The sequence below is a fragment of the Ovis aries genome, chromosome 23, assembly GCF_016772045.2.
Source record: "Ovis aries strain OAR_USU_Benz2616 breed Rambouillet chromosome 23, ARS-UI_Ramb_v3.0, whole genome shotgun sequence".
Lineage (NCBI taxonomy): Eukaryota > Metazoa > Chordata > Mammalia > Artiodactyla > Bovidae > Ovis > Ovis aries.
In genome coordinates, this window is record NC_056076.1 from 61,970,120 (window position 1) to 62,040,051 (window position 69,932).

A 69,932-nucleotide genomic window follows, 5' to 3' on the forward strand; every position below is an offset into this window, starting at 1 on the left:
GGATGAGGTGGTTGGATGGCATCACCAACTCAATGGACATGGGTTTGTGCAAACTCTGGAAGATGGTGAAGGACAAGGAAGCCTGGTGTGCTGCACTCCATAGGTTGCAAAGAGTTGGACAGGACTGAGCAACTCAACAACAGCAAAAATCGTAATGGTCCACATCCAGGCAGAGAGAGCCTGAACATTCAGCTTCCTCCTGAGTAGTTATCTGCCCATACAGAGCACATGGAAATGGTCTATGCTCCACCATTCTAGCATAAGTTTAAAATTAATAGATTCTAGAAACAGTTTCAAAACCAGAAATGTGGAAAATGGCTAAAAGTGACACAGATGCTGAGCACACAGAAGAATTAAGTGATGGGCCCTCCACTTGTCACCAGTGCTGCGCCCACACACTGCTTGGTGGACTGAGGCGAAATCCTCCCTCAGACAGACTCTGGATTCACAGAGAATTCTGGGTTCAATTATTATATAGTTTATAATGATAGTTATACTAATTCTCTTAATGACAAGACTTTAATAGCAATACTGTATGATTCTGGGGCGGCTAAAGTAGAATTTTCATGGATAATCTTTAATTAATAATCTTTAATAATCTCTTGTATCTAATCAATTTAGATATATTTTCTCCTACACAGAAGATCCCGAAATAAAGAAGCATACACAGAATATAGCCAACAGTAGGTTATATCAATTTACTTCACGTAAGAACAGCGAATTTTGGGCCTATGATTTCCATTTAATGTCAACAAAAACCATCTGTACAGAAAACCCCAAGGCAGCCATATAGCATAACGTGTGAACTGTGCAAACAGACTTCAAGACGCACGTCATTCTGCAGCGTGCGCAAGGCAGAGCCTCACGGTGAAGTAGGGAGACGACCTCACTCTAGCTGGCGCGGCAAGACTCTGCGTGGAGAGGCCAATGCAAACGGACAAGGCACGACTTAGTGTTGGTGCTGAAGTGTGTCACACACCCCCTCAGACTATTTATTTGAGGGCATTAAAATGACATGAAATCATGTCTGCATTTTATTATTTAAGGAGACTATCAGCTCATTTCTAAAGCGTCATGAGACATTACATTGATAACATATGTGTGGTCAGGACAAGCTGTCCCCTGAACTTACAAGGTCAAAGACAAGACTCTAGCTATCCTATATTTAAAAAATTTATATATATATATACACACACACCCCGATATCACATACAAGAAACTTTCCATAATCCAAAGGGAGGCCATGTGTTCCTTTTAGTAAAGGTTCCCATACAGTATTTCATGACAGAATTATTTAAAAAGTACATTATTTATTCACCACCTGTTTTGGTCAATCTTACTACAAAAAGACACTGAGAGAGACAATTTTCTTCTTCAAAACAAAGACAACGCCTAACTTAAAGAGAGTCTTTCTCTAAAGATTGCACAGTGAAAGGTATTACTTAGTTAAATATAAAAAAGCTTGCAGCTTTTATAGAAACTATTTAAATCAACATGGAGAAACAAGCCACCCTATCAAAAGTGAGCCAGCCCCTTGGCTACAACGCAGTCCAGGGCCTTCCAAGCCTGACCACAGTGCTCTCTGCTGTCTTACTGCCCATCCCTGAGAGTAAAGCATTTAAAATTTTTTTTAGTAAAGCAAATGAATTTTATTTTGATGAGAATGATGCTTAAGATTTTTTTTTTCAAAATATGAAAAAGCCCCATTTCATTTTAGTTGGAAAAAAAAAAAGAATGCTCCTTGCAAAGACCACTATTCCCAACAATTTAAAATATTTGTATGTCAATCAATTTTAATTTTCTTTTCACTGGGTAATTTCTATTTTTTTGCTACTTATATATCACTCATTTTCCTTTTTTTCCTGTTTTTGTTTATCACTCATTTTCTTATAGCCCATTATTTTATAATTTTTGTTAACAGGAGGATTTTATTGGTAATGGAGCAAAAGTACGTATAAAACTTGAAGGAACGCTGAAGTGAGATCTCTGTTTCTCTGTGGTAAAAGAGTTTTACCGGAAATAATCTGACTGCCATCCAGGAAAAGCAAAACTGCCTGTGAAAGAGAGAACACGCGTGGTGAGCGCCGTCCCGCTGTCTCTGGTCTAGCCTTCTTGGCCAAAATCCTCTGTGAACTTCTTTAGTTTCAACAGGTCGTGCTCGTTGACTGTGGGCTTCGTGCTCGACAGTGACCGTAGCATGTCCGACTGTCAGGAGAAAGAGCGGGGAGGATTAGTCACCGATCTAACTGAATAAAACCGTTTCGTCCGTAGCATTATCATCACTAGCTTTCACCTAAGGTTGAATCTGGACATCCGCACCGTGTCACGGACTACTCATAAACGCTCCTGTTTCCTCTCTTTGCAAAGAGCAACTTCGACTATGCCATTCCTCTGCTTACAAACTTTCAGCTGCTCGCCCCGCCCTGATCATAACCTTCAAAGGCTCCTTGGCACCCAAGGAAATATAGTCCTCTTTACCCAAGGACCAAGGCCTCCAGAATTAAACCCCGATCCTTTTTCTGGCTGTATGTTTACTTTTGAAGAAAGCAGCTGTCAAAATGCAACTCAGAAGGGATATATTCATTCACATATGTGAAACAGAGTAATACGATTTAATCAAAACCAACTTATCAAAAATCTTAACTATCAGCTAAAATCATAATCAAAATGCTAAGAAAATATATCAACATAAAAAATTTATTAAAAAATTAACTTTTAGACCATGTCTCCCGTAAAATAGTAGGGAAAAATTATCAAAAGAATAAAAGCTTTAAAAAATGAAGGATTTCTAAATAATTTCTCAGATAAGCAGTGGTTAATTAACACAAATATTTCTAGATGTTTACAGATATATTATTATATACACATACACACAAGCTTATATACATGTGTCTATAAACCTAGATCTGCATATCATGTGGAAGCTACTGTTAGTTTTGACATATAGATCTGAAAAATCTTTAAGAGAAGATTTTAAAACTCAATGTTCATACTGGCTACACCTCAATACAAAACAAAAAGTTTAAAGTTTTGGGGAAAAAACTGAACGCTCATAATAAATACGTATCTTTTCTTTTTCGGCAGCATGCTGTGTGGGATTTTAGTTCCCTCACCAGGGATCAAACCTGTGCCCCCTGCAGTCTTACAGATTTTTTCATTTCCTCAATAGAAACTATAAAAATGCAATATTTTATGAATATTTTAACTCCTTCAATATAAGCTACAGGAATGCAACTTCTTACAATAAACATGTTGTTTTCAGAGCCTTTAAAAAGCACTGCGTTATTTAAACTTTCTGTGGCGCCTTGAGAAGACAGGCAAGCGCTGCTATGAATGCTGTGATTCACACAGCAGTGTTTCTGGACGTTTTACTCGATCAGAGGTTCAAGGAGAAACATTTTCACAATATTACTGTGAGACCTACGCCAGAAACCTGTATGTTTTAAAAAACAGCTTCTTCACTTATAATTAAATTTTCCTTGAAGCTCAAAAAAACACTTAAAGATAATTATTTGATACTTTAGATTCTATTAATCTCTATAACCTTTGAAGTATTACTATTAAACATGTCTGATCATACTAACATTTTTAAACTAAATTTTATAAACCTGAAAATTTTATCTGACAAATTATAAAATATAATGTTAAATAAATTCTTTTTAAAAGCAAACAAAACGTCAAACCATGCAAACAACTGGCTCCAAAAGTTTATCCCCAGGGACATCCATCCACGTCATCTCAATGGCACCAGGGTCTCCAGGAGAGCAGGGTGTGAGCAGGTCATCTACTATGCTGCTCGGATCAGCTCTCGAAGGTCCACGAACCTGCAACAAACAGTCATTTGAGATCTTTCTTTGAACAAATTGAATAAATATTAAGATTTAAGCCATTATCAGGAAATCTGAACGTGTACTACTATCATGTTTTATTACAATGCTTAGTTCTTGAAAATAAACAGAATATAGAACAAAAAGTGCATTATCTCCAGGTGAGGGGGTAGATTGTGTTTGATTTTAATGTTTTTCTTGATGATATATTTGAAATTTTATAAATTACTTACATGATCATAGGCAGAAAATAAGTAAAAATCCCCTGTGCCTAAAAATACCTTTTTTCTTTTCTAAGGGCTATTCAATGGTGATAATCCTGGACACCAAGGACAGAGCTGCACAGCACGCTGCTACATTTATACCAGAAAATCAACAAGGCCCTGTCGTACAACACAGGGAAAGAGCTCAGTGTTCTGTAATAACCGAAATGGGAAGAGCATTTGAAAAAGAACGGATCCATGTGTACGTCTAACTGAATTACTCTGCTGTACATCTGAAACTAACACAGCATTGTTAAGCAACTATACCCCAATGTATCGATAAAAATTAATAAAAAACAGATCTACTTAAAAACTCCTTTAAGTTACTCTATTTTCCATAGTAAGAAATTTCTGTGATCTTCGGGAGGTTTATTATTGTGAAATTAACTGTCTCTCCAACAAAAACTCCTTCAAATACAAGTACAAAATTAAATGCCCAGTGTAATTTAAGTGCTAGCTGAACTTACAACTCATAACTGATTTAAAGTAAAGAATTTTCGTAATGTCCAGAAAAAGAACCTCTGTGATAGTGACATAATTTTCAGCTTGTACCACACACATATCAAGTCAGAGGCTGCTTCGTCCTCGCACTTGTTTTAAACCATCGGTCTCAAACACTGCCTTAGGATTCGGGTAGGGGCTTCGCACTTGTTTTAAACCATCGGTCTCAAACACTGCCTCAGGATTGGGGTAGGGGCAGAGAATTAAACATTTCACTTTACTTGTTACGTATTTTACTATGTGTCTTCTCTCACAAAAATTTCAGTGGCAGGGATTTTTGCGTTTTTCGACCACTGTACTTTCTGACTTATCTCTCGGCCCAGACTAGCGCTGATACATTTAACAAATAAAATCACAGGCAAACTTGTTCTTACTAATCGGAAAGCACAAGAGAAGACGGAGCCATAGAGGTCTGCTGGGCTGGGGACACGGAAGGCCTGACGGCGAGAGATCCGGCTGCTGCACCTTCATCCTCCTAACAAGGGCCTGGCTTTGGGGTTGTATGAGCTGCCCCCAACAGTAATACAGAGAACTGACCGGAAAGTTCTTAGCAGGGAAGGACTGAGCTCCTTCTAAATGGCAAAGAGAATGTTAAGGAGAAACACAGCGGCTGTGGCGTAAAACCTGGTCCCGAGCTAACTGTGCTTCTTTCAGTGATGAGATGACGGAAGGAGGGATGAGCAACATCTACTGGACTGTTCATGTGCCATGACCGCTGCGCTACGGACCTTCCTCTTTTCATTCTCATGCGAGCATTTCAGAGCAGTGTCGCCATCCTTACTTAAGAGATGACAGAAAAAAGAGAGACTTACAAGGTAACACAATTTGGTCAAGTAGATAAAATGAGTAAATTGTGGAGTCAGGCTTCAAATTCAGGTTTTAATTCAAGCTCCTCATTTTTTAAAAGAAATTATTTACCATGGTAATCTGTATGCAGGCCAGGAAGCAACACTTAGAACTGGACATGGAACAACAGACTGGTTCCAAACAGGAAAAGGAGCACGTCAAGGCTGTATATTGTCACCCTGCTTATTTAACTTATATGCAGAGTACATCATGAGAAACGCTGGACTGGAAGAAACACAAGCTGGAATCAAGATTGCCGGGAGAAATATCAATAACCTCAGATATGCAGATGACATCACCATTATGGCAGAAAGTGAAGAGGAGCTAAAAAGTCTCTTGATGAAAGTGAAAGAGGAGAGTGAAAAAGTTGGCTTAAAGCTCAACATTCAGAAAACGAAGATCATGGCATCCGGTCCCATCACTTCATGGGAAATAGATGGGGAACAGTGGAAACAGTGTCAGACTTTATTTTTGGGGGCTCCAAAATCACTGCAGATGGTGACTGCAGCCATGAAATTAAAAGACGCTTACTCCTTGGAAGGAAAGTTATGACCAACCTAGATAGCATATTCAAAAGCAGAGACATTACTTTGCCGACTAAGGTCTGTCTAGTCAAGGCTGTGGTTTTTCCAGTGGTCATGTATGGATGTGAGAGTTGGACTGTGAAGAAGGCTGAGCGCCGAAGAATTGATGCTTTTGAACTGTGGTGTTGGAGAAGACTCTTGAGAGTCCCTTGGACTGCAAGGAGATCCAACCAGTCCATTCTAAAGGAGATCAGCCCTAGGTGTTCTTTGGAAGGAATGATGCTAAAGCTGAATCTCCAGTACTTTGGCCACCTCATGCAAAGAGTTGACTCACTGGAAAAGACTCTGATGCTGGGAGGGATTGGGGGCGGGAGGAGAAGGGGACGATAGAGGATGAGATGGCTGGATGGCATCACGGACTCGATGGACGTGAGTCTGAGTGAACTCCGGGAGATGGTGATGGACAGGGAGGCCTGGCGTGCTGTGATTCATGGGGTCGCAAAGAGTCGGACACGACTGAGCAACTGAACTGAACTGAACTGAACACATGGTATACAATAGACACACACATGTCAGAGTTGTGACGTTTTAGTTTGCCATATACTGATGGATTAGGTTTGCTGAGTGTTTGGGGATTTTCACATCTGCCTTCATGAACATATTGGCGATTGCTATTCTCAGCAAGAGTGTAGGTCCAAATTACCTAGTCTACAGTTACTTAAATTGTCTCCCAAGACTGCACGGAGAAGGAAATGGCAACCCACTCCAGTACTCCTACCTAGAGAATTCTGTGGATGGCGGAGCCTGGTGGGCTTCTGTCCATGGGGTCGCAGAGAGTTGGACACGACTGAGCAACTTCACTTTCCCCTTTCACTTTATTCATTGGAGTAGGAAATGGCAACCCACTCCAGTGTTCTTGCCTGGAGAATCCCAGGGACGGGGGAGCCTGGTGGGCTGCCGTCTATGGGGTTGCACAGAGCCGGACACGACTGAAGTGACTTAGCAGCAGCAGCGGCAAGATCACACAAAATTCCGTCTCAAACCCTATATGGTCTTGTCACTCAGTAGACCACGCAGTGCACGGGAGGAGTGCGAGGGGAGAGTGGTTGGGACCTCAGTGCCAAGCACGTGAATTCATGTGAACGATAGTTAGCTATCATTATTTTCACTTTGATAAGGAGGTATAAATGTACGGGTAACATGCTTCCAAAGCACTCGTACCAAGTAGTTTTAACACACGTTGGGAGAATTTATTCCAGTGGAACGGCCACATGTCCATTATGTAAATCCACTTATTTATCACACAAAACTGAAATCTTCATAAAATTCTTCAAAGACAAGTCAACGGTGGTCTCAAAACTCGATTTTAAAAATACACGGAAAGACAGATGAGTGCTCCTCACCTTTTTAAAATGAGTGGCTGACTGCACTTTCCTGACCGGCTGCATGAGCGCGTCCCGCACAATGACGCTTATGTCTGCCCCTGAATAACCCTCCGTTTTCTTTCCGAGGTCCCGGAAGTCCGCTTCTGTCAGACTGTTCTGAGTGGTCCCCAAGTGCAGTCTGAACATTGCTGCTCGGGCATGGGCCTCAGGCAAAGGGATGTAAATTCGTTTCTCAAACCTTAAAGTCAAAGAAAAATTACATCAAGAATATTACCATATGATAATATTTAATTTCTGTTAAAAATTACTTTTCCAAGAACTAAGCAAGATATTTAGATATTCTTTTATACAGAGCTAAGCTGAATACTTTAAATGGGCCCATATCCACCATAATTAAACATAGATATTTAGGGTAATAAAGGGAAAATACCCAGAGCACATTGACAACAAATGCCTGCCTCTCCTGTCCAAGTCAGGGGTCAGCAGGGTTTAAGCACACTGGAAAACATTCTAAAGTTATCAGAATGCCTCCTTGCTAGACAGAATGGGAATTAATATCCACTTAGCACACTGTGATCAGAAATACGGTGTTCCCTGTATTGTCATACCTTCGCCTAATGGCAGAATCCAGAACCCAGGGTATATTTGTAGCTCCCAGAACCAAAATTCCATCATTGTCCACGCCAACCCCTATAGCAAAATAGATAGTTTCAGGTAATTTGTCATTTCAGTGTTCTTTAAACCTCATCTGCATCTTCTCTTATGAATGTGGTATTTCTTTGTTAAAAATGCCTCTCCTTGAGAGTCTCTCTCTGAAAAAACTATATTTAACCATATTTCATATTATTAGAATATGATATAAATATTCCCAACAGTATAATCTCCTAAACTGTGGGAAAATACTATTAATATTGTTTTCAAAATATTTCTCAAAAGATTTAAATTTGAAGTCTACTTTTTCCTTCTGTTTGTATTGTTTCCCGTATAAGTGAACATATACATAAGTCTCTTCACTACTTATACCGAGCTGGTTGCAACTGGGCAGAGGTTGAATCAGCCGAGCACTACCTTGCATCTGGACTAGGAATTCTGTCTTGATTCTTCGTGCAGCTTCACTTTCATTTTCACTTCTTGAGCCACACAGAGAATCGATCTCATCAATGAAGATAATGGAAGGTTTATTCTCTCTGGCAAGCTGGAATAAGTTCTTAACGAGCCTAAAAATAAGTTAAAAGTTTCAATTTCTAAAAATCAGCCAATGACACATGACAAGGAAAACATTAAAATAAAACAATGTATCAATAGGAACTCTAATAGTGTTCCTTGTGCCCAACCCTTCGCGACCCCATGGACTGCAGCCCATCAGGCTCCCCTGTCCATGGGATTTCCCAGGCAAGAGTGCTGGAGGGGCTGGAGGGCCTTCTCCATACGTGTGCCATATCTGCTCTCTTTTCCCTATGAAATAAATTTTGAGCTAGGGAACAGTGTGACAGAGAAATTAATACCAGCTGTATTACAGCACTTTTTGGAAGGCCTATTAATGACTTAAGAAACCTGTTACTTTACAGACTGATAAAATGACTACCAAGCAAAGAAAAACTTAAAAAAAAAAAATCAGCTTACTACTTACTTTTCACTCTCACCTAGCCACTTGGAGACCAGGTCAGAGGAAGATATTGAGAAAAACGTTGAGTTATTTGCTTCTGTGGCTACAGCTTTGGCTAAATAGGATTTTCCTGTTCCAGGTGGCCCAAATAACAGGATTCCCCTCCAAGGTGTTCTCTTGCCTAAAATGCGTATTAAAAAACATGAGAACTTCAAGACTGTTCGTCATCCACCGTGAAGCCCACCGTGAAGACGTCTCCGCTCTAAAGCTGGCAAGAGGATGAAACACAACTTAAATGAATCAGTCTGCGGTAAGGACGTCTTAACCCGCTTTGTTTCCTTTTCAGAGACCACTTTGTCAAAACTGTGTTTATCCAGCTATAACCCTAACAGGCGTCTCATCCGCATGCTCACCCATCCGACCTCTCTGTACTGAAGCCCCTGTGCAGACAGAGGGCCGCGGGGCAAGGATCTCCACCTCCGAGGCCGTCCAGTCTCTTAAGGGAGAAGATTCAGGTAAAAGGCAGCTGTTGACCATCCGTATGTGCACTGCTCAATTCAGAATACGGTAGGAGGAACCGTACCCAGAGGGGGAGGCCGCTGCGAGCGTTTCCTTTACCATCCACGATGTTTGCAGGGGTGAGACTAACACAGTCTGGATGGCTTGCAATGTTACACTCAATTCCTGACTCCACAGGAAGCACATATTATTATTTCAGGTGGTACATTTCCATTCTGATGACTGGAGAACAGGGGGACTCCACCTTAAATTCCAGTTTTGCCAAAATATAGTAACAAGTGAACAAAATCAGTTCTTTGAACCTCAATTCTACTGAGAAATTATAACATTGCCTTAAATAAACCAGGCTGGGTTACAAGTGGCAATAAAATATCAAACACACATTAAAACAACCAAGCAACTGCTGGGTGCAGACTGTGGGCGACACGAGGCGTCTGTGAAGAGTGACATGCAGGCGCCGGGCGGCAACACCAAGCACTATGTTTGCTGTTAGGGGAGCCTCAGCTTTCACTTGAATTCTGTTCGCCTAGTTCAAATGTCTGCAACTGTGAGTCAGCGTCCCCTTAAGTGTGGCCCATACACCAGTGCTGGCCGATGAAATGCTTTCAGGTGGTGTAAAAACACTTTCCGTTTGAATAATTTTTTACAATGCATTCTATGAAAACACTACTCATCTACAGAGACACAAAGATATCCTTTATTACTTTAAAAAAATGTTTGTGGCCACATCGCACAGCGTATGGGATCTCAGTTCCCGAACCAGTGGCTAAACCTGCCGCCCCTGCGCTGGAAGCGGAATCTTAACCACTGGCCCGCCAGGGCAGACCCCCAGGTCATTACTCTATAGCAGAGTCATTAAGCAAAACCAGATGAGATGACCTAGAGGTTCAAATGTGGGCAGAACAAGCTGTGACGTCAGGGAAGACCCCCAGGTTTACTCTATAGCAGAGTCATTAAGCAAAACCAGATGAGATGACCTAGAGGTTCAAATGTGGGCAGAACAAGCTGTGACGTCAGGGAAGACCCCAGGTCATTACTCTATAGCAGAGGCATTAAGCAAAACCAGATGAGATGACCTAGAGGTTCAAATGTGGGCAGAACAAGCTGTGACGCCAGAAGCCAAGAGAGAGGTTCCCTCTCTTGAGGGAAGACACAGGGATGGACTTCTAAGTTCCTCACGTCGATTTCTTATCTGGGGGATTACTACTGTCTGTGATAATTTATGAGGCTGAACGCACATGGGTTCCTCCATGTCTCTGTATATTTATACTCCAGTTTAGTAAGTTTCTCTAAAAGTGATTTAAAGAAGAAGATTAAAAAAAAGTAGTACACGTATATGGAAAAATCCGCGAAGATGACATACAGGAGTCATGTTTGGGAAACACTGGTATAAGCAACGTAAGTTCTGTCACATTTTTGTACCTTTATAGGATTCTGATGACAGCTTTCACACTGTTAGATTCACATTCCTGAACTGAGGGTCCGAGTCGTGGCTTGGAGCTGGGCAAACAGCGGGCTCTCGCCCCTCGTCACTGCTCTACAGGGCACTGCTGGGCCTGCGCAGTTTGAGGCCAGTATCCCAGATTTGCTCTCTATATAAACCAGCTTGTTTTTAAAAGGAAAAACCTCTGTTTCACTGTTAAGACTGTGGGTATAGCCGTATCACGAACACAGGCTGTGGGTCACCAAAGGGACAAGGACAAGGATGGTTCAGCACAGACAAACCACCTACTGCGGAGCTGTATCTCCACCACGACCCAGAAGGTGGGCTGGCAGCATTCTCCCTGCAGTGATCATGAGCTACCAGAGGATACACGCTTCATCTGAAACTGTTAAATAATTGGATACAAACTGTGTAACTTGCTTTTTGAGCCTTATAATACAGGTGGACATTCTTCCACGTCAATTATAATGAGGACGGTACCCTGCATTCTAGTGAGCACGGTACTCCACTGTATCTCCCTGATTCACCTTACGCCCTGCTGCCTGACATTTAGGCTGTTCTGAAATATATATATATATATTACAAATACGTATATGCATATGAAGTAAGTATCTGTGTGAGGGTATACCACTGCCTTATAAGAGGATTTAAAGTAACAATTTACAATACAGTGACGAGAGTTCACACTACCTCAGTCATCAGTGTGCTTTTTAAAAAATCATAAAAAAAATTATTTAGAAGCCATCTCACCTGTAAAGAGATGAGGAAATTTGATAGGCAATATCACGGCCTCTTTCAGAGCTTCTTTAGCGCCTTCCAGACCAGCGACGTCGCTCCACTTCACATTGGGTCGCTCTATAACAATGGCACCTACAGAAAATTAAATCATCTTTCAATCAAAGAGGGCTATTCCAGCAAATGTAGACAACGACATGAAATAATGAAATTAAAGAAATGCCTTATAAATTTGTCTGGAAAAGTTTTATGTATTAAAGACAGTTCCAGAAGGGGGTGACAAGAAAGTGGTTGTTAGCCGGCAGCGAGGAGGAGCTGGGACCTGGGGTGGGTAGCTGGATAATCCACATAGAGCCATTCAGCTGTTCTATCTCCACTACCTCGCTGTGAAATAGAAATAGCACCATCTGGCCAGACTACTAAAGACAGGTGAGTGCAAAGACCAAACGACGTAATAACACCAGAGTGCCTGGAAAAGCACCAAACGGTGCGTAAAGTATTTATGGTGTTTGGCCACGCTGATTCTGGAATACCTCCCATTTCTCCTTTTAACCAAAAGAATCAGTGATCTAATGCTCCCTTAACCACAGAAATAAAACACATTTAACCACTTTACCTGAAGACAGACAGGCAGAGAGACGGACGGACAGAGGGAGGGGAAGAGGAGGGTGAGAAGGGGATGATGGAGAGAGGAGGTGTGCTCTTACAGACCTGCAGTATTTCCCAAGATTTGCCACAGTTTCCATTCGACTTCTAAATAGATCTATTTACAGTTTCTGTGCATTAACAAAGTTATTTAAGTGATTTAGTTTTTGAACATCATATATCCAAAAGTCATAGCAAACTGTCACAGTAAGAACAAGTAAAAATCAGTAACAGTCCACAAAACATTTCTTTTACTGTAGCTTACTGCTGGATCTTTCAACAAATCTTTTATCAAAAGCTTTCCCAATCTTCTAGTCTATAGAAACGGCTCAACCATGAAGGAGCCTGTCCTAAGATGATGTGTAAGTGTTGTTAAGTGTAGCATCACCACTCACACAGTCTACTCATTACCTATGATATTACTTTATGGGTATTTTTTCTTGCTTTGAAAGGTCATCTGTTAAAGAATGCTTATACTTGGCAACTTCCCTAAATTACAAAACTCTTTAGCTATACATTAACATGAAATAAAACTATGAACTCTTTTTGTATTCTGAAAGTTCAGACTAAGTATAAATTAAGGGGAAAATTTACCTGCCTCCTGAGAAATCTGTATGCAGGTCAAGAAACAACGTAATATGTCGTTAGAACCGGACATGGAACAACAGACTGGTTCCAAATCAGGAAAGGAGTACGTCAAGGCTGTATACTGTCACCCTGCTTATTTAACTTATATGTAGAGTACATCATGAGAAACACTGGGCTGGAGGAAGCACAAGCTGGAATCAAGATTGCTGGGAGAAATATCAATAACCTCAGACATGCAGATGCTGCTGCTGCTGCTAAGTCGCTTCAGTCGTGTCCCACTCTGTGCGACCCCATAGACGGCATCCCACCAGGCTCCTCTGTCCATGGGATTCTCCAGGCAAGAACACTGGAGTGGGCTGCCATTTCCTTCTCCAATGCATGAAAGTCAAAGTGAAAGGGAAGTCGCTCAGTTGTGTCCGATTCTTCGCAACCCCCTGGACTGCAGCCTACGAGGCTCCTCCGTCCATGGGATTTTCCAGGCAAGAGTACTGGAGTGGGGTGCAGATGACACCACCCTTATGTTAGAAAGTGAAAAACTAAAGAGCCTCTTGATAAAGTGAAAGAGGAGAGTGAAAAAGTTGGCTTAAACCTCAACATTCAGAAAACTAAGATCATGGCATCCAGTCACATCACTTCATGGCAAATAGATATGGAAACAGTGGAAACAGTGGGAGACTATGTTTTTGAATCCAAAATCACTGCAGATGGCGACTACAGCCATGAAATTAAAAGATGCTTGCTCCTTGGAAGAACAACTATGACCAGCCTAGACACCATATCAAAAAGCAGAGACGTTACTCTGCCAAAAAAAGGTCCGTCTGGGCAAAGCTATGGTTTTTCCAGTATTTGTGTATGGATGTGAGAGTTGGACTATAAAGAAAGCTGAGCGCCGAAGAACTGATGCTTTTGAACTATGGTGTTGGAGAAGACTCTTGAGAGTCTCTTGGACTGCAAGGAGATCCAACCAGTCCATCCTAAAGGAAATCAGTCCTGAATATTCATTGGAAGGACTGATGCTGAGGCTGAAGCACCAATACTTTGGCCACCTGATGTGAAGAACTGACTCATTGGAAAAGACCACGATGTGGGGAGAGATTGAAGGTGGGAGGAGAAAGGGGATGAGAGGAGGAGATGGCTGGATGGCATCACTGACTCGATGGACATGAGTCTGAGCAAGCTCCGGGAACTGGTGATGGACAGGGAGGCCTGGAGTGCTGGAGTCCGTGGAGTTCCAAGTAAGTGAGATGTGACTGATCGACTCAACTGAACTGAAGGGAAAACCCAATTCACTTTTTCTTTTCTGTGTTCCATTCTGATTAGTAACCCTATATGAGAAAAACACTATGTCATCTGACAGGATTTTGTGTCTATTAAACAAAAATAGATTTATACATAAGCATTATCTCGTCAACTAAAGCGTTTTGCTATGAATTTTCTAAGTATGTCATAATTTATCTTCTTTTCTCCTTAAAGTTTAAACTAGGTGACTTTGGAATGTTCAGTGATTAAAAAAAAATCTAGATAAAAGTAATATTAAGAACTAGACATGGACTAATGATTTTTAAAATTAAAAGGGAAGGATTATTAGAAAATAAAAGCCAAACAATTTGATTATCCCCCACTGAATGACTCTGTCCCGTCTCTGGTATCGTTTATCACACTGACGTGCTCTGAATGTGCACGCTCAACTGTCCAGTCATGTCGGAATGCTTGTAAGCTCAGGGACTGTAGCCCACCAGGCTCCTCTGTTCATGGAATTTCCCAGGTAAGAATACTGGAGTGGGCTGCCATTTCCTCCTCCAGAGATTAACATGTTATTTAACCTCAAAGTCACTGAGTATCAGAATTAACAGAAGACTCAAATCACTAATTTTAACAATTAAATATTACACTTAATATCATGACAGAAGTAAAACAGAAGTAAAAGATTTGGAAAACTATTTCAGGAAAAGTGAGAAAAGATTCCAAAAAAGGATTGTTTTACGATGAAATCCATCAGCAAACCAAGAAACTAAAAGATGGGGAAAAAAGGACTCTCAGATAAGAAAAGCTAGGATTCTCTCTATATTCTATTTCATCCTGAAATTCCAAATAAATTTCCTCATTTAAATGTTTTAAGCATCTGTATTTTTATACATCCCTGGGCCTTAGCATCACTGATAGGAAATGTAGAAAAAAATTTCTTATTAAAAACCTGGTTGTATCTTTTCCAAAATTAAAGATATTAAAAATTCCAATTTTTCCTTCAGTGGGGCAGAGCCAGCGAGATGGGGACGAAACCAGAAGAATGGAGAGGAAAAGGCTTTCTGCCTTACCAGTAAAACAAAGCCACCTGGCATGGCCCACGGGGCAGCCCGAGAAAGCTAACTGAGGAGGCAGTGGGGACTCGTTACCGCCCTTGAACCACACCCACCACTGATGTTCTTGGCACATAAAAACAGCCTCGATAACTGCAGGGTTTCTAAAATATTATCCTTACAGGGTTCCCCTATCCATCCCGGTGGGGTCGGTAAGACAGAAACTCTGACAGAACGGAGAGACTAGAACAGCAAGGCTAACGCTGTGTCCAAGCTAGGAACGCCCCCCAGTCCCTGAGGCTGGCCCTGTGGGATGGCTGTCCTCTTCAGATACAATGCATTCTGCCTGCTGCTGCTAAGTCACTTCAGTCGTGTCTGACTCTGTGGGACCCCACAGACGGCAGCCTACCAGGCTCCCCCGTCCACAGGATTTTCCAGGCAAGAACACTGGAGTGGGTGCCACTGCCTTCTCCCGCGTTCCGCCTGGCAAGATTCAAGTGAATAAAATCCAGGCTACCAGTGACTGAGCATAAAACTCAACTTGAAAAACCATTTCTAATATATCAAAGAACAACCAAATCTCAGGAATTAAAGAAGTCAGTAATTAATGAGATGCCTTTTTAGCTTCTTAGAGCTACTATTTCCTCTGCGTGCCAAGTCGCCTCGGTCGTGCTCGACTCTTTGCGACCCTGTGAACCGTAGCCCACCAGGCTCCTCCATCCACGGGATTCTCCAGGCAAGAACACGGGAGCGGGCGGCCACTCCCTTCTACAGGGGCTGCTTACTGCATCCCTGGTGTTGGTCAGACGAAATACTAGGTAGTTTTACACTGTCGTTAACCCTTTCAGAGCCCTGAGAGCATTTTTAACTTGCATTTTAGAACTGGGGGGGGTCTCAGGCTCTAAGACTTCAGCCCAGCACAGCCTGGAGTGGAATCCAGATGTGAACGGAGCCACAGTCTAGACCCTCCCCACCATCCCATTCTCCACAGCAGAGAGAAAGGGCTTTTACAGTGCAGAAGGCGTGAAAATTAAAGGGGAAAGAGCAGTGGAAACAGGGACACTGAAACAGGGTAGAAATGTATGAGGAGGAGCAGGCAGGACCATGAAACGGACTGTGCCCGTGGGCCAGCGGCAGCAGCAGCAATGAGAGCCACGTGTGAGTCTCAACTCATCCGCTCCTCTGACAGGACACTCCAATACCATCAGATTTCACAGTATGTTAACACTATAACTGCTACACTCTCTAAAACGGGGTAAATAAGACAAAATGAAAGAGAGTAAACTTTTTAAGGCAGATCTAACATGAAACAATAGCCTAGGAAAAAACCAACCAATCTGAGAACCTAGAGAGGAGATCTTACAAAAACGGTTTCAAACACAGCCAGCACGTGATCACTGGGACCAAAGCCAGTTCTTGGGCCTCATTTAAGTACAGGTGGGAAAGAAAAACCAACTCAAACAGACAATTCACTATGATTTTTAAAAAGTAAGTAAATTTAAAAATGAAATCTGAAGCGACCTTGAAGTTGATTCTGCAGCTTCTTTTTTTCGGGATCATCAGATTCTCCTTCCCCATCACTGTCATTCCTAATAAAAAGAGTTCAATACATTCAAACGGTCACTCATTGCTGTCAAAATACGGCAAAAAATGAAAGAAAAGAAATATCTGTAATGAAAGTAGCAAAATAAGGCAGTCACTGAAAGCTTAGCTCATTTTATTACTTTTAAGAACACACTAAACAAAACAGGAAGCAGGCATTTGCTGTTGTTTAGCTGTGATGTCATGTCTGACTCTTTGCAACCCCAGGGACTGCAGCCCACCAGGCCCCTCTGTCCATGGGCTTCTCCAGGCAAGGACACTGCAGTGGGTTGCCATTCCCTTCTCCAGGGGATCTTCCCCACCCAGGGATGAACATGCATTGCTGGGAAGCCGGCCTATTACCTATCAAAATGGAATCGTGAACAGAAAATGGAGAAAAAGACCAGAATGAAGTCAGGAACCAGCTCCAAATTCCCATGACATACCTATGCACGTATTAACTCATAAATGCATGACCCATACTTTCTTCCACAAAAGATTTAAGATGAGTTACAAGAGTGTTGTAAACAACAACAATTTAAAAAATCAGGACCAGGCCAACTACACATCAGACCAAGAAGCCCTAACTAGGAAGGAAAAAACCCAGAATACTATTTAAGGTACAAAGATCGATAACCTTAGTCTGGGGGTTCCAAAGGACGGCTGACTTCTGATGAAAATGAACTGACCCCTAAGAACAAGGTCAATCCAGACATTTCATATCTAGGGATTTATTCTGAGGACATAATTTAAGATGAGTTCAGGGATTTGACTGCAAGGATAACCACACCCAAGTTGTTGACAGTAGGGAAAAAATCAGTAATAATGTACTTTCAACTATAAGGATTAGCATATAGAACACGGTGCAATCTTTAAAGCAAAAAATATGCCTTTAAGACACATTTTTTACAATATTAAAAAAAATGTCACTACATAAAAACTTGGCAGGTTTCACCTCAAAACAGGACTGTGTGGTTCTCACAGGATGGTGCGGTTATCTATGGATGAGGGAGAAACTCCAAACTGACTCACCCTGACTTTAGAGTTGGGGGTCTACCAACTCTCTAACAGAACAGACAGTACTCGGTTACAGAAAACCCGCCATTCCTAGGCCCCTAGCCATATGGAATCCAAACTTATCTCCCTGGCCCTCGGATTCTGCAAGGGAACGCGCTACAGGTCTCCCAAAGGTGCTTCATGACACCGAGCTTCCACAAAAGACCTCCATCAGTACCTATCTTCACTAAATGCAAAACAGCCAAAGAGGATCGCTGCTTCCACGAGGAAAGGCAAACAACAGAAACAGCCTTCAGCGCCGGTTCTGCAGCGAGCTCTTCCAGAGGCAGCGAGACCCCGCGCAGTGAGCACTCCCTCCGGGAAGCACACCAGCCTCTCAGCCCCGAGACACCGCAGTGGGGACCGGGGACCGTGGGCCTCTGTGCTTCATCTCCGTGTATTCTGTACCTCTATTACCAGGAAGTAATGGCTTCTCTGCTTTACCCCGTCTCAGTTTAAAGCGGGTCCTGCCGTCCACTACAGAACCAGGGTGTCACCTCAGCAGGGACACCACAGGCTCTCCAAGCGTGAGCAGGAGGCCCTCAGCCTGCAGGGGAGGGGGCGCTTTTGCTGCCAAGGGGGCCTCGGTGAGATCTGAGGGCCCACCGACCTGAGGTCAACTGATCCTTCCCAGCAGTTTCATTTCAACTTACAAGAGATGCCCTGATTTTCACATAAGAAAATCAGTGAAGTTCAACTGATTTTGAAATTCGGTAAGCTATGAGGTCAGAGAGGGTCTCATTTTTGTCCTGCCAATGCTAGAGCTGTGAGAAGATAAAATATTCTTAGGATGTCACAGGAGCTCCTGGTTCTCTGACCATGTCTTGAACAGAGAATATAAAAATCCTGAGCCTACTAAAAGTTTCTTCCAACTCTCCCACGTAGTCCGAAGGAGCCTGTCAACTCTTAGATCTTACAGTTGCCTATGGGAGTAGCCACAGGCCCCCAAGCACTGCCTTTGAGGGACCCCTGGTGATCACAGGGATGATCTCAGGAGTCTGTGCTCCACTCCGACAATTTTAAGCCTCATTACATGATGGCCAGAGGGAAAGAACTGGCAGCATCCCTGCTAAGCGCTTCTGCTACCAGCCAGTCAAGGAGGCGATTTGATGGCTATCACCTCCTGAGCTTGGCAAACTGGGGGCTCGAAAACTTTTTTCTGTGAAGAATCAGACCGTCGACATCTCAGGCTTTATGGGCCACACGGTCCTTTGTCACAGCCGCTCAGCTTTGCAGTCCTGACAAGAGGAGGCACAGACAGCAGGGAAGTGAAGGGAGGAGGCTGTCTCCCCACACAGCATTGGAAAGCGGGCAGTGGGTCAGACCTGGCCCAGGAGCCACCCTTTCCTAAAGCCTATAGTTCTTTCCTTCACAGACTCCTGCACTCTTGGGATTCGCTCTGAGACGCATACCCCTTCTCGTCGGCGGGGGCCGGCTGCCCCTCCTTCACCGGCTTCTGGGGCTTCTTCTCTCTCTTCTTCAGGTGCTCCTTCAGCTTCTCCGCTCTGTCAAGGTACTCCGTACACTTCGCCCTGATACTCTGCTTGGCTTTATCACCTTGTGCTTCATCTAGTGAAGGGAAACGCAAGAGATTCTTTCCTTCAGTATTCTTTACAGACAGGTTTAAACTCTCAGACACACTTTTCAAGGAAAATCTATATTGGAGGAGACAGAAAAGATCATCTCTGGTTCATCGTAATCAAATGATGATCGATCTCTCCTGATTCTTCCTCTGGCAGGGTTCAACAGTGAGTACGAGTCAGAAAAAGTTCTGAGCAAGACACTAGTATACTTTAGGTTCATGTTAAAGAATAAGCAGAAATCCTGTAATATCCTGTGGGACTCACACTCTTCCCTTACATTCTTTGCAGACAGTTGAAAGCTGCTTATCTCACACAAAACCAATTATAAGACAAACAAAAGTAAAGCAATATTAACCATTTCCACTAACGCCTACGTAAGCTTTATTTAAGAATATAAAAAGTGACAGGAATCCCAGATATTATATGTACCACCAATACAGTAATTTTATTACAAAAAGGCCCCAGTGAGGGCTGTTTGAAAGGAGACTTCAGCAGTATATGCAGTTCATCCATCTTATCAGGTTATGACTCATTCTTAGTTTCACTTTAATTTGACAGAAAAACCTCAGAATTAAAGAGGGAAGCTCGGAAGAAAATCCTTAATTACCCAACTGCTAAAATTTTGATTTAAAACAGTAACAGACAGAAAGACACTTTTTTAACGTCTTATTTCACATACGTTCAGCATTAGGTTTAAAAGGTTTTTCTTTTATCTGTTTCTTCCTTACTGCTGTATCCCACCGTCTAGAACAGTGCTGGGGATTGGCGGGGGGGGGGGGGGGGGGGGGGGGTTGGGGGGGGGGGTGGGGTGTTGGCGGCGGTGTTAACACTGAACACAAATTTGGACCTACACAAATAAAACGTCTCCCAACCTCTTTTTAAAACATTATTTTCAAAGAGACGTTTAGAAAATGAGTAAGTCCAGATTACAGACCTGGGGGCATTAGCAGCAAGATAAGCCCTTCCTCATCGGCTGCCGGCACTTCAGTGTGCTCAGGTGCTAACAGTGTTGAGTGTGGCAGCTAAACACACTTGCTGGCTGGGGACTCAGGAACTACCAAGAGGCTGGAGGGACTTCTTTGCAGATTGATGTTTTATAATCTTCTACGATTGTATTTCAATGTTTATAAATGAAATAGGATAATCTTTTCTATTTCTTGGAACAGAAATGAATAATCTTTTCTATTTTATTGTTTTTAAAATAACAAAACAAACGATGACCTTACATTTAACCACGTGGAGAAAATACTGCACAGCATGCTGGTAGAGTTGAAGGGCTTCCTCGTAGTTTCCGGCTTTATCTTCCTGGGCTGCTTTGCTAGCAAGATCTATGGCTTTCTGTGTGAAGGGAGACAAAAACCACACCATCAAAATCAAAGCACAGGATAACTCAGAAGTCAATCATCATACTGAAAGCTTTCTTTAAAAATAAAAGCAAATTTAAGGCACATCTTTTTTTCCCTAAATTACAACTGCATCACGTTCTAAATGGTAACTATTTATAAAATGCAAGTTACGTTTGTTACACAGGTAAACGCTATCTGAACACCACTTTCAGTTCAGTTCAGTTCAGTTCACTCAGTCGTGTCTGACTCTGTGCGACCCCATGAATCACAGCACGCGGGGCCTCCCTGTCCATCACCAACTCCCAGAGTTCACTCAGACTCACGCCCATCGAGTCAGTGATGCCATCAGGCCATCTCATCCTCTGTCGTCCCCTTCTCCTCCTGCCCCCAAGCCCTCCCAGCATTAGAGTCTTTTCCAATGAGTCAACTCTTCACATGAGGTGGCCAAAGTACAGGAGTTTAAGCTTTAGCATCAGTCCTTCCAAAGAAATCCCAGGGCTGATCTCCTAATTTTTCACTCAACAAAAGTCAAGCTCAGGGCCAGTAAGGAATAATAGAGTAAGATGAAAACTCAACTTAAAAGCATTGACGGAAATTCTCAAAAATCAAATGCTCTTATGTTTAAAGCATATGACAATAGTAAAATTTAAAGGGGGAAACGCCCTCAGAAGCAACAGAGCAATGAAACACCAAGACTCTGAAAAGCACCCGAATCTTTTACCTCTGTAACTAACTAAAAGGTTCAGTGAGCAAAGAGTAACCAGGGAAATCTCAACAAATAAAACAAGACCTGGAAACTTTAAAAATTCTATAATGAAACAGGCAACTTTGTGTAGCATTAAAAAAAACAACAAACAACTACCAGAATTAGATCCATACCAACACCTCTAACTGAACTCTGACAAAGACACAGAAAGGCAGGCTAAGGGCAGAGAGACAGGCCTCAGAACCGACTACAGAGCAACTGAACATCCATGAGCCGAAATATAAGGGAGAGAGGAGAAATCGCAAACCAAACCCTGCACTTTGTACAAAAACTAACTCAAAATGGATCATGGACTTACACCATAAAATCTTCAGACAAAACAAAGCTATCTTCACCCTCAAGGGCTAGGCAAAGGGTTCTCAGACTTGACACCGAAACACAATGTATGAAAAGAAAAAAATAAAAACAGACGCACAGATCAATGGACCAGAAGAGGGAGACCAGGCATCAACCAACACATACACTGCCAATTAATCTACTGTAAGGAAGCAAAACACACACGGGAGGGAAAGGATAGTCTCTCCAATAAATGATGCTGGGAAAACTGGACAGCCATATGCAAAAGAATGAAAATAAGCATTATCTTACACCATATACAGGTTTTAGCTCAGATCCGAACATAAGACCTAAAACCACAAATCTCCCAGAAGAAAACACAAGTGAGAAGCTCCCTGGCACTGGTCTTGGTGACGATATTTTGGATTTGATACCATAAAGGCAACAAAAGCAAAACTAAGTAAGTCTGACTACATCAAACAAAACAGCTCTGAACAGGAACTAACCAACAGAAAGAACAGGAACCGGTGACCAACTGAAAGGGAGAAAATACTTACAAATCTCGTATGTCTGACAAGGGGTTAGTGTCAGGAAGGCAAATCAATAGCGAAAACCAAAACAATTTGACCGAAAAAAATGGGCAGAGGATCTGAACAGACATTCTTCCAGAGAAGACATACAGATGGCCAGCAGGCACATGCAGAGGCGCACAAGAGTGCCAATCGTCAGGGAAATGCGGATCAAAACGGCGGGATGTCACCTCACAGCCGTCCGAATGGCTATTATCAGAGAGCTCCTACCCCGGGGAAAACATTCTGGAACTGAGCGTGGTGGCAGATACTAACTAGACTCGCCGTGGGGACCCTCTCACAGCGCACACAAACAGCGAACCACGCCGCACACCTGACGCTAATACCACGTCATACACCAATTACACCTAATACCACGCCATCCACCAATCACACCTCAAGGGAGCGGGAGGCTAATACCACGTCATACACCAATTACACCTAATACCATGCCATCCACCAATCACACCTCAAGGGGTGGGACGCTAATACCACGTCATACACCAATTACACCTATTACCACGCCATCCACCAATCACACCTCAAGGGGCGGGACGCTAATACCACGTCATACACCAATTACACCTATTACCACGCCATCCACCAATCACACCTCAAGGGGCAGGACGCTAACACAATGCCATCCACCAATCACATCTCAAGGGGCGGGACGCTAATACCACGTCATACACCAATTACACCTAATACCACGCCATCCACCAATCACACCTCAAGGGAGCGGGAGGCTAATACCACGCCATCCACCAATCATACCTCAAGGGGGGGGGCGGGGGGGGGGAGAAATCATAAACTGGGCCTCATCAAAAACCTTTGGTTTACAAAATATCCTATTAAAAGGAGGAAATGACAAGTTAGATTGGGAGATGTTTGCAAACCACATATTAGGGAAAGGACCAGTACTCAGAATACAGAAAGAACTCTCAGAAACCAACAGTTTAAAAACAGCCGAAGGAGCCACAAGCTGGAGACATATACAGACGTCTCACCACAGAGGACACACAGGCGGCGACTAAGCGCATGAGAGGCGCTCAACACCGCAAGCCGCGAGGGACATGCAGACTGAACGCCACGGGGCGGCAGCACGGAGCGCGCGCCAGAACGGCTGAAACAAACAGCGGCGACACCACCACACGGCAATGAGCACGCAAAGGGAGTCGCTTCTACACTGCTGGGACGTAAAACGGTGCAGTCGCTCTGAGAAATAGAGGGTTTCATTCTTTACAAATTTAAACAGGTAACTACCATAGGAACCAGCAACTGCACTCCTGGACGGTAATCCCGGAGAGAGGAAGACTATGTTCACACAAAAAATTGTACTTGAACGTTCTGGATGTCCTTCAAAGGCTGCATGGCTAAGCTCTGGTACGTCCCACAGCAGGGAGTAAGTACTGCTCAGTAACAAAAACGAATGGACTACTGATATACACAGCTTGGATGAATCTTGGAACAAGTATGCTAAGTGAAAAGAACCAATCCCGAAAGGTTACCTACCGCACGATTCCATTCATACGACCTCAAAGGACAAAACCAGGTAAGAATCGTCAGGAGACAGGGATGCAGGGAGAAGAGAAGGAGAAGGGGCTGTGGTTATGAAACGGCAGCAGGAGAGACCCCTGTGGGTAGAACTCTTCTGTATCACGACTGTGGGATGGGGATTCAAGAATTAACTCGTGTGCCAGAACTCTGACAGACACACAAAGTAGAACTGGGGAAATCTGAGTAACACAGTGGAATGTGCCAAGGCCAACACCCAGGCTACTGGGGGCACGGGGAGACGGCTACACAGGCTCTCCTCTTCCTCGCAGCTGCACGTGGGTCTGTGATCATCTGAGAGTGAGGCTTCCACCAAGAAAGCTACCTTTAATATTCTAAACTATGCACACACATGCAGATAAAGAAAAGCATGCTCACCGAGACATTCCGCCTGGATTAACTTAGATAGGAAAACTGCATTCAACAGAAATAAGAGCCAGCAGAAAAAGTGGTCATGGTCATGCTACACCAAAAGTGAGGAGACAACTAAGAAATCATTCATATAATGCAGAAACGAACCATATGGTATAAATAGTATGTTTGGAAGCAGTCGCTCATGGACTGCATATAGACGGGATAAATGGGAGGAACAGGCCTTCCAGCTGCTCTATCAGGAGGGAAGAAAAATAAATGGTGTGTTTTAGAGTTGATCAAACGTAGCAGTACATGTAGCGGAGAAGGCAGTGGCACCCCACTCCAGTACTCTTGCCTGGAGAATCCCATGGACGGAGGAGCCTGGTGGGCTGCAGTCCATGGGGCCGCTAACAGTCAGACACGACTGAGCGGCTTCACTTTCACTTTCCACTTTCATGCATTGGAGGAAATGGCACCCCACTCCAGTGTTCTTGCCTGGAGAATCCCAGGGATGGAAGAGCCTGATGGGCTGCCATCTGTGGGGTCGCACAGAGTCGGACACGACTGAAGTGACTTAGCAGCAGCAGTACATGCTTCAAAGTTCAGATTGTTGAACTCGAAGCTTAATTTGCAAGTCTGGTCAGCCCAGCAGGATATAAAGGGTGGACGCATCAGTCAGCCCTCTTTTAGGGCCAGAATGACACCAGCTGAAACCTGCATAGTCAGGACTTAATAATCTCGTTCCATATATGGTAACTTTTTCTGATGAGGTACACGTCTGTATTTGCATTGTCCAGTACAGGAAAATATTGCTCTTGAAACTTTTGGCTAATGTGACTGAAAAGTGAGTTTTAAATTTAAGTGACATGTGAATTGCCACAGGCAGCAGCCACATTGGACAGCAAGGGTCTCACTTTCACTCAGAGATGAGGATCTGAGGACGTGCCTCTGTTGCTCCTGCTGAGCGCCTCACTGCATCCTCATTGCTGTTAGCACTTTGCATTTGAGACAAAGTTAAAATTGGCGCAGTCCTCTACCGCTTTTGTCAGACTTACTGCCTAGCCTCCTCTTAGCGGTCAGCCTGCTCTACACGTGATGCTGAAGCCCGTACAGCACCAGGGAGGGGCACCCTTTGGCCGTTTCCCCTGGAGACAACCAGTCCCCAGTGCTGGGTCGTGCTCTGCGCCGGCCTGGCTCTGTCTGGGTCTCAGCTGAAACCCTGTGGTCCCTGTGCACCCGGCTCCGTCTGCTGAGGACGCTCTTCCCCCAGGTCGTAGTTCAAATACCAGTTCCCAGAGAAAGTGAAAGTCACTCAGTCGTGTCCAACTCTTTGAGACCCCATGGACTATACAGTCCATGGAATTCTCCAGGCCAGAATACTGGAGTGGGGAGCCTGTCCCTTCTCCAGGGCATCTTCCTAACCCAGGGATCAAACCCAGGTCTCACGCACTGCAGGCGGATTCTTCACCAGCTGAACCACCAGGGAAGCCCGTCCTCAGGGAGGCTCCATTCAAAGGCTGCGCCCCATCCTCGCGCTCAGCTCCCCGCCTGTCCTGTGCTTATTCCTCCACACCCTGGCACACTCACTCCCTGACCATCTCCTTCCATACGGAGAACCTCCACCAGGACGCGGGCTCCCACCTGTCATCTCTGACATCTTCTCTCCACCAGGTACTTCCGTGTGCCTGCAAACAAGCCTCCTTTAGAGAGCCCTGACACTAATACCCCCTTCAGCTTGGTTGTTTCTCTGCTACTGTTTAGAACCCAAACTTCACCAAAGCAGCCTCTACTCTCTCCAGTTCCTTCTTGCTGCATACCCTTCGGCTATCTGGGCTCCTGTCCCTTATCTCATCAATAAAACTGTTCATATCAAGGTTCTCTGTGAAGCCAGATCCAAAGGCCAGCTCCGTCTTCATCGTGATCCCTCGACAATGTTCTACAAGAGAATATTACGCTGTCCTCCTACCTCTCTGACAGATCCTGCTCAGTTTCCTTTGCTGATTCTTCTTGTAACACTGTCTTCTTCTTGACACTGAAAGATATTAAGGTTCCTCTGGGCTTTGGGTGGGGCTTCTGCTTACTACCTCCCTGAGTAAGCTGTTCTCAATGATTAAAACTGATTATCTTTAGGCTAATGATTCCCAAATTAATTCAATTTGCAAACACAGCACTCTTCTGTTTAAAATGCTCCCAGCAGCTTCTTTCTGTGCAGGTCGGTTTGGTTTTGGCCTGTCCTCTCCTCCCAGAACACAAGCTTCACGAGGACAGGAGTCACGCCGGTGGCAACGGCTCTTTTACATTCCGGAGTCTAGCAGGAGACTGACTGGACGCTGGGGTCAGCCCGGATCCAGTCATCGACGTGGAGCTACAGAGGCCGGGGACTCCGGGGACTGTCCTTTTCAAGGTAGGAGACCACAACACGCGCATGCGAGACAACCCTGGGAAAATTCCAGAACCACCTTCTCAAGAGGAAAGTTGGCCCAGCCCCCATCTTTCAAGACTAACTTTTCCCCAGTGCTCTGGAACCTACCCCCGCTTCGTCCTCTGACAGTTATTCCCCTCAATTATATCAGCGCAACTGTCCTCCCCAACCTAACTTTCCCCCTTTTTAAGGGAGCAATCCTTGGCATAAAAATGTACGTAAGTCCTATCTTAGACTCACAGCTACAAAACACCAACAAAACACACCACCTCTCCCTAATTCTAAGGTTCCATGTAACTAACAACTTACCTGTCTCTTCACCTCCACAGCCAAGTCCCAAGGAGGACCCTGCGCGCATCTCGGTTTCCCGGGTCCTCCCACTGCCGTCTTCCTGCTCCCCGGCGGCCCGAGCTCCCACTCGCCGGGTTCCGGGTGAGCAGGTGAGCCCTCGTCAGACAGACCCCGAGGCGGCCTCCTCTGTCCTCCCAGGTGTCACTCTCGGCTACGCCACCACTCCTTCTCGGGCTCCCTTCTCTCTCCTAGCGCTGCTATTCCACTCGGTTTGTGCCTTGGTTCCTGTTCCCCTCATTCCATAAACTCCAAGCTGCCCCAACCTCTGTTACCATCTGTGTGCTAGGAACCCCCAAATCCTTATCCCCAACCAGTCTAAGTTCTACACACAGGAACCCAACTGCTCAGTGGACACTTCCACCGACTGTCCCCACAAGCACTTCAAGCCCCAAAAGTTCAGGACCCGTCTGGCCCCAAAGATGCCCCGTCTTCCAGTAATCCCAGAACCAACCCACTCAGACCCCCAACAAGGAACCTGGGAGAAGCTTGCTCGTTAAGTGGAGAGCCACGCCCAGCTCCCCTTCCCCTTCGGTCCGTCTCTCGCCAGGCCTGCCCCGATTCTCACAGCTACTGCACCACTCTGGCCCTCGCCACCTCCCGTCGCAGAGACAGAGCCTGCCTCCTAACTGGTTTCAGTGCTTCCAGGCCTGCCACCTGTCAAGCTGTCCCTGTACACACACAATGGTTTTGTTCTAGAACAAAAACTGGAGCTTCCTGCTTCTCTTGACTCCCTGTGTGAAGCAGGACGGGGCCGATCACCCGCGTGTGCACTGCTGCTCGGGACGTGGCCGACCTAGGCGCGACCTCTCCCTGCACACTCCGGTCCCGTCACGCCAAACTACTGGGCCAACCCAGGTGGCTCAGACTCCGCGCCTGCGTGCGCAGCCTGTGGCCCACCCGGAACACTGTGCCCAGCGTCTCCCTGTAAAACTCCAGCTTCTCCAGGACTCAGAACAGTCACTGTGGTCCTGCTAGAAGCCCTCCCCAGCAAGCCTAGGAGACCCAACCATGTGTGCGCTAAATTTCCACTGCCCCTGCACATGCTTCTAAAGTCACAAGATACCCCAAGTCACTTTATGTCTGCTTTCACACCAGCATATGAGCCCTTGGAAATCAAGGGTGATATATTTCTTTTATGATGCCCCAACATGTAGACACTCTTAAAAACAAACAAACATTCTGGACTGAGGAAACGTGAGTTCTATGCACAATGAACTTGCAGTTTCTACCGACTCTCTCCAAGGTCTATTACACTTCTAGACTAAGGCATAAGTTCATTTTCTCTACCTGGAATGCCTCCTACTCTGTCCAAGAAAGCATGATTTTATTGTGAAAAAGCACCAACATATAAGCAGATAGGCCTGGATTCAAAACTACCTTCAACAAATTAACTGTATGTCTCTGGGTAAATCATAACCTTAATAAGCCCTGGATTCTTATCCTGAGAAACTGAAGTAATACTCTCCTTGAAGAGCTGTTCTGAGGACTAAGTGAGATCCCACCAAACACCAGGCAGACAGGGTCAGTATCTTGCTTTATCTAAGCTCACCATCACCTCCTCTGTGGGACCGTTCTCATTTATCCTCAGAGAGTTACACAAGCCCTTCCTTTCTGCCCTCCCTCACTAGAGGATCACTACATTATTTTATTTTGATCTTTAGTTATCTGCATTCCTCCATTTGATTATAAGCATCTGGCTATGGGGACTTTTGGAGAAGGCAGTGGCACCCCACTCCAGTACTCTTGCCTGGAAAATCCCATGGATGAAGGAGCCTGGAAGGCTGCAGTCCATGGGGTCGCTGAGGTCGGACACGACTGAGTGACTGCACTTTCACTTGCATGCACTGGAGAAGGAAATGGCAAGCCACCCCAGTGTTCTTGCCTGGAGAATCCCAGGGACGGGGGAGCCTGGTGGGCTGCCGTCTATGGGGTCGCACAGAGTGGGACACGACTGAAGCAACTTAGCAGCAGCAGCAGCATGGGGACTTTTGCCTTGTTTGATCGGAAAATTATTTGTTAGTTAAATATTCTTCACCCAAATTTCCTACATTAGAAGATTGAAAAGGTTGAATGAGAATGTGCACCTGACCCAACCACTGATAAAAATACAGCTCATTCTCTCTTCCTGTTTAGCACTAGCAACTATGCCTTTAAGACAGGTCAATCTCAAACTGATTTACTGAAGAACATTCATAGTCCAATTCCAACGTAATGCAAACAATTATAGAATGAAATTGCAATCTTGCAAAAGAAAAAATACAGATAAGTAGATGCAGATTATACTGTAGGAAGCCCAAATCACATGCAGATTCTTGACAAATGAAACGCTGGTGGACTATGCGTAAGGTGGGTGAGCAACAGGGAAACAGCGGGGCACAGGAAGTCATGGCTATTGTCTTGTAAACACTCTTAGTGCTGCATGATCTGTGGAAAAAGGAATCGCTATGCTGTACAACTGAAACCAGGATAAAGCTGTACAGCAACGAACTTCAATAGAAACATGTTTTACAGATGGTGGAATAAAACTATGCAGGTAACTGACAAACCAAGAAGGATGAAGACGAGATGCGCACTTCAAAAGAAACCACCTTTGACACTCAAGGGAACAATACTTTTATCAAATGACCAATACCTTTTCCAAGTACTTTTACCAAAAAGACCCCTTCTGAATGGGGTTACATTATTGTTGCATCTTAGTTTAAGGAAATCTTGACAAAAATACACATATAAAAATCAACACATGACATTCTCTAAGAAGTCAGTCACAGTTGCAATTATATTTTGTGAAACAAAACATTTATTTTCATAATCTTTTTGGTCGATTTTCAACATAAAAGTCCCAAGCAAGCACTCCACCCCCTTTCCAGTGAAAATTTGATTTCGATTTAAATTGGTCTACTTTCAGTGATCTTTCTTCAGGATCAACCATTCTGGGCTAAGCAGATCCTCTGCTAATTATCCTAGGTGCCTGTACTCAACAGATGCCTTTCCAACTGTTGAACCAAGAGGAGGATTCAATACAGGTATTCATACCCCTCTTTTGTCCCAAATTTACCTACTGGCCCTTGAGGTTAAGTCACATTCTAAACCCCACTTAGAACTGGACAGGGAAAAACGGACTGGTTCCAAATTGGGAAAGGAGTATGTCAAAGCTGTATATTGTCGCCCTGCTTATTTAACTTACATTCAGAGTACATCATGCAAAATTCCAAGCTGGAATTAAGATTGCTGGGAGAAATATCAATAACCTCAGATATGCAGAAGACACCACCCTTATGGCAGAAAGTGAAGAGGAACTAAAGAGCCTCTTGATGAAAGTGAAAGAGGAGAGTGAAAAAGTTGGCTTAAAACTCAACATTCAGAAAACGAAGATCATGACATCCAGTCCCATCTCTTCATGGCAACTAGATGGGGAAACAATGGAAACAGTGAGAGACTTTATTTTGGGGGGCTCCAAATCACTGCAGATGGTGACTGCATCCATAAAATTAAAAGATGCTTGATCCTTGGAAGAAAAGCTATGACCAACCTAGAGAGCATATTAAAAAGCAGAGACATTACTTTGCCAACAAAGGTCCGTCTAGTCAAAGCTATAGTTTTCCAGTTGTCATGTATGGATGTGAGAGGTGGACTATAAAGAAAGAAGAGCGCCGAAATATTGGTGCTTCTCAACTGTGGTGTTGGAGAAGACTCTAGAGAGTCCCTTGGACTGCAAGGAGATCCAACCAGTCCATCCTAAGGAAATCAGTCCTGAATATTCTTTGGGAGGACTGATGTTGAAGCTGAAACTCCAATACTTTGGCCACCTGATGCGAAGAGCCAACTTACTGCAAAAGACCCTAATGCTGGGAAAGACTGAAGGAGAGAGAAGGGGATGACAGGGGATGAGATGGTTGGATGGCATCACCGACTCAATGGACATGAGTCTGAGTAAACTCGGATAGTTGGTGATGGACAGGGAGGCCTGGCCTGCTGCAGTCCATGGGGTCACACAGAGTCGGACACGACTGAGCGACTGAACTGAAACCCCAGGATTGGAGGCACTGTTTAAAAAATGTCTCATCTCAAAGAACTGCATTCCACAGAAGTTGAACAACTGTCTAAAACAGTAGGATCACGTGCTTTACGAATAAAACACGGAACTCACTGCAGTAGGGGCGGAAAGGTGAAGTAACAAAGGCGCTAAAACCTTCCCCACGATCTTATTTACATGCCACACTTGGGGAGCCATCACGGCGCAGCTGAACGCAGAGCCCAGGCCCTCGCGGATTCCCGATTCTGAGCTCACGACTCTACCCATCTGACAGCTAGAAAGGCTGTGCTACAGCGGCCTGAGGGACCCGGAGAGGACCCCAGCCTTCCTATTTCCATCTGATCCAGAGCAGCGCATTGCGTGCGTCCCGTCCTTTCCTCTCTCCCTTACACCGATGGGGTCTATGCCTCTCCTTCAAGCTTCAACCAGTTCGGTTCAAACTCGGCTGGTTTGAAAAGGGAAAAAGACCACACACACACACGGCAGAAAAGCCTCAACAAAAGCCAGGAGTCCTACAGCGCGGGGAGCTCCGGCGAGCCCGGGGGCAGGCGGAAAGCCGGCCTCCTCCCCCGGGCTCGGGGCGCGGGCACCGCCCTCCCCGCCCCGCGAGGGGCGCGGCCGCGGCCGCCCTCCCTGCCCACCACCCTCTCGCGCCGGGGATACCTGCAGGTTGGTCGAGGTGGACGCCATGGTGGAGACCCGAGGCGGCTCCCCGGGGAGGGCCTGGGGCGGAGGCAGGCAACAGGGCGACGTCGACTCACACCTGGAGCGGCCCGAACGCACGCAGGCCAGCGGCTTGGAACCTCGCGGCTGCCTCCCTCGGGAACTTGTTCGGAAACCACCCGGCACTCAGACAGCGCCCGACCCTCCCCACCGGGCTTCCGCGTCCCAGCCCCCGCGCCGGGCTCGCGTCCCGCCTCTGCCGCAGAACTTCCGCTTTCGTCATCAGCACGCGCCCCACCCCGTCCCCGACTGTCGCGGTCTCGCCTTCGCTCTGGGCCTCGCGAGGCCGGGACGCGGGTCTCTGAACCCGGCGGAGGCCTGGCAGAAGTCATCCTGCGCGCAGGCGCACTACGGCTCCGCTGAGCCAGTGGGGCCGCTGGCGGTGCAGGGCTGTTCCTGCTTCTTTCTTTTGCGGCTGTGGTCTAGTTTGAGACGAGTTACTGGCTCTGGCGCCTCTCACGTGACTGAACGTGGGGCGTCCTCTGTCGCTCTGTCACCCGAGCTATAAGAGCCACTGGTGGGGGCTTTGGGCCGGTTACCAGTTCAGTCGCTTAGTTGTGTCAGACTCTGTGCGACCCCAGGCCTGTGCACGCCAGGCCTCCCTGTCCATCGCCAACTCCCGGAGTTCACCAAACTCATGTCCATCGAGTCGGTGATGCCATCCAGCCATCTCATCCCCTGTCGTCCCCTTCTCTCGCCTTCAGTCTTTCCCAGCATCTGGGTCTTTTCCAGTGAGTCAGCTCTTCGCATCAGGTGGCCAAAGTATTGGAGTTTCAGCTTCAGCATCAGTCCTTCCGTTGAACACTCAGGACTGATTTCCTTTACGATGGGCTGGTTGGATCTCCTTGCAGTCCAAGGGACTCTCAAGAGTCTCTCCAACACCACAGTTGAGAAGCATCAATTCTTTGGTGCTCAGCTTTCTTTATAGTCCAATTCTCACCCATACATCTGGAAAAACCATAGCTTTGACTAGACGGACCTTTGTTGGCAAAGTAATGTCTCTGCTTTTTAGTATGCTATCTAGGTTGATCATAGCTTTTCTTCCAAAGAGCAAGCGTCTTTTAATTTCATGGCTGTAGTCACTATCTGCAGTGATTTTGGAGCCCCCCCAAAATTAAGTCCGTCATTGTTTTCACTGTTTGTTTCCCCATTTAGTTGCCATGGAGTGAAGGGAGCAGATCCCATGATCTTAGTTTTGTGAATATTGAGTTTAAAGCCAGATTTTTCACTCTAATTTCACTTTCATCAAGAGGCTCTTTAGTTCCTTTTTGCTTTCTGATATAAGGTGGTGTCATGGTTACCATTTGCTCCTCTGCAAAATGGGATAGTTATGGCACCTGTCTCAGGATTGTGGGCAATGCTAGCGCTGTGTGCCTAGGCGCATTTCGCAGTGATGAGTGAACAGGAAGGTCTCAGGGTGTGTTAGCGTTGAATATTGCTCACACTTTACATTTCATCCAACAAACATTTTCCCAAATGGTTATTGTCATGGCTCGATGAAGCCCTGAGAATTTTAATGAAAATTGTGTCAGGCCCTCCTTTCAAGGAGTTTCCAGTAGATTGGTGGGGATGTGGCACCTGAACAAATCCTGTGAAACCGTTTGCTGCTGCTGAGTCGCCTCCGTCATGTCCGGCTCTTTGTGACCTTATGAACTGTAGCCCACCAGGCTCCTCTGTCCATGGGATTCTGCAGGCAAGAACACTGGAGTGGGTTGTTGTGTCCTCCTCCAGGGGCTCTTCCTGACCCAGGGATGGAACCCACGTCCCCTACGTCTCCCGCACTGGGAGTCATGCTCTTTACCTGCCTCTGGAAGCCGTGAGGCTGTCAGAGTGGATAGTATTTATTCCGGTTATTGTGACAGGGAAGGTTAATGGCTTGAGCAGCCAAGTGCTTTACGTGGGACGATGGAAATCAGGGATGAGTGACAGGACTAAAATAAGACCTTTCCCGAGTGTTCTGTGGTTTGCAGTCACGATTCTTTCTTTTCTCCCCCTTCCTTTTCTAGCTTCTCAAAGGAAAGCGAAATAGATGTTTAATCACTCCAGCGTTTCCTTTCCCACTCATTCCCTAATTCTTTCTGAACATCTGGCGTCTCCTAAATAAAGATCTTCCCTCCTGCCTCATGTTTAGTACTGGCAACTACCCAGTTCTTGAAATCTCTTCTGGGTAGTGCGCCAATGTCCTTTATCCTCTCCGCTTCCTCCCCCCTCACTCTTAAGGGCAGAGTTCCCGCAGAGTCTGACACCCTCTTCTCTTTCACTACTCAAGCTTTGCACATCTTACCTCCTTGCTGGGTTCTAGATGAAATAGAATAGAAATTGCTTCAAATTTAAATCTCTAGGCTTCCCTGTCCTCTGTCCATCACTGACAGCTACCTCCCAGAGAGCTCCAAAAGCCGTGGGATTTTCCCACAGGAAAAATCCAGTGCAGTAAAAGTCAAATTGAACGTATACTCCAAACTTCCATCTCTGTTTGCTCCTCAAAATAAATAGCAGCAGCTCTCCATCATCCAGGCTCAAAGCTGAAGACTCCTCTCTGCCTGTGACTACCAGTTCTTCCCACCCTTCTGTCCCCTTCCAGTTACTGATTAAATACTATAGCGAACCCAGTCCTTAGAATGGCAGCACATGCTAGACATTCAGTAAATATCAAACTAACTGAGCTGCGCAGAACAACCTCTGGTTCCTTAATGATGTTCAAGCTTGATTTTGCCTAAAGATACAACCAGACTGCAATTTACGTTTCAGTTCAATCCCTAAATGTTTACCAAATTCCCACTAAAGACAAGTCTACTGCGCGTTAGGAACCTATGAATATGAATAAGATGTGGTGTTTGCCATTTAGGATCTTACAATTTAGTGGAAGGGACAGACATGTGATAATGAAAAGAGAATTTATTTGAGTACCACAATTGAGTATCACTATGCGCCAGGCTGTTTTACGTGCTGGATATGAACCAAAGAGTCAGTAATTTCTCTTGGATACCATGTACTCCCTAATGCGTAATGAGAAAAGTGTCACCTATGATATTTAAAAACTTCAGTCTCATCATGAGAAAGTGCCATAAAAACACAAAGTTTTGGGGTTTTTTTTCTTTTTAAAAAAACACTTTTACAAAATACCTGTGTGCTTCAAAAATGTGAAAGTCTTAAAAAATAAGGAAAGAGTGAGATACTCATCACAGATTTTAGGATTCTATCTGTGCGTGTGTGCTCAGCCGTTCAGTCATGTCTGAATCTTTGCAACCTCAAGGACAGTAGTCCGCCAGGCTCCTCTATCCATGGGATTTTCCAAGCAAGAATGCTGGAGTGGGCTCCCGTCTCCTCCTCCAGGGGCCTCCCCAGCCCAAGGGTCAAGTCCAAGTCCCCAGGGATCAAGTGCAAGTCTCCTGGGGCTCTTGCATCGGTGGGCGGGTTCTTTACGTCTGAGCCACCTGGGAAGTAAGACTCAGGAGACTGGCCACTAAATGCAGTATGGGGTTCTGGATTAAATTATAAAACAGAAAAAGACAGTGGAAAAATTGATGAAAATACATCTTTTAGATAATAGTGTTATAATGGTGCTAATTTCTTAGTTTTGATACGAATACCATGGTTGTTTAAGATGTTAACAGTAGGAGATATAGAGTGAAGCATGCATGGGAATTCTCTTTAGTTTTGAAACTCTCTTGTAAATATTATTTTAAGATAAAATGTTTCCTTAAAAAGTCCTGCTCTTTGGAGCTTACCTTCTAGTAAAATAGAAACTTTTTTCCTTTTACACGTGTGAGATAAATAGAAAACACATATTGAACTGCCCTTGTTCCTGACACAGAGCTCCTGAGCCCTTGGACTTTTCTGGGTGATGGAAATGTCTTTTGTTCCAATGAGGTGACCCTGGGTAGGCTCCTGGATGAGGACTGGTCACCAGGAAGTACAAGCCATGATTCGAAGCTTGGGAATTCCAGCCCCACCCGTCATTCTCTTCAGAAGGCAGAAGGGCTGAAGGCGGAGTTAATGATTGCTCATGTCCCTGTGATGTGGGGAGGCATCCGTAAAAATCCCCACAGTACGGGCTTCTGAGAGCTTCTGGGTTGGTGAGCGCGTGGAGGTGCTGGGAGGGTGGTGGGCTACGATGGGCTGATGGGCTCGGGACCTCCACGCCCGTTCCCGCACACCCTGCCCTTTGTTCCCGAGCTCCCTGCCCTGTGCACCTCGTCTATCCGGATGTTCAGCTGTATCCTTTATCCAAACCTTTTATAGTAAACTGATGAAAATGAGTTAAATGTTTTTCTGAGTCCTGTGAGCTGCTTTGCAAATTAATCGAACCTGAGGAGGGAGGTCATTGTAAGCTCTGATCTACAGCCAGAAGCACAGGTTACATCCCGGGCTTGTGACTGGCATCTGAGGAGGGGGTGTGTCGGAGGGCGGTGCAGGAAGGCAGTCTTGCGGGGCTGAGCCCTCCATGTGTGGGATCTGACACTGTCTCCAGTGTCAGAATTGAATTAAATTTTAAGACACTCAGCTCATGTTGAAAGTTGCTGGATATGAGGAAAAGTCTTCACAGATTTGATGACCAGAAGTACATACGAAATGTCCTTAAGAAACGTCTTAAACTCTACATTCAGAAAACAAAGATCATGGCATCTGGTCCCATCACTTCATGGCAAATAGATGGGAAAACAGTGGAAACAGTGATAGGCTTTATTCTGGGGGGCTCTAAAATCCCTGCAGATGGTGACTGCAGCCATGAAATTAAAAGACGCCTGCTCTTTGGAAGAAGAGTCATGACCAATCTAGACAGCGTATTAAAAAGCAGAGACATTACTTTCCCAACAAAGGTCTGTCTAGTCAAGGCTATGGTTTTTCCAGTGGTCGTGTATGGATGTGAGAGCTGGACTATAAGGAAGGCTGAGCGCTGAAGAGTTGATGCTTTTGAGCTGTGGTGCTGGAAAGAAGGCTGAGCGCTGAAGAGTTGATGCTTTGAGCTGTGCTGTTGGAGAAGACTCTTGAGAGTCCCTTGGCTGCAAGGAGATCCAACCAGTCCATCCTAAAGGAGATCAGTCTTGAATATTCATTGGAAGGTCTGATGCTGAAACTGAAACTCCAGTACTTTGGCCACCTGATGCAAATAACGGACTCATTTGAAAAGACCCCGATGCTGGGAAAGATTGAGGGCAGGAGAAGGGGACGACAGAGGATGAGATGGTTGGATGGCATCACCTACTCAAGGACATGAGTTTGAGTAAGCTCTGGGAGTTGGCTGGGGACAGGGAGGCCTGGCGTGCTGCAGTCCATGGGGTTGCAAAGAGTCGGACACACCTGAGAGACTGAACTGAACTGAACTGAGTACGTAGGAGAATTACGGTATGTGCTGTGCTGCTGTGCTAAGTCTCTTCAGTTGTGTCCAGCTCTTTATGACCCCATGGGCTGTAGCCCGCCAGGCTTCTTTGTCCATGGAATTCTCCAGGCAAGAATACTGGAGTGGATTGCCATGCCTTTCTCCATGGGGATCTTCCCGACACAAGGATTAAATACTGGGTCTCCTGTATGGAGGCAGATTCTTTATCATTTGAGCCACAAGGGAAGCCTGCTTACCTCTACAATACACTGCAAAACAAACTGTAAATGGTATTTTTTTCCCCTGATTTTTTTCATAAAAGTAAAACTCCTCTTCAGGTCTCTTTCAGTTAGCAAAAACAGGTACCGATGCAGATCTTTTATGAACGCAAAGTGGTGCAGAACAACTTTTCAAAAAGTAAGGGAGACCTGTATTGGTTTTATGAAAATGTATTTGTAGGAGGGACCAGGGAGAGAGAAGAAGACAGGAAGGCCAAGCACGAGGCTGCTTCAACAGCCTGACATTTCAGGAAACAGGATCTGCAGAGCCAAACGGCGACTCCACATTCCTGAAGCACAGCTCTAATTTGGACTTTGATTAGCACACCCTCTGTCCCTCGATAGCTTTCACCCATTCAGCCTGTTGAAATCGTACCTATTCAAAGGACCTGTTTCAATGTCTCTTGCTCAGGACACCTTCAAAAACTCTTTAAACTTTCATAACTTTGGGACCTTGAATTGTCCTCGGGTAATGAGGCTAAGTGCTGGATACAGTGTCTGGAGCATAACAGATTCTCAAAAATAGCTGCCCACGAGACGGCTTCACAGTGTTCCTCCTTCCTAGACTGTAAGGGCAGTAAGCGCTAAGACATCACCTCATTCATTCTATAACCTCCTCCTCTGACAGAGTTGGACCCGACTGAGCGACTGAACTGAGCTGGCCCTGTGCCCTTGATCCCCACACACACACACATTTGCTCAAATTGCTGTGCATGCGTGCTAGGTCACTTTAGTCGTGTCCGACTCTTTGCGACGCTATGGGCTGTGGCTCTCCAGGCTCCTCTGTCCATGGGATTCTCCAGGCAAGGGTCCTGGAGTGGGTTGCCGTGCCCTCCTGCAGGGGAGCTTCCCGACCCAGGGATGGAAGGCCTGTCTTCATGTCTCCTTCACTGGCCGGCGGGTTCTTTATCACTAGCGCCCCCCGGGGAAGCCCATAGCCAGGGTGTGTTGAATGAAGTGAAGTCTCCTTGTGAATGATCTTTGGTGATCTGGGAGGTTGGTTGGTTGGCAGTTGGCATCTGCGGACTCTCCCTTCTGTAGGTTCTCACCATCAACCTGTCCAGGAACAACCCGTCTCCCTCGGGCTCCCTAAAGGAAGCACAGCCTGAAGCTGTTACAGCATGAGGAGGGCCGCTCTTCACGTCCACCCCGATCGGGTTTCTGCCTACTGAGTCACCTGCTCCCTCCCTGACCCGGCCACAGGCGCCACCAGCTGACCACGTGAAGGGAGTGACTCATCGGGGTTCCCGGGCTGGATCAGCCGGCATACCTTTCTGAACGTGCTGGTCACCTGGAGGCCCAGCCCCTGCCCACTGACTGTTGTTCGTTTTATTCATATGAAGCTACAGAGGGTTCTGCACTGTTAGTGGGGTTAGGAACCAGCCCATCAACGTCAGTCAGCCCTCTGAGGAGGGGCGAATGGATGGAGGCGTCCGTTCTTCACTGTGGCTGGTCTACAGTGGATGCGCTCTAAGGCATCTGCTCAGGAGGGAAGGTGAGGGGCCAAGCTGGATGATCCTTCTCCAGACGGTGGGCACTCAGATGGGCTTCCCAGGTGGCGTCTGCGGTAAAGAACCCAGCTGCTAATGTAGGAGATGTAAGAGATGTAGGTTCAATCCCTGGTCAGGAAGATCCCCTGGAGGAGAAGATGACAGCCCACTCCAGTGCTCTTGCCTGGAGTATCTCATGGACAGACGAGCCTGGTGGGCTGCAGTCCATGGGGTCACAAAGAGTCAGACACAACTGAGCAAGTAAGCGCACATGCACGCTGCTTTTAATTTCCCTGAAGTCGCGCCAAACTCATGGTAGCTTTCTTTACCAAAGCCAAGAAAACACACACACACACGCACAGGCACACATGCACACACATGCACACGCACACATGCACACACATGCACACACACACACGCACACTCACGCACACACACACACGTACACACACACGCACACATGCACACACACATGCACACGCACACATGCACACACATGCACACACACACGCACACGCACACACGCACACACGCACACACACGTACACACACGCACACATGCACACACATGCACACGCACACACGCACACACGCACACACAATCTTGGCTGCTTCAAGTCTCTGGCTTCAGGGGAGACTCACACGCTCTCTTAAACGGTTTCCCTGATTAGGTCAGACCCACCCAGGATAACCTTGATTAACTCCAGGTCAAATTATTAGGGACCTTCATTACATCCGCAAAATCCCTTCACCTTTGTCATATTCTGTTGGGTTGAACCAAGTCACAGGTTCTTTCTGTACTTAAGGGAAGGTATTACACACGGTTATGACTCATTGCAGGGAGGCGGGGGGGGGTGGCGGTCGGTCACTTAGAGTATGACCACCACAGTAATATTTTACAAGACATCTCTGTAAGGGAGATGAAAAAAATTAATATTTTGTTTTAACACAAGAGATATGTGTAAGATTTCATACTATGAATGCTATAAAAATTTGTGTTGGCTCTCTAATTTATGTTTTGCAGGGCTCTGATCAGTATTACGTTCATTACGATAATTGGAAAAATGGAGTAACTGGCAGAGAAAGAGGAATGCAGACATTTATTCCTTATATTTGGAATCTAAGAAATAGACCCAACAGGTGAGTATAACAAAACAGAGGCAGAATAACAGGTACAGAGGACAAATTAGCGGTTCCCAAAGTGCAAACTGCTCTGCGTGAGAAAACTGCAGGGGTCGACTGCGCAGCGCAGTGGGTCTGGCCGCTATTTTACAATGGCTTTAAGTGGAGTACAACCTGCAAACACTCTGGATCGCTATGTTGCCCATCTGAGACTAACGTGATAGTGTAAATCGACTACGCCTCAGCAAAAAGAAAAAAGACGGAATGAATGACGGCAGGTGCTTAGAAAGACAGACTTCGTGAAATACCACTGCCTTGGAAAACTGTGTGGAGCGGAAGCATCTGGTTTAGAAAAAGGGACAACTCCTCTGCATCTTAGAAATATGCAGACCAATACATATTCTAGCAGCAAAATTGATTTACACATAGAAGCTTCTGCTGTCCACTGAGAGCTCCTTCTCCAGAATGACTCATCCCTGTTGTCTTTCGAGCAGGTAAAATCTCTCAAGTTTGCTATTGCCAAACTAACACACAGATCTGGGGTGAGATTGTTGGGGTGGAATCATTTTTAGTTCAAAAATAAACTTCCACTTATTTCTCATGGACTAGTTTTAGGAGAAGAATTTAGGTGCTGTCTTGTCTAGCACCCAGCGCCGGCTGGCACCAGCTTCCAGACAGCAAGAATGCCGGCATCAAGGAATGACGGTCTAGATGAGCAGCGGGATTCTGCGTTTTGTTCTCTACGCCAATATTTTCCAAGAACTACAGTCTGATTTAGTTGCTTATTGTCCTACATGACTGCGAAATTAAACCAACTCTACCACAAGATAAAGCGAACGAGAGGGAGTGCGCTCTTAGAGCAGCAATGGTATGTTTGATGAGCAAGGGTTCCAATACGACACCCGCTCAGTGGTGCTTCTTTTCCTTCCGCTGCTGGAAACGGTGTCATTCTCTCTTCACTCTTTCAGAAGCCCGTTATTTTCAGTTTTAGCAAACCTGTGGAGGCCTTGAGTGCCGTCTCCGTTTCCCTTTTCAGGATGCCCATGCTGCACCTGTGTGCGTGTTTGAAGGGAGATCATCCTATCAGAAAAGAGGGATCGGCCGTGGTTCTGGGTCTGTGTCGTGACTCAGCCACCAGCTGAACGACACGCGGCCCTGTGGTAGACGTCTGGACGCTGAGTGAGGGGGATATTCTGGGCGGAGAGTGGGGAGCCCTGAGTAAAGGTCAACTTGATTGGAAATTAGCTTCTTTGTGACTCTCTTCTTTGTGATGCATCCATTTTAAAGAAGGGGTCAAGAACGATACATGTCAATGGTGAGATGAAAAACTAAGAACTGTCAAGCCTGAAAACTCTTTGTTGGGAGCTGCTGTATCAATGCCTCTTGAGGTCCGCACCGTAACTAGATGAGACATTTCACACGCGTGTTCCCTTCCACTCGCAATTGTGCAGGTGTTTGGAGCCAGAGCACGCGGGGTGGAACGCTTATTTGCACGCGTGGGACACAGATACAGCACACGTGTCCAACACACAGTATGCCCAGGCGTGTCCGACTTATCGCGGCCCCAGGGACTGTGGTCCACCAGGCTCCTCGGCCCACGGGATTTCCCAGGCAAGAATACGGGAGTAGGGTGCCATTTCCTCCTCCAGGGGATCTTCCCGGCCCAGGCATGGAACCCGAGTCTCCTGCACTGGCAGGCGGGTTCTTCACCACTAACGCCATCTGGGAAGACCCAACAGAGGTGAACTCTGGGACTTTACAGCCTTCCCTGGTGGCTCAGACAGTAAAGGGTAAGCCTGCAGTGCAGGAGACCCAGGTTCTCTCCCTGGGTCTGGAAGATCCCCTGGACAAGGGAATGGCTACTCAGCTCAGCATTCTTGCCTGGAGAATTCCATGGTGGGTCCGTGGGGCCACAAAGAGTTGGATACAGCTGAGTGACTAACACTTCCACTCCACTTTTCACTGAGACTCAACGAGGAGGCAATAGAGTTGGTGGCATACCTAACCCTGACCCTAATGCTTTCCAGCTCCCGACCAACTGCTACTGACTGCGCTCCCGCTATGCAGGCAGGCCTGGGTTTGATGCTGAAATAAACCCAAAGGAAAAGTCAAACCTGGTCCTTTCTCCCCAAAACTTCTGGTATAGTTTGAAAAACAGAGTCGTTAACAAACAGACAGCAATCTTCACAGGGAAGACTGAATACTAAATACGACGTAGGTGTCATGCGTTAAAAACAAGTGGTGAGAAATGCTGACTGTCCGCCATGATCATTCCTGGTCTGAACTGTGCCAGGAGAGGGGACTTTAGAAGTGACGAAGGGATTTGCATTTGTTCATAAAATACGCTTTGTGCTACTGAGGGGAGTTGTCCTTTAACATTATTCAAAGTATAATTACAGAATGGGAGTCTTGAAAGCTCAAGCATTTATTCATAATGTTGGCCAAATTCCACCTTGGAAGAATAAGGATAGGTTAAAATCCACAGCCAATTCGATTATTTAATTTCACTGTATTAAAGCTCAAGGTTGCCAGATGATCTCATTACCGAATTACATCCTAAGGTCATGCTGGGAATATGAGGGATTCTGTGCCAGACAATCTACTCCCAAGGGCAACTGCTGGCCAGTGATGCTTTTGAAGTTGCAAAATGGCTGTTTTTCACTGGAAAATTCCATCCTTCACCCCTGGTATCCTTGAAGGGTTCCTGGGCTTACCCAATCTAGTGCAACAGAGCCTTGCCTTTATCAGTGTAAAACACGCTCAGTAACACACAAATGACAGCTAATAGCAATCTCTCCCATCGGCTCACCCGGTAAAGAATCTGCCTGCAGTGCAGGAGATGTAAAGAGATGTGGGTTCAATCCCTGGGTCAGGAAGATGCCCTGGAGAAGGAAATGGCGGCCCACTCCAGTACGCTTGCCTGAAAAACCCCATGGACAGAGGAGGCTGCTGGCCTACCGCCCACGGGGCCACAAGAGCTGGACTTGACCGAGCAACTGAGCGGCAGCAGCAACCTGAGAAGCGATTTTGTGACCGATTCTGCAACGAGACCACTTAGGCCGATGTCACGGGAGAGAGCCGCAGGTTAGGTGTTGATGACAAGGGCCGTCCGCATAGTGGGATGGTCAGCATTTGCTGGTTGTTACCGACACCACGGTAGAGACGTCAAGCTAGCGTGCGCGCTGAAACAAGTGACGACGCGGAAAGACTGACCAGTCCAGCTTTCACTCCTCCCCTTTTAGGACCTGTTTTACGGTGGGACTTTGTAGAAGTGAAAAGCTCAGGTTCCCTCCTAAAAGAGAAAGTATATACTCCTACCGAGGCAAGGAATACACCCCAAAGAAAGTGGCTTCATGGTGCCGGTGAGAAATTCCAGAAGAGGGGTATTGTAACAGCCCCTAAGGAGCAGATTCAGATCAGGGAAAATACATGCCTTGGCCAGAGATGGAGGCATGAACTTGTTTAGAAATTGGCTTTCTCCAAAGACCACAGAGTGTAAAGTATCACAGAATCGATCCAAGTGGACAATATGTCAATCAACAAATCTAAATTGAGCTGACTATGACCTGAAAGGCATGTCACCCTCCAAGCTCCTTCTAAATTTTCCGAATGAAAAAAGTGAGCATTGTACATTGATGTCTAAGTAATGGGTATTACAACACAAATATGTTTGAGAAATGCAAACAGATGCTGTAATTTTCACTGTGGTCTTGGCACACTGTTGTGTGGTAGAAAGAGCTCCCTCTGGGCATTTAGCTTTGACTCCCGAGGTTCTAACCCCAACGCTCCCACTCAACAGCTTCCTAGCGTTTCTTAGCATTAAGAGAGGAGCTGAAGTGAGACTCGGTGGGATCTCGTCAGGAGACCCCGGCGGTGCGCTCAGCTATGCCCCTCCGTTGCTTTCTGACTCCAGGAGCGCTGTTATTCGTTTCTGTTTTTTTCAGTTTGTTTGATTGCGATGATGATGAGCTAGGCCATCTCTGAAATCTCTTGTCGCCTTAAACCAATCCCTCAAAGTGTCGCATAAACATACTGTACTTGAAATGACTGTAGTTTACAGATGGACCTTTGTTTCTTGCCAGATTGTTGAGGCACTGTGGCGTAACATTAAGTATTAGAGGTTTTGAGGTGAGACTCGAGGACAGGCCCTTAACTGCTCTGAAACCTAGTTTTCTTACCTTTAAGTGAAAGTGAAAGTGAAGTCGCTTCGCCGTGTCCAACTCTTTGCGATCCCATGACTGCAGCCTACCAGGCTCCTCCGTCCATGGGATTTTCCAGGCAAGAGTCCTGGAGTGGGGTGCCATTTCCTTCTCCAGGGGATCTTCCCGACCCAGGGATGGAACTCGGGTCTCCTGCTCTGCAGGCAGATCTTTACCGTCTGAGCCACCAGGGAGGCCCAAGTTGGCCTTTTCCTACCTGTAAGACTGGACTAATATTCCTGCTTCTCGAGGTCTCCGCCAAGGAGCGAGATAAGGGACTCTAATGTCTAAGGCCCACTGTGGACACTCGACAGACGGCACTGTTTCACCTTTGCCTCCGTGAGCCACTTGATGCCGAAGTGTAGCGTGACTCCTGGGGGAAAATAAAATAGACTTCGTAACAGTCTACAGTTTCTGTGGCAGACAGCATAACGCTCTCTTTTGTAATAGAGATGGTGATCAGGTATGGAATTTTAGGAGAATGATTCAGGAGGAGCCCACTACTCTACAAAGTATTGGAAGTCACCTCTGTAACATCTGTACTCAGATCTTACGGTTACTTCTGACACTTGGTGCTTGTTAGGTCGGCTCCAGCAGGCCCCAGAATTACCTGCAGGGCTACAGTACGGACTGGATGACTCTTCTCTCCGTGGCACTGCTCTCCACCTTTCCTCCCAGGCTCCTCTTTTCGCTGCCTCCCCGGCAGGGCGCCTGCCCTCTGCACTGCGCTTCTGCATTTTTGCCACCCCTGGGTGCTGCTGGATGCAGCTTCCTCTTTCTCGGACAAACACAGAACAGCAGGCAGCTTTCCGGCAACCTCACCTCTTTGCTTCATCTTGTTTGGAGCAATAGTGATCTCGTGAGGTGCAAAATTAGAAGCCCTTTACATTTTACAGTGATGTTGGATTTGGGAGTCAACTCCGAGTGAGCTCACTCATCCCACTTTTGGGCATCTGCCATTCTCTGTCCTCGAGCCCGGGACTCCCTGTGGATTCTCACAAGTGAGCACTGATTTGCACTTGCTGCGATGGCTTTCCCGGCCTCTCCTTGCATAAAGCACGCTTCCTGTTCTCAGAGTCTATAGTCCATTCCTCTCATGAGGGATCGGGGTGGACAGTCCCTGGAGACAAGTGTGAGCTGAGTGTTACCGTCAGCAGATGCTGCAGGAGGGAGGAGAGGTTGCTCCCGGCTGGGCCAGGTGGCCTCCTGATGGGCACGGGCTCTCGAGCTGGCCCTCGGCAGCGAAGGAGGGGAAGCTCAGGCCAGGTGTGGGACCGGACGGTGCTAACCACGTGGTCTGTGCACAGAAATTACACAGAGGATTCTTACTGCAGAATCAGTCCATCAGCTCCTTTCTGCCATGGACGTTTCTCAGCCTAACACATGGAAGAGAAGTGGGCGTCGTATGCTGGATGTGTGAGCTTGGCTGCATAATGTGTCCATGTAGAGTTCAGTTTTCTCGACAGTCACAGCCAGCTGGGTTGGTGCTAGGTGGAACATGTTCGTGGCAGAAGGCAGCCCCTGGGAACCGTGAGGTGTCCGTCTCCCTCTGCCCCGCGTCCACACGCGTTTGGTATGTACACGGTGCCGTCACGTCATGTTTATCTCCTGAGTTTACTCATTGTACGTAAGAGTTTATTCACAAATTAATTCACATATTTCCGTGAATAAATCCAAACGTAGTCAGTCTGTAGACTTCCTGGTTCTCTGTTATCTCTGGGATATTTCTGTGATGGATGGAAAGACATTAATCAATAATTCAAAAGACACCTTATCGAAAGTCTAAGCGCACAAAGCAAAGACTGTGGCTGGGGCTTTTGGTGGACCAGCTCCAAAGTCACCCTTTATTCTAAGTGTTTTCGTGTGCTGCTGTGATAAAACAGGACAGACTTTGTGGCTTCAGGCAACAGATTTTATCCTTGCACCAGGAAGTCTGGTGGGTGGGTGGGGGGGGGCGGTGCTTCCGTGGTGGCTCAGATGGTAAAAAATCTGCCTGCAATGCAGGAGACCTGGGTTAAATCCGTGGATCAGGAAGATCTCCCGGAGAAGGGAGTGGCTACCCACTCCAGTACTCTTGCCTGGAGAAGCCCATGGACAGAGGAACCCGGTGGGCTACCGTCCTAGGGATCGAAAAGAGTTGGACACGACTGGATGGCTAACACAGCGCTGGAAGGCTGGAGGTCCCCAGTCAAGGTACTGGCAGATGGGACTTCCTGGTGGTCCAGCGGTTAAGACTTTACCTTCCAGTGCAGGGAGCGCAGGCTAGATCCCTGGGCAGAGAGCTAAGATCCCACATGCCTTGCAGGCAAAAGCTCAAAACGTAAAATAGCAGCGATATTGCAACAAATTCAATAAAGACTTTAAAATGGTCCACATCAAAAACAATAGAACCTTAAGTGCTGGCAGAGCACGCTGCCTCTGAAGGCTCCTGGGGCGGGTCCTTTCTCGCCTCTCCCGGTGTCTGGGTGTCCATGCCCCTGGGCGCTCCTCGGTTGGTGGACAAACCAACCGCTCCAGTCTCTGCCTCTGCCTCACATCGTGGTCACTTCACGTCTGAACCTCTGTCCTCAAATTTTCCTTTCCTTCTAAAGACACCACCCACCTTGGATTTAGGGGCCCGCTAATCCAGTAAGACTTCTTCTGAATTTTTAAAAAACTGAGATAGATTGACATGTAACATTATATTAGCATCTGGCACACAAGATATGTCTGTGCACTCACGCTAAGTTGCTTCAGTGATGTTCCACTCTTTGTGACCCCAGGGACTGCAGCCCACCAGGCTCCTCCATCCATGGGATTCTCCGGGCGAGAAAACTGGAGCGTGTAGTGGGTACCCCTTCTCCAGGGGATCTTCCGGATCCAGGGATCGAACCCTGGTCTCCTGCACTGCAGGCAGGTTCTTTACCATCTGAGCCGCCAGGGACGCCCTGGTCTCCGTTGGTTCCTGCTTAATTCCTGAGCTGGATTCTCTGGGCTTCCCTTCAGTTCCCTCCGGGTCCAAGTACCCTTTCACCTAATTCCCTCTCCGTCTCAAATACAAAAAGTCTGATTTTTGTTGTTGTTGTTGCTGCTGTTGTTCTCAAGCAAGAACTCTGAGTAATGGCAATACCATATTAAAGTAATTTATTATCCAAACAGTTCCAGAAGGTTCCAAGGGGCAGCAGAACCCGAGGACAATTAGCTTCAGGAGAGTAACTTCCATTAAGAACATTATGGCAGGACATTAAATATTGACTACCAAGTTATCCTTTTGTTGTAAATATTTTATACAAATGACAAAGGATAAAGCTACTTTATAAATAAAGTAGTTACATCAGAAAATTTCAGACTTTACTCTTCAGTATCTAGAGGTCTGAAAGGGAAATTCAAATTATTTTAAAAATTGAAATTCAAAGCTTTATGAAAAAAATAAAAGGAGTTCAACTAGCGTTATTCCTTTTAATAATTTTCCTGGCTGTTGAAGCAGTCCCCCAGTGCAGGACCATCTGCAAATTTAAGGAAATTCTCCCGTTCAGTATGAATTAATTTTCTTGCTTCAACCAACGTATCTGTAAAGCAATTAACCAGCCGTTGGAGAAGGAAAAGGCAACCCACTCCAGTACTCTTGCCTAGAAAATCCCATGGACGGAGGAGCCTGGTGTCCATGGGGTCGCAGAGAGTCGGACACGACTGAGCGACTTCACTTTCACTTTCAAAGTAGCTGCGGCTCCCGGCTGCGCGCGGTCCCGGGCTAAGTGTGGCAGGCGCGCCCTCTACTGGCGACTCACAGAAACTGCCCGCTCTCTACTCACGAGGCGGCAAAGAAAGCGAAAGAGGCGTCACGTGGTCTTCCCCGGGGCTCGGATGGTGAAGATCCGCCCGCAGTGCGGGAGACGCAGGTTCGATGCCTGGAGAAGGGAGTGGCAACCCACTCCAGCACTCTTGCCTGGGAATTCCCACGGGTGAGCCTGGTGGGCTACAGTCCAGGGGGTCCCAAAGAGTCGGACACGACGGACACGGCTCTGAGCGACTTTCTTTCTCTTTCTGTAGTCAGCGGCACTGGACCCTTTGGGACCCCCTGGGCTGTAGCCCCCCAGGCTCGTCCGCGGGACTCTGCAGGCAGGCCTACTGGAGTGCGTCGCCTTTTCCTTCTCCGCGAGCTGTGAAACAGGGCTTCAAAAGCAGGAAGCAGTTCTACTGTAACCCCCTGGAAAATTGTCTGAGGTAGTAGCCTCAGGGTAGGAACAAGAAAAGAAATCAGCTGTGAAGGAATCTTGGCCTACCGCTCTCTGAATTAAAATGAAAAATGCATCCCAATAGAACGTTTGTTCAGTAGAAAAATTGCAAAATCCACAAATGTGAGCCAAGTATTAATTTTAAATTTCCTAGTGGCCATATTTTTTAAAAAAGTAAAGCCAAACAAGTAAAATTTATTTTAATTATGCATTTCCTGTTCAACCCAATATATCCAAAACGCTATCACTTCAGCATGCAATCCATATAAGAAATTAATTAGCTATCCTTCACTGAGCTTAAGCCTTTGAAATCTGGACTGTATTTTCCACTAGTGGTACGGCCCAGTTTGGACTAGCCACACTTCAGGGGCTCGGTAGCCCCCTGGGGCTAAGGGTTGTTAATTAGACATCGTGGGAGCAGAGAAACTCCAACAGCAAGGACAGGAACACAACAGATAAGACATTAGCTGTCTCATAATTTATAATTCATAGCTCAGGGTGGCATCTCACAATTTTTCCAAAAGCTGTTTAGAAAAGGACCGTCAAAGAGGAATAAATTGGCCGTCAAGAACATTGTTGATGATGCTCTGTACAAGGCTCTGGAGAGTGATTTGACATCACACACCCAGAGCTTTCAAACGTTCGGAACTTACACTGTGGGAACCGGAGCAGCAGGGTCTGAGCACAGGCTGGCTCTGGGTACTGAGAAATGGAGTATTTCCCACCACATCAGGGAACAAGGACGTCACCACATCGGTGTTGCAGCCCTCCAACGTGAGCCAGGGAGCCCCAAGGGCACTCAGGAAGGACGAACCTCAGGCTGCAGCCAGCCCTCCAGAGAGCCCCACGGGAGCTCGAGATGTGGAAAAACACAGGCAACTGGCCTGCACGGTGGAGGTGCACTCGGAAGGAATGAATTCAGGGAGCCCAGACGGCTGCATCCTCCCACACGCGCACTAAATTCCTCAACTTGGGGTACCCGGCTCTCTTTAATTAATAATGCTCTCTTGACGTTCAGCCTACCTGCCTTTTGTTGCAAAACCTCCATATAACCTGCTCCGCCCCTCACCTCCTGGAGCCGTTCTCTCAGCCTTACTTGAGGTGCTGCCTCCCGGGTTTGTTGCTGGTCAGTCGCTCAGTCATGTCCGACTCTGGCAACCCCATGACCTGTCCATCACCAACCCCCAGAGTGCACCCAAACTCGTGTCCATTGAGTCGGTGATGCCATCCAACCATCTCATCCTCTGTCGTCCCCTTTTCCTCCTGCCCCCAATCCTTCCCAGCATCAGGGTTCTTTCCAATGAGTCAGCTCTTCGCATCAGGTGGCCAAAGTATTGGAGTTTCAGCTCCGGCATCAATCCTTCCAATGAATATACAGGGCTGATCTCCTTCAGGATGGACTGGTTGGATCTCCTTGCAGTCCAAGGGACTCTCAAGAGTCTTCTCCAACACCACAGTTCAAAAGCATCAATTCTCTGCGCTCAGCTTTCTTTATAGTCCAACACTCACATCCATACATGACCACTGGAAAAATCATAGCCTTGACTAGATGGACCAGTCTTAAAAATTTCCACTGAGTAAAGTATAACGCTCAGCTTCTAGGCCATGGCTAGAAGTGTTTTAAAGCTTAAACCGTGTCTCAGGTGGGCAGCATCGAGCTCCCGTTTGACAGCAGCATGGCTCTCTGTCCTTCCACCTGGTGCACCTCTGTGGGCTCTCAGGGTGATGCAGCTGTCAGTGGCAGAGGTCTAGCCCGGACTCATGGGAAGAGCCTAGAGACTGCTCATCAGCACTTTCTTGGCGGGCTTTCCTTACTCTTCTTGTGGGATCTGAGCCTGGATGGCTAAGTTAAATGTAAGATGCATGTATAAAATTAATGAATTAATGCATATAATTTAACTAATTAAAATAAGCATATAATTAAGCTCATGAAATGTACTGTTGATTATAAACGTCTTTGTCCTCAGGGGCATTTTTGGTGGGTCTAATTAGAAGCAGCCACAGCTTGCGGTGGAAGAGCACGGCTTTCCCAACAGGGCCCACTTCCTCGGCCCCAGAACAGGGTTTTGCCCTAGGAAAGGGTCGGAGTTGCAGACCAGGAGCTTGGATGAAACTGTTCAACTGCCTGATGCTATTAGGAAAAAAGGGAGGGAATTTATTCAACAATATGCGATTACTTAACAATAATTACTTAATTATATTTCCATATAATGGATATTGTGCAGCTTTCAAAGTAAGGTTTCAATGAATGTTTTTCCACTTTATGTTTGGTTTTGGTTTTCTCAGTGATATCCAAGTTTTGAATGGTTATGAAAAGCTTGAGCCGCTCCCCCCGCCCATTTCCTTCCATCTTCCTTCTTCCCAAAAGGCAGACTAGGTGAAATTCACCTTCCACTAGAGAAGACTGTAAGGGATGAGGTATCGGGGGCGGGGGGGGGTGGAAGTAAAATTCCAAGTAATTTAATGTGTGGAGCTGGAACAGGCATACCAGGAAATTGTTGAAGATATGGGGTTAAGTAGTCACGTAACTCGATGAATTTTCAAAAATCAGGCATTAAAACTGTAACAGTTTTGACAACTGAATTCAGTTCTAATACAGAGAAAAGAAAATAGTCTGGCATCTTATTAATCAATTCAGTTATTAACACATTCAGTAGTCTGGAGGAAGCATTACTGTTAAAACTTTGTCATATTCAGAGCAAACTCAGTTGCGTGAAGGAGAATCTTTGCAAGCACACTGTCTGCCCCCAGGATGGATATTAGGGTGTGATGGTTTTGTATGGTTCAGATGGTAAAGAGTCTGCCTGCAACGCAGGAGACCCGGGTTCGATCCCTGGGTCGGGAAGATCTCCTTGAGAAGGAGATCTCTACTAGAGAGGATCTACTGGAGACGCAGCCCGCTCCAGGACTCTGCCTGGAGAAGCCCACGGACAGAGGAGCCTGGCGGGCCACAGCCCATGGGGTCTCACAGAGTCGGACTCGACGGGGCGACTAACACTTCCACTTTCCTTCCCCTGGGATGGATGTTAGGATTCGGTGGCTTTGTATCCCAGCTGCATGGGGCCCCGGGAGAGGGTGACCGCTTCAGAGGCCCGCCTGCGCCCACACACACTCTCAGCCTGCCCCTTCCTCTCTCGGGCCTGGTGACCTCAGGGAGAGCCTCTCTGCGGAGCATGCTGTCCCCTGGGCCTCCTCCGGGTTTGAGGCCCAGGCCCCACCTGACCCTGGATTCAAATTTCACAGAAGATGTCAGCTCCCTCCACCTCCAAAGGACCTGCCAAGGGAGAGTCGGCTTGTGGGCTCCCACACAGCACTTCCTGCTCGCTTCCTTTCCAGGCCCCCTTCCTCCTCCATCCCAAATGAGAGGGACTTTCATTTTATTGGAGTCACTCAGTCATGTCCGACTCTTTGCGACCCCATGGGCTGTAGCCCGCCAGGCCCCTCTGTCCACGGGATTCTCCAGCAAGAATCCTGGAGTGTGTTGCCATGTCCTCCTCCAGGCGGTCTTCCCGACCCAGGGATCCGACCGTGTCTCCTGCATTGGCAGGGGGATTCTTTACCACTGAGCCGCCTGAAGCCCTTATTGGGGGTGGGGTGGCGTGGGGCCTCAGGGAGCTGGGTCTGCTCTGTGAGTCCTCTTTTCACATCTTTTCTGCCTTACTCCTTTCAACACCTTTGTGCGCTAATTCTGGCCAGGCTGGGGCTGGTGGGAGGGCCTGAGAGTGTACGTGAAAGATGCATATGAGGGTGGGTGGCTGTTGTCCTTATTTAGTCGCTAAGTCGTGTCCAGCTCTTTTGAGACCCCATGGACCATAGCCCGCCAGGCTCCTCTGTCCATGGGATTTCCCAGGCAAGAAAACTGGAGTGGGTTGCCATGCCCTCCTCCAGGGGATCTTCTCACCCAGGGACATCCTGCTTTGGCAGGCGGGTTCTTTACCCCTGAGCCACCTGGGAAGCATGAAGGTGGGAGCCCCAAGCAGTAACATCTCACAGAGCTCCCTCTCTGCTCACAAACAGCAGAGATTCTGAAGGGGGCTGTGTAGCAGGGGCTGGGTAGGGTGACGCGGGTCTCAGGGGAGCACTAGAGTAGGCCGGACAGAGAGGCGAGTCCGGGAAGAAGTGGGCAGAGGTTTGCACCATCAGCGGTGGCAGATACTGGAACTGAGGGGAATTTAAAGGGATGTGTCTGGTATGGAGGCGGAGGAACTCACAGTGGACAGATATCCTATGTTTATGAGGCATTTGTATCACGGCTCTGAAAGTTTCTTTCTTCTTCATTTTCCCCCCACTGATTTATTTTAAACGTGTTGTGGTTGGAAACAGATTGCTTATTTATTGGGCATTAAGTCGTATTTTCCTTTAAGCCTAGTAACTGCCTAGATATTTGAAAAGGCAATAAATTAAATGCATTAGTAGCTTATAAAATTATTCTCTCTCTCACACACACACACACACCGCACGTTTGCACACAACCCCTGGAAGTCTGAGCAGGTCACGCTGAGGGAAGGTCTTCAAAACGTGCTGCGGACCGCCGCGGCGATGACGTCACTCATGGGCAGGGCGCTCGCGGGCGCCATCATTGAGTCTGACAGGAAGTTAGCAAAACGAGTCCCCAGGGAAACACGCTGTCCGCTTCCGGTTCCTGATGTAAATGTGTCTCTGGAAATGAATACCGGCGTGCGTTATTCCTTATCGGCACGTAGAGACGCACCCCTGAGGCTGAGCGGGTGTCCTGACGGCCCTGCGCTCCGCTCGCCTTCCTCCGAGGTGCAGTGTCGGGCCTTCACTCCTCGGGGCCGGGGCCCTGAAATGTGATATATTAAAGAATCTATCCCCCAGCTCCTTCCCTGCCCTTATTCAACGTGTGAGTGCCTTGTGGTGAGCCAAGATTCAGTAAGGGCAGGGCTCGCCCCACGCCCTGACGAAACGCGCTTCTTGAACGTGGGACAGAAATGCATTCATCCCTGGAAACTGGGATTCTCTTGCAGGGGCTTGTTGGGGCAGTCCTTCACTGGAGCAAGCCTCCCCGGGAACTGTGCCCGGTCCGGGGAAAAGAACCTGCTCGGCCACATTTGCATCCCAAAGCTGAATATCCTGTCTTACCGGGAAATGAATGAGTCGTCCTAGACTCTTTATGGGAGCCTAAGACGGGGTGGTCTGACCGGGGTAAGAGAGCTGAAGGAGACTTGGAGAAAGAGAGAAGCAGAGCCTCACAGGTTCAGAATTATTAAGAAAAAATTGACTTTGGATAGGGAAAATTCTGAATTATAGAAGGCTTGAAACATAATTTAATGTTTTGAAATATATATATATATATTTCAAAACATTAAATATATATATATATAAACTAAAATGCCTATGGTTATCAGGCAACCAAATGAAGAGATGAACTTTTTTAGTCCTATATGATATATTTAATATTAGTAAGAACACAATAGCTCATTGTCTTCTTACTAATATTAAAGTAACTTGCATAATAATTAAAATGACAACTTCTCAAAGTTCCTGGAAAAGACATTTGAAGGGGTGTTCCCCTTTCCAATGAAACAATTTGAATGCAAAGATCTGTAAGAACATACATTATTGGGAACAGATTCAGATAGCAAGAGTGGCAACTCATATGGTAAGTGTAATTTCAGTGTTTAAGGAAACTACCGAACTCTCCTCCCGAGCGGCTGTGCCATCTCACTTTCCCGTTAGCAGTGTCTGAGATCTGCTTTTCCCCATCCTCATCAGCATTTGGGGTTGCCACTATTTTTCTTACAGTTGTTCTAATGTGTGCAGTTCCACTAAATTTTTAATAATGAAACAAAAGCATTATCCTGCTGAAAAAGCAGTAGTCCTCAAGACTGAATATGAGGTATGGGGAAACTTGGCAACTCAGGAAAAACTATCCATGAGAGTGAAATGGGCTTCCCTGATGACTCAGTGGTAAAGAATCCACGCAGGAGACACAAAAGTAATATGTACACACACACACATACACACACATACATGACCATGCATGTGCATTCATGCGGATAAACTGGTGAATGTATTCTTTTTGAATAAACATATTACTTTTGTGTCTTTTCTCTTCTTGACCTGGAGAGGCAGACGTTCAAAGGAGGAGAGGGAAGGTGGGGATCTCAACAGGTGAGGAGCCACGTTCCCTCCCTGAGTCGGCACCGTCTCCTGCCTGTTCTCTCACGTGGAAATGTGACAGGTAAATTGGGCTAGGAAGGTCTTCCTCCTGAACAGAGATTTTGGATCAACTATCACTCAGTTGGTCTTTTCTATCTGAATGATAGAAGTGGTAAACGTCTAGATGAGTGATCCCCAAACCTCAGAACACTTGAGAAAATATAATAAAATTCATCTTTTTAGGAATGAGGCTCAGACGCTGTTTTTTATTCAACCAGATTTGGGAAACTCTGGTTCCATCCCAATCTTTCTGATCTTGAATTTCAGACATGCTAATTAACTAGGGAAGTTGTTAAAGATGGAGATTTGGGGACTCCTCCCAAAATTCTGACTCAGTAGGCATAGGGTGGGGCCCCACCCTGGAAACCTCATTTTACAGTCAAACCTGGTGATTCTGTTAACACTGACTCCTAGTTCACAAAGAGATGTAATTCTGGGAACTTTAAAAAAGTAGACATCAGGGCCCCACCCCCAGACCAATTACATCAGATTTTCAGGGAGTATAACTAGGAAACTGACTTTGTTAAATGCTCCCAGGTAATTCTAACATGTAGCTTGAATGAGGAGGATCCTAGTTAAACAAGGGATGTCTATGGTGAGGTTGGCATTTGATTGTATACTTGGAGAGATTCTCCAACACCACAGTTCAAAAGCATCAATTCTTTGGCACTCAGTTTTTTTTTTATAATCCAACTATCACATCCATTCATGACTACTGGAAAAACCACAGCTTTGACTAGATGGACCTTTGTCGGCAAAGTAAGGTCTGCTTTTTAATGTGTTGTCTAGGTTGGTCATAGCTTTTCTTCCAAGGAGCAAGTGTCTTTTAATTTCATGGCTGCAGTGATTTTGGAGCCAAACAAATAAAGTTTCTGTTTCCATTGTTTCTTCATCTATTTAGTATGAAATGATGGGACCGGATGCCATGATCTTTGTTTTTTGAATGTTGAGTTTTAAGCCAGCTTTTTCACTTTCCTCTTTCACTTTCAACAAGAGGCTCTTTAGTTCCTCTTCACTTTCTGCCATAAGTGTGGAGTCATCTTCATATCTGAGGTTGATATTTCTCTTGGCAATCTTGATTTCAGCTTTCGATTCATTGAGCCCGCAGTTCTCATGACGTACTCTGCATATAAATCAAATAATCAGGGTGACAATATACAGCCTTGACATACTCCTTTCCCAGTTTGGAACCAGTCCCTTGTTTTATGTCCAGTTCTAACTGTTGCTTCTTGACCTGCATACATATTTCTCAGGAGGGATTGGGGGCAGGAGGAGAAGGGGATGACAGAGGATGAGATGGTTGGATGGCATCACTGACTCGATGGACATGAGTTTGGGTGAACTCCGGGAGTTGGTGATGGATAGGGAGGTCTGGCATGCTGCAATTCATGGGGTCTCAAAGAGTCAGACATGACTGAGCGACTGAACTGAACTGAACTGTTGCTTCTTGACCTGCATACAGATTTCTCAGGAGGCAGGTAAGGTGGTCTGGTATCCTCATCTCTTTAAGAATTTTCCACAGTTTGTTGTGATCCACACATTCAAGGAATCTTGACTTTAGCCTAGTCAATGAAGCAGAAGTAGGTGTTTTTCTGGAATATTCGTGCTTTTTCTATGATCCAGCAGATGTTGGCAATTTGATCTCTGGTTCCTCTGCCTTTTCTAAATCCAGATCGAACATCTGAAAGTTCTCGGTTCACATACTCAGTTCTCAGTTCAAGGTTCAGAAAAGCTGTATAATTAATTCAAGATCATACATCTCACAAGTTTTGGAACCAGCACTGGATTCTGAGCTCAAAGATCTCTTGTAATACATCTAACTGTCTTCTTTCATTGAGAGGTGCTGTAGAAAAATGAAAACAAGTTTTTAAATTCAATTTTGGAATTAAAATGAACTGATGACCCAAATTCTTTATATAAGGTATGTTGTTCAGTCACTCAGTTGTGTCCGACTCTTTGTGAACCCATGGACTGCAGCCAGAGCTTCCCCATCCTTCACCAACTCCCAGAGTTTGCTCAAGTTGTCCATTGAGTCGGTGATGCCATCCAACCATCTCATCCTCTGTCGTCTCCTTCTCCTCCTGCCTTCAATCTTTCCCAGCATCAGGGTCTTTTCCAATGAGTCAGCTCTTCGCATCAGCTGTCCAAAGTATTCGAGCTTCAGCTTCAGCATCAGTCCTTCCACATAAGACATGTATAATGTATTACGAGCTTAAGTGGGTCCTGTGCATGTAATGTGATGAGTGACGGACTAGTGGGACAGTCTTGTCAGCTGCTGACTTGCGGGCATCTTGACCATGTGGAGTGAGGTATGGACGCCCCACAGACATACTAGTGACTTTTGCTGGAGACCCCCTTCTGAGAATGCCAGTCAGCTCATCTCAGGCAGGGGCCGTCTGGAACAGTTACTGCTTGCTTTCTCTGGTCCAGAGTTGCTCTGAATCTCAGCGGAACATTAATTCATGTATAAAAATTGAGGGAGAATACTTAATCTCTTGTCCCCTTTTTTTGTGGTGTTTCACAGCTTGTCGGGCACAAACTTTGAGGGGTGTGACCACAGCTGTCATCCAGCCTCTGCCTTGCCTGTGATGTCACTGGCTGCCTCACTCATGAGACTTGGCCTCGATTGGGGCAGATTCATGCTGACTCACCAAGACCTCCCAGTAGCCTGAAGTTTCTGGACACTGTCATTAACTGCCCCACCCACGGTTCCCTTGACTCACCTGTAAGGGGAGGGGCAGTATATAGTGCTTCTGGGCTTGCCTGGGCTCAGATGGAAAAGTGTCTGCCTGCAGTGCAGGAGTCCCGGGTTTGATCGCTGGGTCAGGAAGATCCCCTGGAGAAGGAAATGGCAACGCACCCCAGTCTTCTTGCCTGGAGAATCCCATGGACAGAGGAGCCTGGCGGGCTACAGTCCACGGGGTCACAAAGAGTCGGACACAGCTGAGTGACCTCACTGTGTCTCCTTCAGTTAAATGTAGGACTTGTATATTTTCTGCACTCACGTAAGTTTTGAACAGGTACATTTTTGTTAGCGGATCATAACACAAAAACTTCGGTTTTGAATGTAGACTTTGAGTTTGAAAGAGGGATGAGGGTTATTCCAAACACTGGGAACGTTCTGGGTTCTGAGTTGTCCAGTCGTGCTCTGAATGATCGCTAGAACGCTACTGAGTAGGGCTACTTTTGTGCGATGCATAATCGCAACCTGAGTCACCCACTGACGTCTGTATGCCCTGTGTGAATTTCTCTCTCTCCCTTCCCGTGGTCTGAAGCGACAATTTCAACCTGCAGGTGAACCGCAGCCCCTTCTGCCCACCTGCTTCTCTGTGTGGCAGACAATTCTGACTATATATTAGTATATGTATATATACATCATATGGGCCACCCTACATACATAATATGCGCAGCGCTGAAGGGCGAGCGGCCGAGAGGAGATACTCCACGTCAAAGGTCAGGAGCGGTGGCCATGAGGAGGTACACCACGTCCGAGGTTTAAGAGAAGTCCCAGTAAGACAGGTGCTGAGAGAGGGCATCAGAGGGCGGACAGACTGAAACCACAGTCACAGAAAACTAGCCAATCTGATCACACGGACCACAGCCTAGTCTAACTCAGTGAAACTAAGCCATGCTGTGTAGGGACACCCAAGATGGACGAGTCACGGTGGAGAGGTGACAGAATGGGGCCCACTGGAGAAGGGAATGGCAAACCACTTAAGTATTCTTGCCTTGAGAGCCCCATGAACAGTATGAAAAAGCAAAATGATAGGATACGGAAAGAGGAACTCCCCAGGTCGGTAGGTGCCCAATATGCTCCTGGAGATCAGTGGAGAAATGACTCCAGAGAGAATGAAGAGACGGAGTCACATCCACAACACCCAGCTGTGGCTTCTGACTGGAGACAGAAGCAAGGTCTGAGGCTGTAAAGAGCAAACTGCACAGGAACCTGGAATGTCAGGTCCACGAATCAAGGCAAACTGGAAGTGCTCAAACAGGAGACGGCAAGAGAGAACGTCGACACTTTAGGAATCAGGGAACTAAGATGGACTGGAGTGGGCGAATTTAGCTCAGATGGCCATTATTTCTGCTACTGTGAGCAAGAACCCCTTAGAAGAAATGGAGTAGCCATCATGGTCAACAAGAGTCCAAAATGCAGTACTTGGATGCACTCTCAAAAACAACAGAGTGATCTCTTGTTTGTTTTCAAGGCAAACCATTCAACATCACGATAATCCAAGTCTAAGCCCCGAGCAGTAACTCTGAAGATGCTGAAGTTGAACGGTTCTATGAAGACCTACAAGACTTTTTAGAACTAACACCCCCAAAAGATGTCCTTTTCATTATAGGGGACTGGAATGCAAAAGTAGGAAGTCAAGAAACACCTGGACTAACAGGCAAATTTGGCCTTGAAGTACAGAATGAAGCAGGGCAAAGGCTAATAGAGTTTTTCCATGAGAACACACTGGTCATAGCAAACACCCTCTTCCAACAACACAAGAGAAGACTCTACACATGGACATCACCAGATGGCCAACACCCAAATCAGATTGATTATATTCTTTGCAGCCAAAGATGGAGAAGCTCTCTACAGTCAGCAAAATCAAGACCAGGAGCTGACTATGGCTCAGATCATGAATTCCTTATTGCCAAATTCAGACTTAAATTGAAGAAAGTAGGGAAAACCACTAGACCATTCAGTTCAGTTCAGTTCAGTTCAGCCACTCAGTCGTGTCCAACTTTCTATGACCCCATGAACCGCAGCACGCCAGGCCTCCCTGTCCGTCACCAACTCCCGGAGTCCACCCAAACCAATGTCCATTGAGTCGGTGATGCTATCCAACCATCTCATCCTCTGTCGTCCCCTTCTCCTCCTGCCTTCAATCTTTCCCAGCATTGGGGTTTTTTCAAATGAGTCAGCTCTTCAAATCAGGTGGCCAAAGTATTGGAGTTTCAGCTTCAGCATCAGTCCTTCCAATGAACACCCAGGACTGATCTCCTTTAGGATGGACTGGTTGGATCTCCTTGCAGTCCAAGGGACTCTCAAGAGTCTTCTCCAACACCACAGTTCAAAAGCATCAGTTCTTCAGTGCTCAGCTTTCTTTATAGTTCAACTCTCACATCCATACAGACCATTTAGGTACGACCTAAATTAAATCCCTTATGATTATGCAGTGGAAGTGACAAATAGATTTAAGGGCCTAGATCTGACAGACGAGTGCCTGATGAACTGTGGACAGAGGTTCATGACATTGTATAGGAGGCAGGGATCAAGACCATCCCCAAGAAAAAGAAACGCAAAAAAACAAAATGGCTGTCTGAGGAGGCCTTACAAATAGCTGTGAAAAGAAGTGAAGTGAAAAGCAATGGAGAAAAGGAAAGATACCCATTTGAATGCAGAGTTCCAAAGAATAGCAAGGAGAGATAAGAAAGCCTTCTTCAGTGATCAGTGCAAAGAGATAGAGGAAAACAATAGAATGGGAAAGACTAGAGATCTTTTCAAGAAAATTAGAGATACCAAGGGAACATTTCATGCAAATATGGGCTCAATAAAGGACGGAAATGGTATGGACCTAACAGAAGCAGAAAATATTAAGAAGAGGTGGTAAGAATACACAGAAGAACTGTACAAAAAAGAAAACTTTCTATGAGTTTCTATGGTGTGATCACTCACCTAGAGCCAGACATCCTGGAATGTGAAGTCAAGTGGGCCTTAGAAAGCATCACTATGAACAAAGCTAGTGGAGGTGATAGAATTCCAGTTGAGCTAGTTCAAATTCTAAAAGATGATGCTGTGAAAGTGCTGCACTCAATATGCCAGCAAATTTGGAAAACTCAGCAGTGGCCACAGGACTGGAAATGGTCAGTTTTCCTTCCAATCCCAAAGAAAGGCAATGCCAAAGAAAGCTCAAACTACCGCACAATTGCATTCATCTCACACACTAGTAAAGTAACGCTCAAAATTCTCCAAGCCAGGCTTCAGCAATACGTGAACAGTGAACTTCCAGATGTTTAAGCTGGTTTTAGAAAAGGCAGAGGAACCAGAGATCAAATTGCCAACATCCGCTGAATCGTCAAAAAAGCAAGAGAGTTCCAGAAAAACATCTATTTCTGCTTTATTGACTATGCCAAAGCCTTTGACTGTGTGGATCACAATAAACTGTGGAAAATTCTGAAAGAATTGGGAATACCAGACCACCTGACCTGCCTCTTGAGAAACCTGTATGCAGGTCAGGAAGCAACAGTTAGAACTGGACATGGAACAACAGACTGGTTCCAAATAGGAAAAGGAGTATGTCAAGGCTGTATATTGTCACCCTGCTTATTTAACTTATATGTAGAGTACATCATGAGAAACACTGGGCTGGATTAAGCACAAGCTGGAATCAAGATTGCTGGGAGAAATATTCAATAACCTCAGATATGCAGATGACACCACCCTTATGGCAGAAAGTGAAGAAGAACTAAAGAGTCTCTTGATAAAGTGAAAGTAGAGAGTGAAAAAGTTGGCTTAAAGCTCAACATTCAGAAAACGAAGATCATGGCATCTGATCCCATCACTTCATGGCAAATAGATGGAGAAACAGTGGAAACAGTGTCAGACTTTATTTTTTTGGGCTCCAAAATCACTGCAGATGGTAACTGCAGCCATGAAATCAAAAGAGACTTGCTCCTTGGAAGAAAAGTTATGACCAACCTAGATAGCATATCAAAAAGCAGAGACATTACTTTGCCAGCAAAGGTCCATCTAGTCAAGGCTATGGTTTTTCCAGTGGTCATGTATGGATGTGAGAGTCGGACTATGAAGAAAGCTGAGCACCGAAGAACTGATGCTTTTGAACTGTGGTGTTGGAGAAGACTCTTGAGAGTCCCTTGGACTGCAAGGAGATCCAACCAGTCCATCCTAAAGGAGATCAGTCCTGGGTGTTCATTGGAAGGACTGATGCTGAAGCTGAAACTCCAATACTTTGGCCACCTGATTTGAAGAGCTGACTCATTTGAAAAAACCCCAATGCTGGGAAAGATTGAAGGCAGGAGGAGAAGGGGACGACAGAGGATGAGATGGTTGGATAGCATCACCGACTCAACGGACATGCGTTTGGGTAAAACTCCAGGAGTTGGTGATGGACAGGGAGGCCTGGCGTGCTGCGGTCCACAGGGTCACAAAGAGTTGGACACGACTGAGTGACTGAACTGAACTGAGCTGAACTGAAGTGATGGGCCTCCTTGGTGGCTCAGGGGTAAAGACTGAGCGACTAAAGCACCACCAGCATCACCATGTATAACATGTCTAATATTTCTGAGTCTGTGGCGTGCTCTTCTTCGTCACCCTGAAGTTTCCTTTCACACTTGAACACTTTCTAGTACTATGAAGTGCTGGCCATGTTGACTGCAGGCAGGATTATCCAAAGGCACCACATACCTGAGAAAGTCACAGCTTATACAGACAGAATTTTAGAGGCTGACAAATGTACTCTAGATCAGAAAAGATACTGAGAGTTCACGAGTAATCACTGCGCCTACATCTTTCCATACATGTGTTTATAATGCAATTAATAGGTTTACGGCATCAATTGCTCTATCATAACTGGTAAACATTTTAACTGTAGCATTGTCAAGATGAGACCTAGATTTTGTTTTCCCTGTGTGTTCATCATCGTATATAATCATTTGTCTCAGAGAATTCTAGAAAACTCTTTCTGTGCATAAAGGCCTCCTGTAAGTTTGTGTTCATGTGACTTTCCCCATTGTCGTAACACAACCAGATATAATTTTGACTAAAATCACAATTAGCAGTTATAACCTGTGAGGTTTTATTCAGAAAGTCTGCCTGAAAGGGAGAAGTATTGGTCTCTCTTCTTGTCACTTCTGCTGATCACTCTGATGCTACTTGGCCTGAAATCTTTCCTTAATTGGCAAAGTGGCCTGTCTCATTCTATCTGGTAGTTTCCTGGGCTTCTCATGTCTAGAGGCTGTATATTTCTTAAACTCTTCCTCTCTCTTTCTTTTTAAAACTTTAGTAAGGAATACTGTGCTTCAAATATATTCAAAAGTAGAAAAATACTATAATGAGCCTTCATTTCATCTGTAAAAATATGAGTAGGTATCTCTGACTGAGAAGAATTTTAAAAAGTTGTAGCCCTGCTATAACAATCACACCTGAAGAAATTATATTGGTTTTGGAATAATATATTCGGTATCTGATGAGTCTTCAAATCGCAATTTTCTCATATTTTCATTATTTACAATGTGTGTGAAGCATGTTTCAAATAATTGTGATTTTCTGATACCTCACAAATTTATTTATAATATTACAGATTCCCCTTTGAACTCTTTTTGTGCTTGCAGTTTAGTTGTTGAGATGCTTGTAGAATTTCTTAGAGCCTGGATTTTGCTAGTGGAATCTCTAGGGTACAGAATTCTCCTTTATTTCTTATATTTCCTGAAATTTGTAGTTAAATTTGGATGCTTGATCATATTCAAGTTCTACTTGTTTTGGTTAGACTGCTTCAAAGGTAATGCTGTAAACTTCCATCCAGAAATACACACTGCCTGATTAAATCTCTTTCGTGATGGAATCAATCACAGATGCTCATAGCCTAGATGTATTTGTTTACTAGAGGCTATAAAATGGTGTTCCAATCTTATAATTTCTTTATTCATTAGCTAGAATACGTCTATAAAGAGAAAATGACCAACTATTTGGTTATCTGAGATTTGCATAGAAAAAGCAAAAATAAATGTTGAGTTCCTTCTTCCTTCATCTGTTTTCAAGACAGTTGCTTAGGAGAGTGTATTCTATTAGACAGCAGAAGAATGCAACTATAGAATATATTTGTTCACTTGTTTAGCGTTAACTATACAGATTTTAAGTACAGTCTCATCTTTGGTTTTCCTAAAAACATGCCAAAGCAAATGGAAAATTCAGCATCTTCTGCCAGATAACAAGCACAAAGAATAATGTGGTAATTTTCATCTTCAAAGCATTTCAGCACTAATTATTTCTCCCACCTCCCCAAGAAGTAGGTGTTATTAACTTCATTTTAAAGATAAGAAAATGAAAACTTGAAGAAGCGATGAGAGCAATTTGCTCCCAGCTAAGATGGCGTCACCATGAAAGAAGTGAATATAATTTGTGTTTGGTTTAATTTAAAATTTTATGCCAAGGAAGAGAGATACATGGAGAGCCACAGGAGAGGGGAGCTGAGGCTGCTGACTCAGTCCTGACACGACAAGCTGTGCGGTGTGTGGAGAACTGGAAATTGTCTGGGTCATGGGGATTATCAACGAAACATTTGATATTTTAGTCTGATGAATAGTAGGTGATGAGCAAATATTCGTCAGATGACTGAGAACAAATACTTTGCCACACTTCGCTCCTATGGATATCCCTATAGTACAACAAGAACAAAACCTTTCCGCTAGATGCTGACCCTCAGTGAGGTACACCTGGTGGCTGGGATATGTGAGTCATTTTTTTTCCCTCTGTGCTGTGCTCAGTCACTCAGTCATGTTCAACTGTTTGTGACATCCTGGATTTTACCCCGCCCAGCTCCTCTGTCCATGGAATTTTCCAGGCAAGAATACTGGAGCGGGTTGCCATTCCCTCCTCTAAGGGATCTTCCCAACCCAGGGATCGAACCAGAGTCTTCTGCACTGCAGGCAGATTCCTTGCCACTGAACCACCTAGGGAGCCTCTTTTTTTTCCCCTCTAACTTAGAAGTATTTAGTGTGTGTGATAAAGCAAAGACAGTGTTTTCATTAGACTTGAATATGCTCTATTCATGTTGACAGATCACATGTAATTGTGAGACTCCATCAAGCAAGAGATGATGTAATTTAGTTCTCCAGAATAGTCTTCTTTATGCCGGGGTTGGTGCTTAGATTTTTCATGGTATAGATGTTGAAGTTAAAATAATATTCCCCACACTTTGGAGCTGGAACACACAAAATTTGTGTTCTCCACCCAGATTAACTGTCTCAACAGACTATATAATTGCTTAGACCTTGGGTTAGACAGCCTCATTAGTGCAAACACCCCTGTCTATGGTGGAAGAGCGTGAAGAAAAGAACGTCAAGATATTTTTCAAAAGGAAGAAACCCAGAAATTTCTTTCTGACATAGACACGTCTTATTAGTCTCTTAAGCAAGAAAGCTGAGCACCACAGAACTGATGCTTTTGAACTGTGGTGTTGGAGAAGACTTTTGAGAGTCCCTTGGACTGCAAGGAGATCCAACCAGTCCATTCTAAAGGAGATCAGTCCTGGGTGTTCATGGAAAGGACTGATGCTAAAGCTGAAACTACAATACTTTGGCCACCTCATGCGAAGAGTTGACTCATTGGAAAAGGCTCTGATGCTGGGAGGGATTGAGGGCAGGAGAAGGGGACGACAGAGGATGAGATGACTGGATGGCAACACCAACTTGATGGACATAAGTTTGAGTGAACTCCAGGAGTTGGTGATGGACAGGGAGGCCTGGGTGCTGCAATTCATGGGGTCGCAAAGAGTCGGACATGACTGAGCGACTGAACTGAACTGAAGCTAAAACCCATCTAAATGAGCTTTATGACGACTTGGTAACTTAGCTCCTCCTTCAAAGGAACCACTAACAAGGCTGTGAACTGTAGACTTTCGTTTTTCTTAGAAGCCTTTATTGACTTTGCTACAATATTGCTTCTCTTTTGTTTTGTTTTTTGGCGGGAGGCATGTGGGATCTTAGGCCCCTAACCAGGCTTCGAACCTGCACTCCCTGAGTTGGAAGGCAGATTCTTAACCACTGGGCCACCAAGGAAGGCCCGACTTTTAATTCGGGAAACAGATGCTACAGATTTCATTTATCGGATAAGAAATCTCAGTTTAATTCACACCCCGTGTTTCTTCTATTTAATTCTCAACTCATATGCCAATTGGCTTCCCCGGTGGCTCAGATGGTAAAGAATCCGCCTACAATGCAGGAGACCTGGGCTCGATCCCTGAGTTGGGAAGATCCCCTGGAGAAGGGAATGGCTACTCACTCCAGCATTCTTTCCTGGGGAATTGGTTTTGTTTTTTTTTTTTTTGTAAAAGGAACTGCATTCCTTTTTAGCTTTTCTATCTTCTAACTGAAAGCGAGCCTTGCTGTTACGGCTTCTCATCTCTGAAAGCCATGCCATCGGCAGGTAACGGGGCAGGACCTTGCCATTCACACAGCCCGAGGCCCGCGCCTTCTCCTCAGGCTCCGCCTTCTCTTCCTGTGACGTCATGACTGGTATCAGTAGGTCAAGGCTAGGATGTGCACCGATCCGGAATGCTAACAGCTTGAAAAGAGCAGATCTGAAACTCCTAGGAAGGGCGCATGATGTTCCACGAGGAGAGTGAGGGCAGCACAGAGGGCGGCGCGACCCTCCGCCAGTGACCGGCCCTGAGCAGAGAGGGGCGGGATTGGGCGTGACGGTGTTAACACCCAAGTGAGGCAGGAGGGTGGCTCAGCCTGCGGTGAATCTTTGGGCTTCCCCTTCAAAATCGCTTTTGAAAAGGAAGCGGATAATAAATGTATAAGTATTTTCCTTGTTTCATTCATTCCATCCCCCCCACCCCAGTCTATTAAAAAAATTGTTTTTAGAAGTGGAGGGAGGCTTAGTATTTGACAGGCTCACATTCTGGAGTCTATGTGGGTGTGAGGTGCACTCCATTTCTAATCAGCATTCACTTAAATTCTAATGTCACTTTCCTCACTTGTAAAATTGGAATCATGGTACATGATTGACTTTGAGAGGGATAATATACATGAAATTTCTGTGGGGAAAAGGCTGGATATGCAATAAAAGCCTATGAACTGCAAAGTATCAAAATAGAAGGGAAGTCCTTACACCACTTTTTTTTTTTTTTTGATGTTTTGGCTGAGCAGCGCGCAGGGATCTTAGCGCCTTAGGCCACAGATCTAACAGGCGCCCCTGCCTGGGGAGCTGGAGTCTCAGGCCCTGGACCACCGGGGAAGTCTCCAGTCACTTTGAACACTGCGCATATATAGCACTGTGGGGCTAGTCTTCGCCGCGTGGAGACAAGCGATCTGGACTTGGGCACGGCCAGACTCCCTTCGGAGCACCCCTCCCCCTTGAAGGCCCAGTTGCATCTGGTAGCGAGGCAGCCGAGTCAGCGCGGGCGGTGCTGCCCGGGGGGAGGGAGAAGAAGGAGAAAGAGGGTCAGGCGCGTCCCCACGCGTGCTCCCTCCGGGGCGGGGGTCCCGTGGGAGGAGCCCCAGTGCCGCAGCTCCTCGGGCTCCCGCCCTGCCTGGCCCGGCTCGTCTCAAGGGCTCAGGGCAGCCTGCTGGTCTGGGATGTGACCCCAGCTTCTGCTGGGACCCTGAGCGGTCCAAGGTGTCATCAAGGGAAACTCAGGAATTTCTAACTTCTTAAGAAGCACAGCTTCTTCTTTTTAAAAAAACCTGGGTGTCCCTTTATTAACAACTAAAATAGACACTATCTGTTTGTACAACAGAGTAGTGGTTGATGGGAGATTTATTATGCAAAGGCCCTGTTGTGGCAGTTTTTGGAAAGTAAGTTGTCAAGAAACATAACTCTTTAATCATAATAAATGATATATAATGACTGTAGGAAATTTGGAAGATATAGGAAACTATACAAAGAAAAATCCTCTTTAATTTCATTAAACTATTGCTAAAATTATTTTATGCATTTTGTCTTCTAAGAACACACATATACACACTCATGTAATCTCTTAATACAAATCATATAACCTTAAGTGCATTACAGCACAAAGCAAAAGTTTCCAAATATATAAATGCATATATATACATATATTACCTACTCTTAGACAACTTGAGGGCTTCCTTGGTGGCGGAGTCATAAAGAATCTGCCTGATAAGCAGGAGATTCAGGTTCGATCTCTAGGTGGAGAAGCTCCCCTGGAGAAGGAAGTGGCAACCCACTCTAGTATTCCAGCCTGCTCAACTGCACAGACAGAGGAAGCTGGTGGGCTGCAGTCCATGGGGTCACAGAGAGTCAGACACGACTTAGTGACTAAACAACAGGGCGCCTTGATCTTGCATTACTCTTGGAAAAAATTTCGTTGCTTCCCTATTGACAGACATTCAGGTAGCTTCTAGTTTTCCTGTTATAAATAATACTGCTGCTACTAAGTCACTCCAGTCGTGTCCGACTCTGTGCGACCCCATAGACGACAGCCCACCAGGCTCCCCCATCCCTGGGATTCTACCATAGACAATTCTGTATACTAATCACTGACCTTATCTGTAATTATTTCCTTAAGAAAGATTTCTAAAAGCTATATTACTGGGTTGAATGAGATGAATATTAAAAAAGTAACATATTGCTAAATTATTTCCCAGAAGAGTTGGCCAATCTACACTCCTATCAGTTGTGTTGAAATTCTAGTTTTTACTAGATAGCTTGGAAAAGTTGCATTTTGATTCTTATATTTGCTTCTTTTGTCCTATAAGGATTATATAAGAAAAGAAAATGCAGACTTTTATATACATAGCTATTTGAACTACTGAGTGTGAAGCCAGCGGATCACGCAGCTCTGTTCCCTAAAGAATTCAAATCCAGTCACTAATGAACTAATATGATTAATTTTTTTTTGCTTTCATGTCACACCCGAATGTATTCCAGACCACCCATTTTCAAGAGTAATTGCGCTCTTTTCAGTTGGGTAAAGGGAAGCTTTCACTCTGACCTTTATATGGAAAACGAACACAGTGACGATGGTTCAACCCCTCTCTCCACTTTACTGGAAAGGATTCTGAGGTCCAGGGAAGGTAAATTTTTGCCAGTGATTAATACCCAGTGAGCAGCGGAGTGCAGCTCAGAATCAGCTCCAAGGTGGATTTTTTCCCACACTGTCTCCTCTGTTTTCTCGAATCCATCAACCTAGGGGTTTGATATTGAATTTTCTGTTTGGATTATGCCTCCCACATAATATTATGGATTTCAAAGGCAAATCTGACACTTATGCCACCTGGTTATCTCTGGAGTCCTGATCTTTTTTCACTTAGCCTTTTTTCCCCCCTCCCTTATGTTCGCCTCTTAGGAGAATTTCACTCAAATTTGTATAAATTAGAATTCATGTAAATTATTTTTCAAAACAGGTTATCATTTCATATAAAATTTCTCCTAGATGGAATTTCAGGTTTCTCAAACACTGGAAGATGATAATACAAACAGCATGAAGCCACATTAAGCTATTCAGTTCTTGAAATAGGGTTGACATGGGGTAACTCTTGACATAGGGTTAAAGACTGTATATCTGGCGTTTTGGAAACTTTTTTTGTATTCCAGTCAGAAACTCTGAGGTAAAGTTGCCTTATCTTCCTTGACTCAGTTTCTCCTTGTGCGAAAAGGTGATAACAGTCCTCAGTGGCTAGGGAAGACTTCTGTAAGATTGCTTTGTCTTTGGAAGCACGTAAGGCTCAAGTTATTCCTCTGTTGGACAGGGGAGCTGTCCTAGGCATTGGTGAAAATCACACTGACCGGTTTGAAAAAACAACACTTGATGATTTGAGGGATTTGGGGAGAGTGTTCAAGAATTTGTGACTGAAATTCATCTTCTTGGAAGAGAAGCCAGAGAGGGAGAAAGAGATTCTAAGCGTGCTGTAACAAAGCTCCTTTGAGCTGTTCTGGGAGCGGCTGGGTGTGGCAGGCTTTCCCCAGTCAGAATGCTGAGTAATCAACTCATAATACTTGCAATGATTCAACCTGCAGGTAAGAAAAAGCACCAACAAAACAGTCTCCTAGGTTATTAAATATTTGAGCTGATGACTATTTTTGTTGAGCTAGAGGAAACTATTGCTCAATAAAACTGTACAATGAATGGATGCTGTATTTCTTTAAGCTGTATTTCTTCCCTCCACCCCCCACTAACATCTACTCTCTTAAATACAAAGTCAACAACAAGGTTTTTGTGGCAAATCAAAGAGAGTAAAGAAAGTTATAGATCACTGGGATGTCTCTGGTGGTCCAGTGGCTAAGACTCTATTCTTCCACTGCAGGGGGCACAGGTTTGATCCCTGGTAGGGGAAGGTCCACATGCCTTATGGTATGGCCAGTAAAAAGAAAATTATAGATTCTTTTTGGAGTTATAAAACAAACACTTCCCCCCACAAACAGGGGTATCTAACTTCCCACTAAATATTTTTAAAGAAACATTTATTTCCACGAATTAGAGTTATATTTGGGTTTCCCTAGGTATTGCTGAATTCCTGTCTCTGGAAGTGTTTCTGCCGAGGTTAGACAAGCCCCGAACAGGAGTGTTGTAGAGATAATTTAGACTTGAAAAGAGAGAGTGGACAAAGATTTCTGATTTAAATGCAAGTCT

General features: G+C 45.6%; 1 protein-coding gene across 1 annotated transcript; it reads right to left on the reverse strand.

Moving 5' to 3' along the window:
* Positions 1-674: 674 nt before the first annotated feature.
* Positions 675-32,012, reverse strand: VPS4B (vacuolar protein sorting 4 homolog B). The gene is made up of 11 exons (XM_027960952.2): positions 31,735-32,012; positions 20,627-20,738; positions 19,230-19,386; positions 16,702-16,769; positions 11,666-11,785; positions 8,977-9,133; positions 8,415-8,563; positions 7,955-8,036; positions 7,365-7,584; positions 3,684-3,824; positions 675-2,205 (listed from the first exon to the last, which is right to left on the reverse strand). Exons 1-11 carry the CDS (start codon positions 31,759-31,761, stop codon positions 2,104-2,106), a joined length of 1,335 nt encoding a protein of 444 aa, XP_027816753.2. The 5' UTR covers positions 31,762-32,012; the 3' UTR covers positions 675-2,103.
* Positions 32,013-69,932: the final 37,920 nt, after the last annotated feature.

What these genes read in the sequence shown, in the direction of transcription:
- VPS4B (XM_027960952.2), bottom strand. Translation starts at nt 31,761, where the DNA reads ATGGCGTCCACCTCGACCAACCTGCAG. An exon ending in TTTTCTCCACGTGGTTAAAT is followed by an intron (nt 19,387 to 20,626) that starts GTAAGGTCATCG and finishes TCCCTTCACTAG; the next exon opens with ATGAAGCACAAGGTGATAAA. An exon ending in GATTCTGCCATTAGGCGAAG is followed by an intron (nt 7,585 to 7,954) that starts GTATGACAATAC and finishes TTTGACTTTAAG; the next exon opens with GTTTGAGAAACGAATTTACA.